The sequence below is a fragment of the Telopea speciosissima genome, chromosome 6 (assembly GCF_018873765.1).
Source record: "Telopea speciosissima isolate NSW1024214 ecotype Mountain lineage chromosome 6, Tspe_v1, whole genome shotgun sequence".
In the NCBI taxonomy this organism is placed as follows: domain Eukaryota; kingdom Viridiplantae; phylum Streptophyta; class Magnoliopsida; order Proteales; family Proteaceae; genus Telopea; species Telopea speciosissima.
The window spans coordinates 31,437,500-31,509,588 of record NC_057921.1 but is presented as its reverse complement, the minus strand read 5'-3'; the positions used below and the strand labels follow the sequence as shown (position 1 = coordinate 31,509,588).

The following is a 72,089-nucleotide window of genomic DNA, read 5'->3' as shown; positions in this document are numbered from 1 at the left end:
AGTTTATTTACATTTCCAGTAGCTAAATTATATGTAGACTTAGTGTTTATAATAAGGCTAACACCATTCAGCGTAAACTAGCAAACTTGGGTCAAAACCACAAGTAACATTTTGAGTGTTCTTTTTGTGAAACTAATTCATAGATTAGGTTTAAATTGCAAATAATAGGCAGTACAGCAAAAAATCAGGGCAAAAAAACAAAACCTTCCATATCACAGTTACGGGCCTGACTGAAACCCGCCTCGAAACCAAGATTTCGAACGTTGGGCATCAATGGACTCTGATGACAGGTAACTCCTCTTCCAATTTCTATTTTTGTTTCTTTTTCTTTTTCTTTTTTTTAATTTTTCTTCTTCTTCTTCCTCTTCTCATTTTTGTTTTTGTTTCTCTTTCTCCAATCTCCTCCCTGAAACCCCGAAACCCTCTCTCTGCTTCCTCTTCTCTTTTTTGTTTTTGTTTCATTGGGTTTGCTGTTGCTGTTATTAGTGCTAATGGCCTAATAGTAGGCATATATTCATTGGGTTTGCTGTATTGATGATGTTGCACTAATGCTGTAATGCTGTTGCACTAATGCTGTAATGCTGTAATGATGTTGCTAGATATAATGGCAAATGAGTATATAGATTCAATCTGTAATACTGCTGCTGTAATATGTTGTAGTTGTTGCTGTACTACGGCGCTTAGGCAATGCCTAGGCAGGTCCCTTGTCGCCTAAGTGCTTAGGCGGCCCTCCAACACCTTGGGTCACCTAGGTGCCTTTGACAACTATGAGTGGAAGCAATCAGGATCTGATAGATCCAATTCATCTCTTTTTTCTATGGAAGGGAAAAGTCACCTCCATTGTAAAGCCATATGCAATGCGCAAAAAATGCTTGTACGGTAGTTCAATTCTCTCTTTTTTTCTCCTTCTTGTTATTCTTGAATATATGTTATGGGAAAGAGAATGCTACCTGGGCGCATGCGGTACGCTGCCCCTGCACCCAGACACAGGGGTGGGTGAAGTGACCACCGCGCCCCCATGGTAAGGAATTCCCCTGGGGTTTTGCCCGCCCCTGTGTCTGGGCGCAGGGGCAGCGCACCGCACGCGTCCAGTTAGCATTCTTTCACCCATATATTATATCTACAACTTAATCCACCTAAATAAAGAATGATACAGAATTAAAAGGGGCACAGAATCAATAAACAAGGAGGTAACTCAATTTGTTTGATGTAACAGAAACTATTAGAGAGTTGAAATCATTTGAAGCCCAGAGAAAAGAACATCAAACACAGGCAAAAGCCCCTTTTTTTGTTTGGGAGGGGGGGGGGGGGGGAAGGTGAGTATTCTGGTGGTTAACAACATAGAACTTCACCAAGTAAGATCCATTGGCAATATAAGATCAACCAGATAACATAACTGCAAGAATGATGGAACTGCAAATACCTTTCAAGGTTTTAAATGTATTATTGACATTCCATTCGCTTAAGTTCCCAGTTTTTCCGCCTACTGTCCCTGTCTGACAATCAACTGATTTTTGTGAGAAACACCAGATAAATAAACAAGACATTCAGGAAACCAGACAAAATACAAACATCTAGATAAAATTAGACACATCAAGAAGTTGGTGAGAATCTTTCTATGGGTAAAGCGCCCCCTTAAACAATATGAATTACCACTATTAAATGGAGCCCTGTTTAATGATTAGACACTAATATGACCTTAGAGTTGAATGGCAAAATGGGATTGAACGAAAAAACAGGACTCCATTTAGTTGGGATTGATCTTTGTCGAGTTGAATTAAATTTAGCTAGAGCCCTGTTCAATTATGATAAGATAAAGGGCCAAAGCACAGTGATCAAGGCATTGCCTAGGCATCTAGGTGCCTTTTTGGATCCAAGACAACAGCATACTTTGTTTGATGTAAGAAAGGTGACCGCCTTAGATGCCTAGGCAACAGCCTTGGATACATAGGCACCGCCTTGGACGCCTTGATGTCAGCTTGTGGCCTTGTGACAACATGCATTATATTCTATCACTTTTTTTGACACTTCATGAGTTTACTTTGATTTGTGTTTGTTTTTTGATGAATATACTTATATCATATCCTATGCTTAGTTTATTATATGTTGGTTTTCTCATATTAGGTCAACTAGCAAAGTTATATCATATTGCATTGATATCATAATTGTCCAGGCATCCCAGCACCGCGGTCGCCTGGGTGCGTCGTTGGAGTCACCTTGCGTAGGCAGCCGTCCTCTAATGCCTTGGGTCACCTAGATGCCATGACAGCTATGATTGATATGGCTTATAAGTTGCATATAAGCATAATAATATAAAAATTATCATTGCTATATTATGTATACTGCACGCTTAGTGGGGGCGCCTAGGTAGGTGCCTAGGTGCCCCTCCAAAGCCTTAGGTCTCCTTATCACCTTGACAACTATGGGCCAAAGCCAAAGGTGTGCAAGATATACAAAGGAAACTCTTAAGTTCTCACCAAACAAAAGCAAGAGAAGCAAAGTTGTGAAGATACAAACTTCGGAGGATTAGAGCAATATATGGAGATTGACTATAATGTAGTCATGTTCAAAGTTGAGCAGAAGATTCTCTGTTGTCTCTTCCAACTCCAGCATGCTACCTTCTATAATCATTTATTTTATGCTCATCATTTGAAGTTACTACCAATATGGTTAATGTCTTACTATTTGTTTCCATGTTCGTAGGTTTTAAGATGAAACACAGGGAAACCTTTTTTTTTTTTTATTGCGAAATATTTGGTACACCACCCAAGAAGAAAAGCAGCAAAGAAAAATGGCAGAACAATTGAAGAGTGACAGGATAAATGTTGAAGACTCTATTAAAGAAATCGCTTGTGGTAGCGAGAGATGACACAAAAAATAATGATATAACAGAAGAAATGGCCAAGAGATGGTGGATCAGTGGATCAAGAATTGTCTAGCTTTGAGTTGAATTTTACTGATTGGCCAGGAAAGATGGAAATGCAAGAAAAAAATAGAGATGCAAAGAAACTATCTTCAATGTGCAAAGTTCTTCAAGACACACGTATACACATAGAGGGCATGTGCTATACTCCGAAGACAATACTGTCTGAAGTCTAAACAATTGAGGATTCATAAGAACAATTCAATAATTGTGTCAATAAATTACATGCATACTAAGAAACTGAAAGTGGTTTAAAGATTTAAAGAATGATGATGTGGAGAATGTTAAAAGATTTGAAGATAGGATTATATCCATCAAGCTTGTGTTGGAGAGCCAAGCCGTTTGGCAAGAAATATGTGAAAGGCACTCATGGGAGAAGGGCTGGTTCACATCACCAATCAGTGGGACCAACCCATTGGGCCATAGGGCCAACCAACTATGTGTTGGGCCAGCCTATTAAGGCTGGGAGTTGTCTGAGTCTCCCAAACCCAGATCGTGGGGGCATAAGAGTCAATTTTTATTGACAATTTTGACTTCAAGTGCTGGCCGAATCTCAGTGGGGACCACATGACTTAGCCACTTAAGTGAGAAGGACATCAAATGGGGTCCACATGAAGAAGAATCCAGCTGCAGCATAGTAGTTTCTATTTTAGTGAATCCTAGTTACTAAAAGATTAGTTTCTATTTTCTTTTAACTTGAGGAGCAAGCATAGCCCTCTATATATTGTTAAGGCTTTTAGAAGCCTCCCCACAATTTTAGTAGAAGAATGAAATTTTGCTTGAATGCAATGTCTATTCTCATGTCCAATTGGTTGTGACTTGAAGGGCTGAAGGAGCCTAACCCACTTATCCCCACCTTTTATTTTCTTCTCTTCTCTATCTCCCCTTCCTCTCCATCGATCTCTTTGTGCTGCTGTGTTATAGAAGCTGTTACAACCAGTGAGAAGATCATTTGAAGGTTGCTGCTGCACTCCAATCTCCAGCCATGGTTGTGCTGCTGCAGCTGCATCATCCAATCGAGTGACCCTGCTGCTGTTCCTGTGTGTTGACTCCCTGCTGCAACTTCAAGGTTGAGGATCTCTATTTCTTCCATCAAACCTTGCTGGGTTTCAACATTACACCATCATCCCCTCCATTCAATCCCCACTTCTACCCCATTCCATTGGCTGGAATCCTCCATATTCACAAACCTTCTATTTTCATTCCACCTTCATAACTTCACCTCCATCCATCAGAAACCTCACCAAAATTGCAGCATAGCACCCCCACTACAAGATCTACACTCAATCCAAACTTGAGCCTCAACTGGTGGCTGGTTTGGCCTGCAGGACATAACCTGCTAATTTTGGTGTTGCTGCCATAACTCCCAACTCAACCATCGGAATTGTATGAAACTTTCAGCAGTGTTTTCCCTCCATACAAGCATCCTTCGATCCAACTTTAGTGGTATTCTCATGGCTGGTTTGGCTTAGAACCCTAACTTGAAAATTCTGAGTTGGTTTCTAATTTTGGTTTTGTGGGTTATTTTGGGCCTAGTAGTCTAGTCTTACATTAGAGAAAGAGGTTGCCAATATAATTAGCACCTACACACTTCAAGTAGGATTGGATGAAAGTAGTAAGTTACAATTTTGGGACCACATAAATGGATTAGTTCAAGGTTTTAGTCAAGGAGAAAAGATTATTATAGGGGGTGATCTTTATGGACATGTTGGGAAAAATCGTAGAGGCTATGAAGGTGTACATGATCATATGGTTTTGGAGGGAGGAATGAGGAGGTGATCTGAGTCTTAGATTTTGTTGTGGCTTATGATTTATCCGTTGTAAACAGTTACTTTGAAAAGAGAGAGAAGCATTTAGTTACCTTCAAAAGTGGGCATCATAGTAGCCAAATAAATTTCTTCCTAACTAGAAGGTTCGATAAACTGTTATGCAAGGATTGTAAGGTTATAACAGGAGAGAGCCTAACCACACAACATAGATTAGCGGTCATGGATATGTGCCTCACTACACAGAATCATAAGAAATGTGGACTTATTTGGATAAGGTGGTGGAGCTTAAAAGGAGATACTATGAAATCATTTACAGATGAAGTGGTCAAACAAGGAAAGTAGGACTTTGAGGGCGACATTAAAAAAAGATGTTGAATGAGATGACTACTTGTTTAAAAAGGTTGCTAAAGATGTCCTAAGCAAATCGAAAAGAAAACGTCATTCCTATAGAGAAACTTGGTGGTGAAATGATGAGGTTTAAGCAGCCAGTAAGACAAAGAAAGCTATTTTCAAGACATGGAAATGGACTAAGGATGTAGAGGATCTACAAAGGTACAAAATCTCCATAAATGAAGCTAAGAAGATTGTGGGAAAAGCAAGGCAAAGAAATATGAAGATCTTTATAAAAATCTAAGTACAAAGGAAGGGGAAATCGCTATCTATAAGATAGCTAAACTGAGGAAAAGGAAGAGTAGAGATCTTGACCATGTTAGATGTATTAAAAGTGAAGATGGTAAAGTACTAATAAGGTATGAGGATGAGAAGGTTATTTCTACAGCCTACTAAATGAAGACACTTTGAGTAATAGTGTTCTGGAAGACTGCATTAACCATCAAGACACCACATGTCGTAAATATATACGAAAAATTAGGGTGTCTAAAGTAAAAGACGCTTTAAGGAGGATGAAACTAGGCAAGGCACAAGGCCCAAATGAGGTCCCAATAAAAGTGTGAAAGAGCTTAAGAATCTGTGGTTTATCTTGGCTAACCAAGCTATTTAATAAGATTTTGATTATAAGGAAATGCCAGATGAATGGAGAAGAAGCATCGTGGTTCCAATTTACAAAACTAAAGGTGATATCCAGCGCCACAATAACTACAGAGGCATAAAACTATTGAGTTATACTATGAAATTATATGAGAGGGTTATTGAAACCCACCTAAGACAAGAAACTACAATTACGGAGAACCAGTTTGGTTTTATGCCTGGAAGATCCACGACATAAGCTATTAACTTACTTAGGAGACTCGTGGAAAGATTTAGAGATTGCAAGAAGACTCTCCATATGGTCTTTATTAACCTAGAAAAAGCTTATGACAGAGTCCTAGAGACTTAATCTAGCAAGTACTAGAGAAGAGAAGTGTTTCAAGTAAATATGTAGACTTTGACAATGTGATGACAAATGTAAGAACTGTGGGGGGTCAAGGTAATGAATTCCCAATTACAATTGGGTTACATCAAGGATCAGCTTTAAGCCCTTATCTGTTTGTGCTTATCATGGATGATTTAACCAGAGACATTCAAGATGAGGTTCCTTGGTGTATGCATTTTGCTGATGATATCGTTTTGGTGGATGAGACAAAAGTAGAGATTAATGGCAAGTTGAAGTTATGAAGATCAACCTTGGAATCAAAAGGTTTTAAGACAAGTAGAATAAAGACGGAGTATATGGTGTGTAACTTCAATTACACTAGGACAGATAACGAGGTGGTGAAAATTGATGAGAGGGAGATTCTGCAAAGTGACAATTTTAGGTATTTGGCCTTAATCATAAATAAAGACGGTGATATAGAGGATGATGTTTCACAGAGAATTAAAATAGGATGGATGAAGTGGAGAGGTGCGTCCGGTGTGTTGTGTGATTGACATATTCCCTTAAACCTTAAAAAAGAAAATTTTATAGGACAGTTATACGACCGGCTATGATGTATGGTGTGGAATGTTGGGCAGTTAAGAAGCATTGTATAGATAAACTCAATGTAGCGGATATGAGGATTTTGAGATGGATGAGTGGCAAAACTAGGAAGGATAAAGTAAGGAATGATCATATTAGGGGTGCTTTGGGAGTAGCTCTAATACATGATAAGCTATGAGAAAGTCCTTTGAGGTGGAATGGCCATGTTCAACGGAGGCCTTTAGATACCCCAATACGGAGGAGTGATTTGATTCAGATTGAAGGAACTAAAAGAGCCAAGGGCAGACCTAAGGAGAAGTGGTGAGGAAAGACATGCATAGCTTCGGCCTTGTATCAAATATGACCTCGAATTGATCTTATTGGAGGGCAAGGATCCATGTGGCCAACCCCATTTAGTTGGGAAAAGGCTGAGTTGTTGTTGTTGTATAAAGAAACTAAAAGTCATCTAACATTCACAACCGGAACTTGTGAACAAAAATAAAATAAATAAAACTTATATCCAAGGTTCGAGATTTCAGTTTCGACCTTGGTTTTGGCCCTAGACAAAACCGAAATATTTTGGATTTCAACCAAAACTCTCCATGTTTTGGCTGGCCATTTCAGGGATCAAATAGCCATATTTTGGTTCGAAACTTCAGGAAATTCCTAATCAAGTATTTTTAAACATATTGGAACCTTTAGATTGTAATAAAAAAAAATAATACACAAAAAATGACAGTTTGATTTTGTACCCTAAGTTGGTAGCATACGTCGATACTTCCTCAAATATAGCCTATTCTACACATAATTTATTCTTATAACACACAAAATTTAATAAAAACAACTAAAATATTCATTATGAATGAAGAAAAATCATTTAATATTACAAAATGTAAAAGTGCTACAAGTACAAGTGTACAACCAAGGTTAAAACATCCATATGAAACCACTCCTCCAACTCTATGTCAATACTGGTTTCTAATTTCTGTTTAGCCTCAGTTGTTCAATCACTATTGTTGTTCACTGCTAATGGCTATTCGGAGTTTTAAAATTCTGTCAACCGAATTCTGCAATTCTGGAAAAATGATCTAGAATCCCAATCACAACAGGATTTCCTATCCAGTCAAAAACCAGCCAGGCTTTGGCCAGACTATTTGGCCAATCTGAACTGCGCCTACTAAGATATCTGACTTTCTCTTTGTTGGTTTGGGTCTTACCTTCCTGTGATTCTGGCTTTTCTTGTGGTTTCTTAATCCTAATTCCTAAACCCCTTAGGTTCCAAGAAATTGTTAGTAATCTTGTCTACTGTGCATCAGATTGAAACCATTTTCAATCATCAAATTGTTATCCTGACCAATTAGTCAATAAGGGACAAAGAAAATGCCATGAATATAACATAGTGATATTAACAATTTAGTCCACTTAGCCTCTTGTAATGCCAAACACCATTATGGTTCCAATGGAGATTACTTCCAAAAGGCTGGATCAGATTAAACTTTATGACACCATAAATGGAAGCCCAAGCGATACTGCAAGTGGAGGATTTCTACACAATGATCAATGTTCTTGCCGCTTATTTTGCCAGTTTATTGACAGGGAAACAATGGTGATACCTGAAGCTTGGGCAGCACATGACGGCATTTTGCTTGCACATTCCCTGGGAATATAAAATGCCCTAGAATTAAAGTGGCACACAAGCTATTATTGGAGCACTAATTAATAGGGAAAAAGGAGCCTGTCCGGCAGCGTGGCTCCTGCACCCAGACAAAGGTCCCATAAAATGACCAACCTGCCTCCCATGAAAGGTGGAAATCCCGTCCTGTTGATGCTTCTGCGCGCGCTCTCATTGGCTGCCATGCTTCTTGATACAAAACTCTCCTTCTAATTAACAATGTCAGAATAGGTGTAACCACAACAAATCCTCTAGAATGTGCATTCCAAGGACAAACAACCGCTTTTGGAGGACAGAAAAAGGGATCAAAGGATACTTTGGTCAACGAAACCTGAAACATTGAATAGACCAAAATAACCATAATGGTGCTTTCTTCCTCCCTCTAGAATTGGCATAAAGGAGTATATTCTTGGAATGAGCACTCCAAAGGATTCAAGCTTGTGTTACTACACATTTCCACCTCTCCACATAAGCAATTTCCTTCTATTTAGGATATCTTCAATTAGTATATCAATAAACTTCCACAAGTAAACATAAAGATTTCTCTAACTATAAATGTGTAACAAAACATTTCCACCCCTTTACATAAGCAATTCTCTTTTATTTGGGAAATCTTCCATTACCATATCTATAAACTTCCACAAATAAACATTCTATTGGCACTCAATTTCTCACCCATGTCTCATTCAATTTAGAAAATTTTCTAAACTCTCTCAAGGAAACTTTCTATCACTACTCATTCTCTATTAATGTCTCAAGATGTACCCTCGTCCCTTGCAACATTTTAATGGTCCATCCAAGAAAATAGGTGGGTACACTGTGATAGGGAAAACTATGGTGAGAAATCACCATTTGACGTTTGAATCTTTGTTACTAAAGTTTCATCCTAAAATAATATTGACACCTATCTTTCTTCGGGGATCAAGTGAAGTCTAGGATTCAGATTTAAGACCACAACAACACTGTCTGGTGCAATGTAAAAAGCTCTGGTTGCTAGTAAAAAGACACAGGTTTGAGTCTAAAACACCACTTTGCAAAAATGCGAAAGGTTAGGACTACGTCCACTGATGCAGATTCATCACCAAAATAAGATTGTTTATTTAGGAATAAGTCTAGGGTTGGGTTGTATACATGTTGGGCCTTTGATCCAATGGGTTTTCATACGATCAACAATCCTATACATTAGAAAGGCTCATTACTGAAGCTCTCCCCCCATCCCCCTCTCTTTTAATACTCCTTATCTGTTCTTTCTTGGATGAACATAATAATTTCAAGTCAATTTCTTAGGGGGCGTTACATGGTTCGTATACAGGGGGCCCACTGCCCACAAGGTTAGGGAGGAAAGAGTGTCAGAGGAATGTACACACTACTTTTCCAAATAATTTTTTTTGTGAAAAAGGAGCTTGTCTGGTACGTACAGGGGATTGCTTCCCTTGGGGGTACCTATGTTTTAGCAAGGAAGAGATTAACAAGTGTTGGTCTAATAGAGGAGACCATTACCTCTTTACTCGGTTGAGTAAGTGATTAGGATTTTTCAGATGTCCTTCCATTCAATGGAACTTAATATAAAAATATTACTGAGACGATGACTACTATAAAATTTCTTTGTTATAGAACCTACCCACGTATGTATAACTACTTAATTACTTAACCATTCAGACAACTCTATTTTATTCACTACCCCGCACAGTAGTAGTAGTAGTAGTAGATCTATACTTAGTTTTTTTTCTAAAGAGTTTTTATGTTTTTAAATTGAACCGGCCCAACCTGGTTGAACCAGTGGTTCAATTTAAGTGACTTGAGTCACCCCCTTTTATTATTATGTAATTTTCTTTCTTTTTTTTTTTTGGGTCCACACCACACTCCCACGATTTAGAGAGGAGTGTGGACTAGTTTAAGTCGGCTAGGGGTGGTTAGACTCCTAGGCTCAATAGGTGTAAGGCTTTTAAGCCCTATTTAAATCAATAGAAATCGTGGAGCTCATTACTCTCTACTTTTTTAAATTAAAACTGCTTGTGCAAGCTGCTGTTGCTTCTCTTCCACTGTGAAGATTGCTTTGTGTTTGATCAAATTAGGTGGGATTGGTGTGTGATCCATTCGACACCTTGCGGTGTGAAGCCCAGGTGGTCCTTACAAGCTCTCCTTCTGGTTTTCTGTTCAAGCTGCTATTTTTATTCAAGTTCTGCTGCTGCTGATTGTTCCTTGCCTCGGCAAGTACGTGTGACAGCAATCCCCATCCCCTTACTTCTTCTCGTCGTCTACAACCCAACCCTAACTTCCCCTCTTGGTTTTTATTGTTTCCCACATTCTAAATTCTGTCCAGACCTAACCCTCCATCAGTTTGACACCAAATTCAAACCACAGCATCCCCAGCCAAGCCCCTCCACTTGATCCATGCTTCTGCTCCCATCCAATCCTCTAAACCCTAGATTCGACCACTCCCCCCATTAACCCGAAAACCCTAAATTCCTGTCCAGCACTATCCAGCCATCATCAGACCACCAAACCCTGGCTGAGTGACCCTCTCTACACTTGGAGAACTCGACCTGAAGCCCTTACCCAAATTCTAGATCCCCTCACTTCAGTCTTTTCAAAAACCCGAAACCCTAAGTTGCTGCCATTCTAATTTTCACACTTCCGCTTATCAAACCATCACTGAACCTTCACTGATAGACTCCCCTACACTTGCCTAGCATAACCATCACCTCAAATCATGGTTTGAGGTATCGGATCGGATTGGCCAATTTTGGCCGGATCGGATCGGTATCGGCCGAGACCGATCCCAATACCAATCCGATCCAGCTGATACGGATAAGGGTAAAAATGTAAAAATAATTAGCTTTTTTATAAGAAAACAGGGACAAAAGTGTCATATTTACCCGAGTTTGGGCGATCCCAATCCGTATCATCCGATCCAACCGATACCAAGATCACGAACCATGCCTCAAATCCTAACCTAACGCTAATTTTGACCTAAATCCCTATTCTACCCCAATCGGACTGCTTGGTCATAACAGATCCTTTTGTACTGGCTCCTAGTTGGTCCCGAACCAATTTAGGACTACATAACCGACAAAATGACCACCCCACCCCCATGAAAGGTTGAAATCTCACCCCTTTTGATGCTTCCATGCGTGCTCCATTCATGCTCCAAGAGAGAAACTCTCCCCATTTTCTTTTAGTTTGTTATATCATAGTCATTTTTGTGCATCAAACGAGTTTACAGCTTAGTACTACGTATAACGAACTGTATCTCATTTTTCAGTACATTTATTAATCTAAGTCGCAGAAAATGCAGAGTTGCAACCAGTACAAAAGGTCCTTCTAAAGCGTGCCAAACCGGAGAACACCCTTCTCATAGCATCATCAGTGGACTCCAGAGACTCCGAGGATTAACAACAATCAAAATAGGCCAAAGTAGCCACCTACACTAATGTATTAATCAAATTCACAAAGCTTACGACCAGAACACTCTTAAAAACACATAATCCCCTGGTCGAGTAATTGTTCAGAGTAAAAAAACTACAGCAGACCAAGAATTAACGAGATTCTAGCAATCAGAAATGAGAAACTTTTACCTCAAAGTTCATTTTAGCTAGCAGCCCTTGCAGAAACAGCCAATACAATACTTGCACCTTAAAGTCCAGTACTTGGAACCACAATCTGAATATCGAAAACTAAGGCATTAGAAGATACAAATCAAAATGAAACAGAAAGAACAATAAGCCATTTTTTTGTGAAAACACAATAATTAGGGTTCCTAAAAAGGAATGAGAGGTCTACTCACAACGAAACGTTCGTGAGGGATTCTTCCACTATTTAGCCGTCCCAGGACCGCATCGCTGAAGCTTGATAGAAGCACTATCACAGAATACCCAATTCGACGCCACGAATGAAACGAGGAAAACCCCAACACGGAAGAGAAAGGAGCAAGTGGGCAAAATCTGAATGATCGCAAGAAAGAGGAGAATTTTGATACCGGAGAAGAAGAGATAGAAGATGACGGAGACGATGACGGAGACGACGAAGAAGAGAGAGAAAGTGGAGGGGTGGGGGAGGTGAGCGAACAACGTTGCAGAGAGGGAACGAAGAGTAGCAGAAAGGAGAGACTGGGGAAGACGAAGCCGGATCGGAGCTGAACTGAGCCGGATCTGAGCCGAGCGAGACAGAGGAGAAGAGTAAGTTCAGTTGCCTAGAGAGACAAAAGAGTCGAAGCTTTCAAGTTTTTAGCAGAGCCGCGACGCTTACGGAGGGTTTTTTGAGTTTCCTCGAGCAGTTGACGCCTTTGTCGACGGCTAGACGACGCCATGTGTTCTTTCTTTACTTCTTTTTTTAGTATTTTAGAGAGAGAGAGAGAGAGAAAGAGTTGGAAGGCTGTGATTGGTGGCTCGGCTGATAGACCATGTGAGCGGTCGGCTAGCAATTGGGTTTTGTTTTCTCTCAATTCTGAAGCCCACACACACCACACTGCCACAGACACACAAGCCGATCGATACCATGAGAATGTCGTTTACAATGACTGCCTGGTCGTGTGGCTCTTGCGCCCAGACACAGCAGTATAGGTCTATGATTTAAAAAAGGGTAAGAGATCTCTACTTGATCGCATGGTCTCTACACAAGCGTCTAGATCAATGGGTAAATACGCTTGGATATCTACCCAGGAAGCAGAGACGTCATTTCACAGTGTCTTGTGAGAGGGCATAAGAAAGACCACCAAGTAGAGATCTTTAACCCTTTAAAAAAAAAAAGACTATATACGAAAACCTTTTTCGGATGGAACATTATACAGAAGGGTAGAGGAGTAATTTTAAAGGGGAGAAAAGAGTGAGAGACAATGTCTGCTAGCTTACAGTTACACCGGCAGTGTGCCCAACTTGTTCCCAAAAAATAAAATGGCAAAAATTCTTGACTCAGTGCCCCCTTGTTCTATCCTACTTGCATGAAATAACTTTACTGTCATTTTACGTATGAATCCTTTTCATCTCACTTCATTGGGGTGCTCTTTTATGCCACTTGCTCTAGAAACCTCCCAAAAAAAAATGTCTCTATGGGAAAAAAGTGTAATTCATCATATGATTATTTTATTAATAAAAAAAAGAAGGTTGTGTGGCAGCTGTGCTCAGTTACAGGAAGGCTGAAATGGTTGTCCCATCCCCTTGAAATGAAAAATCCCACCTCCATTAGCTACTCCAAAGTTTTTCCTTTAGCCCATCTGCTGGGGCAGGAGCTACATAGCCTGGTAACGATCCCTCTCCCTTTATTAACTTTGCTGCCATTTTACGTATGAATCTTTTTCATCCCACTTCATTGGGGTGCTCTTTCATGCCGCTTGCTCTTAAAACCTCCCAAAAAAATTGTCTCTATGGGTAGGAAGTGTAGTTCATCGTATGATTATTTTATTAATGGAAAAAAGATGGTTGTGTGGCACCTGTGCTAAGTTACGGGAAGGCTGAAATGGCTGTCCCATCCCCTTGAAATGAAAAATCCCACCTCCATTGGCTGCTCCAAAGTTTTCCCTTTAACCCATCTATTGGTGCAGGAGCCACATAGCCTGGTAACGATCCCTCTCCCTTTATTAATTTTGCTGTCATTTTACGTATGAATCATTTTCATCCCACTTCATTGGGGTGCTCTTTCATGCCGCTTGCTCTAGAAACCTCCCAAAAAAAAATTGTCCCTATGGGCAAGAAGTGTAGTTCATCGTATGATTATTTTATTAATGGGAAAAAGAAGGTTGTGTGGCACCTGTGCTCAGTTACGGGAAGGCTGAAATGGCTGTCTCATCCCCTTGAAAAGAAAACTCCCACCTCCATTAGCTGCTCCAAAGTTTTCCCTTTAGCCCATCTGCTGGTGCAGCATAGCCTGGTATCGATCCCTCTCCCTTTATTAACTTTGCTGCCATTTTACGTATGAATCCTTTTCATCCCACTTCATTGGGGTGCTCTTTCATGCGCTTGCTCTAGAAATCTCCCAAAAAAAATTGTCTCTATGGGCAAGAAGTGTAGTTCATCGTATAATTATTTTATTAATGGGAAAAAGAAGGTTGTGTGGCACCTATGCTAAGTTACGGGAAGGCTAAAATGGCTGTCTCATCCCCTTGAAATGAAAAATCCCACCTCCATTGACTGCTCCAAAGTTTTCCCTTTAGCCCATTTGCTGGTGCAAGAGCCACATAGCCTGGTAACGATCTCTCTCCTTTTATTAACTTTGCTGCAATTTTACGTATGAATCCTTTTCATCCCACTTCATTGGAGTGCTCTTTCATGTCGCTTGCTCTAGAAACCTCCAAAAAAATGCCTCTATGGGCAAGAAGTGTAGTTCATCGTATGATTATTTTATTAATGGGAAAAAGAAGGTTGTGTGACACCTGTGCTAAGTTACGGAAAGGCTGAAACGGCTGTCTCATCCCCTTGAAATGAAAAATCCCACCTCCATTAGCTGCTCCAAAGTTTTCCCTTTAGCCCATCTGCTAGTGCAGGAGCCACATCGCCTGGTAACGATACTTCTCCCTTTATTAGTTCTTTGAAGAAAATAAAAAGTCTCTATGAAAAATATTATTTTATCAATTTTTTGAATAAAAGAGAAAAATGAACCAAAAAATCTAGATGTGGCAAAACCATAGGATATCTAATAAACCATCACGTAGGAATCTTTACAAGTTAAGTGATACAATGTAATACTCTATGCTTTTGAGGATAATATATCCCCATGTAAAGATCATGGAATTGGTATGTTTCATATGTATTGCATGGCATGTGCAATCTTAATATAGAATCCAATTTATTGGAAAAACATCATTATCAAATTATTACACAGTCTTGATTTTTCACAAGCATCTACCCTATAAACCCTAGGTTTATTCTATCATATAAACCTTTTAAATTTGTGTAAATTACTTGGACATCTTCTATACTATGGCCCAATTGCTTGACACCCCTAACGTTTAAAACTATTATTTGAAGCCCTATGAAACCTGACGGTGTTAGTCTACTATTAGTGGTTGAATGATAAAGTCCATTCCACTTTACCCTTATGAGTTATTCTACTGAAACTTATGAAGTTAAAATGGCCAACTTACCCTTTAAAGGTTTTAACTTTAAAAAACCCAGCCAAATCGATTCAATCCATCGCCGGCGAAGGTAAATATGAAGAAGACGAATGAAATTTCAGACAAGATTCACCATTGCAACTCCCCGACAAAGGTATGTCTCTAGAGGGAAAATGTAGAAAGCCAAGACCAAGCTCCTGGCAAAGCTACCAACGACCACAGAAGCAAAACCAAAGCTAGACGTAGAGAAATTGTTATTGTTTATTTTTTTTAAATATCACAAAATAATGGAACCACATCATCTTCTTCGGCTCATCTCTTTCATCCCAATCCCACCCAGCTATTGTTGCAGCAACCATGGCAACCATACCATTCTGGCACAAAGGGTCTTTTACAGTAAGTTCATCAAATTTGGCAGTCTGATAACCATTCTCCAGCATCTTCCTCCATCTTTTCCATCTTTGTTATCAATCTCAACCCATGGGACTGGCCTTCCTCCTCTGTCCCATTAGCAGAGCAAAACAACTATCTTTCAAACCTAAGAAAAAAGAGAAATTTAAACCTTCTAAGAAGTTTAGTTGTGATTTTTTTTTATCTTTTTGTAAGAGAACTTATATAGAAATTAGGATCAAAAAAATCAAAGAAATCGTCGGTGAGTTGCCCTCTGTCATGTTCCATAGCTCCCCAAAAGTCAATTTATAGAGCGTATTGTACATGCATATTTTCTGAAAAATATTCTCCAGATTCACTGTGTAGAGGATAAGAACGCAGATTCAAAGTCAAATTCAAACTCAAATTTGAATTCATGCACCTGGATTGTATGTTGACCTATTCCATGCAATCTCATGCACGGCTCTAACCGTTTGTTGCTTCTTATCTCTTCTTCCTACTATTTCTCTTGGAGATGTTGTATAGAGTGTTTTAGATGAATTTTTATCACCTGCAGTTCCCCTGCCCGGTACGGTTCCTTAGTGCCTCTAATAAAAGGGGGGTGGACCCCACCCAAGCAGTGTGTTCGGTCAGGGGGTGGAATGGTCATTTTAGCCCCCCTATGAGAGGAACCACACAACTGTACCGAACAGCGAACCTCAGGGGTTAAAGGTCCTGTTTTAGATATACTCAAAACTCTTTTTCTTTTTTTTTTTTTTGAATTTGAAATACTCAATGTAAACCCTAAATATAGTATATATACAATACCCGCTATCACAATGAGATACGGGAGAATTCTTATCCAGTTTTATTCTTTACACTCTGGACGTACCTTCCTTCAGTGCTGTAAGTTCCCAAGTCACTTCCATGCTTAGCTTTGTGTATATTGTGAAGGTAAATTCGAAAGAAATGAGATGGAATCCAACCAGGCAAGGTTGGGTAACTCAAGGATCCATTGATGACAATACCCATCACCAACGATGTGATCATATTGAATTCAATCGAACGCACTCCTCAAATCTCAGATGTTTTCCATTTCTTGGGAAGCAGAGGAGACAAAATCTATCGTAAGAAAGGGGGGACTTTGTTACGACCAATCCACCTGGAGCACCTAATGATGTGGCAAGTGACATGGAAGGTAAAGTGCCATGTCGTTCATCCAAGGATAAGAGACAACCCACCTTTTTGAATGATTACAGTTGAGGGACCCAGGAATATTCAAGGAGGTATTCTGTTAGAGACAGGTATAGGTGTCAATATATGATTAGATGGATATCATGTGTGAATTGCCAGGGAATCATTACATTATCATTTAACCTATAAGATGTAATGCAATAGAGGGGAACAATAAGAAAAATTATCATTAATCATCTCTGTCTTTTGCTCTCTTCCCTCTTCTTCTCCTTTATCTTCCCCCATTCTTCTCATTCTTTCTCCTTTCCTCTGTTCTTACTGTGTAACATAACATCTTGGTCCGACCTGCCGGATAAATGGTTGAAGGAACTCGTCTACGGCAGATTGATGAGTTAATCAAGCAGCTAGGAACAACATTGATGGAACACAACGAGCGCTTGAACTTCTTTCAGGAATCAGTTGCAGAACAGAAGCGAGATATGTCGGAGATAGTTGTTCGTCTTACCACCATGGATGGTAGACTCGAGCAAGCCCTGCGATTGGGATCACCCTCTTCTGAGGTACGTTCTGGAACCAGTGGGTACGCCAGAGCTTTAACCTCGCATCAGGACAATCTGATCCAGCCTAGAACGGTTCGCTTGGATTTTCCTCGCTTCGATGGCATCGATCCCGTTGGTTGGGTATTCAAGGCAGAATGTTTCTTCGATTATCATGAAACTCCGACTGAACAACGGTTGCTGGTATCATCATTCCACATGGACGGCCCAGCCCTCCAGTGGTTTCAATAGATGCATCGATCGGCACAGTTCACTACCTAGGCGACCTTCACCCAGACTTTAGTGATCAGATTTGGTCCATCTGAGTTTGATGACCCTCAAGCGTCACTAGCGAAGCTTTCGCAGACCTCGACTGTGGAAGATTACCAATCACGATTCGAATCTTTGGCAAATTGTATTGACAATCTCCCGGCAACGTTCTTGGTAAGCTGCTTTATTTTTGGTTTATGTACTGACATCAAGAATGAGGTCATGGCATTCAAACCTGCGACGATGGCGAAAAAGTTTGGGTTGGCTCGACTGCAAGAAACTAAAATCTCTGAAACTCTCCGATCATACCACAAGCCTTTCCATCCATCACCAAAGCCACCCCTGCTTCCAAACCCCTATCACTCACCACTACCGCTTTCACAGTACCCCCTGCTTCCAAAGTGCCCTTGCTTCCCTTACCTTCATCATCTTCCATTCCCATTAAGACACTGACAGCGGCAGAGATGCAGCAGTGCCGGGAACGTGGCCTCTGCTACAACTGTGATGAGAGATTTGTTCTCGGCCATAGGTGTAAAACACGACAACTATTTTTGTTGGAGTATGATGAAGATGAAGGCATTGTCGAGGCTCCATCGAGTGATTCGACGTCACCAAAAACTGATGTTGCTGCCCAGGAGACTCCAATGGTAACTATCGAGCTATCCTACCATTCTATGACCGGTATGATCTCTCCTACTACTCTTCGATTTACTGGTTATATCGCCGGCAAACCGATTCAAATTTTGGTAGATGGGGGTAGCACCCATAATTTTATACAAAGTCGGGTTGCTCTTCACTTAGGACTGGAGATTGAAGCAGCACCTAACATTACAGTGTTGGTGGGCAATGGTAACCATATGGTGTGTGAAGGGCTCGTGCAACAACTTTCACTGAAGTTAAGGCATTATGACGTATCAGTCGATGCCTATGTATTACCCCTTTTGGGGCAGATTTAATACTTGGGGTACACTGGTTGGCCCAACTAGGTCCATTAGTTTTTGATTATAGTAAACTAACCATTGAATTTCACACTGACAGCAGATTCCCACCAAGCCCCAGCCCAGCTTCAGTATCATGGGCTTCGCAAGGTATTGGAGGCCCAATCCTATGCTGCCTTATTCCGATCGGAATTACAAACTATTGATCTGGTACCTAATTGTGAAGAAGCAGAACTACAGCCCCTCCTAGACACATATGCTGGCCTATTTGATGAGCCCACACAACTTCCACCACGGCGTGCCCAAGATCATGCTATACACTTGCAACAAGGAGCGCAGCTGGTAAATGTTCGGCCATACCGATACCCACATTTCCAAAGGGGGAAATAGAGAAACAAGTTGCTGCAATGCTTTCTACTGGGGTTATACGCCCTAGTACCAGCCCATTATCTTCATCGATCCTTCTAGTTAAAAAGAAGGATGGCACATGGCAATTTTGCGTTGACTATCGTGCGCTAAACACCATCACCTTGAGGGATGGGTTTCCAATACCTACCATTGATGAGTTATTTGATGAGCTTCATGGAGCATGCTACTTCTCTAAGTTGGATCTACGATCCGGATATCATCAAATACGTGTTAGGAATGAGGATATATCTAAAACGACGTTCTAGACTCATGAAGGGCACTATGAAGTCTTCGTGATGCCTTTTGGGCTCACTAATGCCCCCATCGACATTCCAATCCATGATGAACTCCATTTTTCGAACATTTTTTAGGCTGTTCGTGTTGGTATTCTTTGATGACCTGCTGATTTATAGCCCGATTTGGTCAGCCCATTTGCAACACCTACAATTGGTGCTCCAAACATTGCAGGCCCACAGACTTTATGCCAAACGTTCAAAGTGTGCGTTTGGGCAGCGGACTATAGATTACTTGGGCCATGTGGTCTCAGCCCATGGGTTGGCGGTGGATACAGGAAAAATCTCAGCCATTATGTCATGGCCCAACCCCCAAAACATTAAGGAATTGAGAGGCTTCCTTGGGCTCACGGGGTATTATCGTAGGTTTATAAAAGGGTATGCCCAAAAAGTAGCACCTTTGACGGATTTGCTGAAAAAGGGTGCTTATCAGTGGACAACTGAAGCTACTAAAGCTTATGGAGAGCTTCAAGATGCATTGGCTGATGCCCCGGTACTTGCATTGCCCAATTTCAACTTACCATTCACTATAGAGACTGATGCCTCGGGGTTGGGCATAGGAGCAGCTCTCTCTCAAGAAGGCCACCCAATAGCATATTTCAGTAAGAAATTATCTCCTCAACTACAGGCCTCTTCCACATACATCAGGGAGATGTTCGCCATTACCCAATCCGTGGCCCGTTGGAGACAATACTTGTTGGGGAGGAAGTTCTACATTAAAATCGATCGTAGGAGTTTGAAGGAACTCACAGAACAAATAATTCAGACTTCGGAACAACAGCAATGACTATGGAAATTATTGGGGTATGAGTTTGAGATCTCTTACAAACCAGGGCAAGAAAACAAGGTGGCTAATGCTCTCTCACACATTCCAGATATAGCTCCTTCATTGCATCTGGTAACAGTACCGACTTTTACGTTTTTAAATGAATTAAAATCTATTGTTGCAACTTCTATCGAACTGTAGAAAATTTGTAAGGGGTTACTAGACACTCCGTAGCAGTTCATTGGATATGAATTTCGTGAAGGGTTGTTGTTTTATAATAACAGGTTGGTGATACCATCAAACTCGAAATTGTGTGAGAAGTTTCTTTCAAAGTATCACTCTTCTCCTCAAGGTGGTCACTCTGGCTATTTGCGAACTTACAAAAGAATTGCCCATAATCTGTATTGGAAGGGCATGAGGGCTGATGTCAAAAAATTTGTACATGTATGCTCTGTTTGTCAGCAAGTGAAGTCGCTACATTCAACTCCAGCCGGACTCCTGCAACCTTTACCCATCCCTGAGCTAGTATGGTAGGACATATCAATGGATTTTATCACCGGTTTACCAACATCAGCAGGGAAGGCTGCCATCATGGTTGTGATTGATCGCCTAACAAAATATGATCATTTTTTCCCTTTACCACGCAACTTCACAAGCCATAAAGTCATTGAAGTGTTTGCAGTAGAGATTATCAAACTTCATGGTCTTCCACGGTCAATTGTGAGTGATAAAGACCCATTATTTCTTAGCTCTTTTTGGAGAGATCTATTCAAATTGCAAGGCACAACACTTTCCATGAGCACCTCCTATCACCCACAAACAGATGGCCAAACCGAGGTTCTTAATCGGTGTTTGGAGATGTACTTGAGGAGCTTTGTATTTGATGCACCACTCCAGTGGGTAAAGTACCTTCCTTGGTAGAGTTTTGGTATAATACGGCTCATCACTCAGCTATCAACACCACCCCATTTCAGGCTTTGTATGGTCGCGCACCGCCAACATTGCTGTGTTATATACCAGATAGTTCATCAAATTTAGCGGTGGACCAAGAATTGCAGGCTCGAGATCAGGTTCTCAGCGATCTCAAGCTTAGTTTGGTACTTGCCCAGGCGCAAATGAAGACTCAGTCTAATAAACGACAAACTAATCGGGAGTATAATGTTGGGGAGTGGGTCTTTGTCAAATTACACCCTTATCGGCAGATTTTTGTTGCCTGGCGCTCCAATCACAAGCTTTCCAAACGCTTCTTCGGACCCTTTCAGATCTAAGAATGAGTGGGTAAAGTGGCATATAGGCTAGATCTTCCCCCCAACAACTCAAATCCATCCAGTATTCCATGTCTCTGTTCTCAAGCCGTGTATTTAAGATCCTAGAAAGCAATACCAAGCCATCCCTCCCATTACAACCACTGAACCACCTACACCCATTCCAATGGCTATCTTGCAGTTCCGGCGATTACAATAACAAGGATCCATTGTGCAATAGGCACTGGTCCAATGGCAAGGATTACCATTAGAGGAGGCTTCTTGGATCGACATCACTACTCTCCAACAAATGTTTCCAGACTTCAACCTTGAGGACAATGTTTCTTCTCAAGGAGAGGGTAATGTTACGACCAATCCACCTGGAGCACCTAATGGTGTGGCAAGTGACATGGAAGGTGAAGTGCCACGTCGTTCATCCAGGGATAAGAGACGACCCACCTTTCTAAATGATTATAGTTGAGGGACCCAAGAATATTCAAGGAGGTATTCTGTTAGAGACAGGTATAGGTGTCAATATATGATTAGATGGATATCATGCATGAATTGTCAGGGAATCATTCCGCTATCATTTAGCCTATAAGATGTAATGCAATAGAGGGGAACAATAAGAAGAATTATCATTAATCATCTCTGTCTTTTGCTCTCTTCCCTCTTCGTCTCCTTCATCTTCCCCCATTCTTCTCATTCTTTATCTCCTTTCCTCTGTTCTTACTGTGTAACGTAACAGACTTGGGCTTGGGGAGTAGAGTATCCAAGGATTTGTATGGGAACCATTTTGTTTCAAAAAATTGGTTCGGAGTCAAAATTGATTTTTTCTATTTCTAGATTTTTAAAGTAATTCTATACCAACAAATGTTGTATGGTAAACCTAGAAAAAATTGTTTCTGCTATTACAGAGAAACAGAAACATGTACGGATTGAATAATCCAAACGATTTCTTTCTTTTTTCCTCAGATTCGAAGAGAAAAGCTTTACTATAGCACTTCATTAATGGTGATGGAAGATGGTGGATCTACAACCATAATAATACACAAAATAGAAGAAGAAGAAAAAAGGGTTCAAATCAGCTTTAGGAACCTAAATAAGATTCTAAAAAAGAAAAGGTTTAATTTCTACTTCACTTAAGCAGAAGAGCGTCTAGTGTTCAGCCCATTCTGGATTTTGGGGTTGAATTGAATGGTTCTATGAGAAGCGTGGTGGCAGGTCCAAATCGATCGGTTCTGTTACTGAGATGAAAATGGAATGTGATGGTGATTTCGCTCTGAACCAGGTTGCCTTAGGGAGGAGGAGATGAAAATGGAATCAAATGGTTCAGTGAGAAGTATGGTGGCAGCCCTTTTTTTTCTTTTTTTGAAACCCTAAACGAGTCGAGCTTCTGCAATTTCAACTGTTGCTTGAACTTGTTGACAAAATTGTCAGCCTTGGAATCTACCTCCTCATCCTCTCCAAAATGTTGTAATTTGCTTGCTCTGCTCTTCCCTTCCTTCACCGTAGATGGCCTACGAAGATCCATTTTCTCTTCTTCTTTTTTTTCTTCGAAATGCCCTAACTCAGATATCAAACCCACCGATTTCACCTTCTGGAGTAGCTTCACCGGCTTATCACCGGACATCGATTTTGTATCCGAGTTTACTCCATTGTCTGATGGGTCACCGATTCCAGCGAGTCTTTGCAAGAGAACTTGAGAGTTGCAGAGGTCGGTCGAAGCTCTCGTGTGATTGCAAAGAACAAAATTGGTTTTATGTTTTGGCGTTTGAGTGAAATGTTATGTTTTGATGGTAAATTCCATCAATGCCCCTGAACCATTTAAGTCAACGTTATTTTATCGATTTTTCGTAGAACTGATTCTCAAATCTGCGGTGTTTCTCAAAATCCTATCAGAATTTATTATATCACCCGGTCCGTTTCAAAAAAATCATAGAAATGGATCGAACAACAATAATTTCAATTATACCCCCAGAATCAGAAAAAACACCAGAATCAATTTTTGGGAAAGTTACCAGACAGATCCCAAGTAACTTCAGAGCTTTCGTTCAGCCGTTGCAGGCGCTCACTGTCACAGTCTCCATTGCATCAGTTGATGATGGCTTTGTTGCTAGAAGCACTGTAGGACACAGAGATGAATCCCTAAACCTTCAAAAATTAAACAAGTGGAGGAGCTTCCTCCATCGCCAAGCTAGTTTGTTTTGCTAAAAATAGACTAATTCATAGACCTATCATGAATGAGGATGGAACCAAAGTTGGGCGTTTTAGGGTTTTCGAGTATGTCGAAGGGGAAAACAGAGAAGGAAAGAAATGTGTTTCCATTCAATAGCAACCTGCAAGTGATGGGTGGCGGTAGTGCATGCTTTGTTCTTCTCCAGTGTCTGCAAATCGCCACAGCAATAGAGAGAGAGAGATTGGAGGATTATTCAACGATGAAAGTGTTTTAGTGAAAGGGTAAAATGGTCAATTCATTACCCTTAAAGGGTAGTTTGGGCATTTGGGATTTTTCTAACCCAATATGTCATCACTAAATGGCCACTGACTAACAAACAGAGGCTAAGTGTAAGAAATCTTAAAATGCAGGGGGACTTCAAGTAATAGTTTCAAACTTTGGAGGTGTCAAGCAACCGGGCTATAGTACAGGGGGTGTACAAGTAATTTACCCTTTAAATTTTATAATTAAACAAACTTCTCCTTTTAGAAAAAGCTTATGAAATCTAACAAGTGTAGAGAGTATATTTTATATTGAGACCAATGTGTTCCACATGAATGGTGATACAATAATCTTGGCTATATGGATATATATAAAAAGAAAGAAAAAAACTCTACCTAGTAGCGTGTGGCACGCGATCCTTGTGCCCAAACATAAGGCCATGTGAAATGACCCTCATGCCCTCATAGAAAGACGGATATTATCTGAGGATGCGACGATCATTTCGCCCGGCTCCGTGTCTGGGTGCAGGGGTTGTGCGCCACATGCGACCAAGTAGCATTCTCTTTTCCATATAAAAATTGGTCTATATAGGCCAATCACATTTCATACATAGATTCAACCATTTACAATGTATTGACCGATTGCAGGACACATGTTTTGGCCTAGTGGTTGATGTAATTCGTTAAAAACGATGGCATGAAGTTCGAATAGTATCACCGCCAATTCGCTGCTTGCTCCAATTTTCTCCAATTCCTCACATAGGAGCGAAAATGACCACCCTACCCCATCTTGGGCAGTGTGTTCGGGCAAGGGGTAGGGTGGTCATTTTTGCTCCTATGTGAAGAATTGGAGGAATTGAAGCGGGCAACGAATTGGAGGGGATAATGATTGATGAAGTTCGACATCTCAAGTTCAAGTCACTCTTCCTGTATTGCATGGTGGTTGTCATGCACCAAGTGAGTTTTGCCTAATACGTTTTTTTTTTTTTGGTAAGTTTTGCCAAAAACTTAGACATGTGAGTTCAATGTGTCATATGAGTATATGACAAAATCTTTATTCTAGTCTAGAAAATCTCTCTTTTCTCAAGGAAAAAAGGTTCTCAGAGCCTTCAGGCAGGGCACACTGAATAATTATCACCTCCAATTTGTGGGCACCTCCAATTCCTTTAATAGGGGGGAGTGGACCCCACGTTAGGCAATGTTTTCGGGTAGGGGGTAGGGTGGTCATTTTTGCCCCATGTGAGGATTTGGAGGAATTTGAGGGGACAGCAAAATTGGAGGGGATAACGATTCGGGTACAGTAGCACCATTTTGTTGCTAGGTATTAAATTCACGGTATTGGATCGAACCGTTTTACCCTAGAAAACTAATACATAGGCTTTTTTAACCATTTTACCCTCCTTTATACTGATACCACTGATACGGTATCGGTCAACTATTGGTATCTGTCATGACCAATATCGATATAAATCGTCAATATGACTGATACATGTACCTAGAACCATGTTTGTTGTAAATAATTATCTAAAACATACATGATATCACATGTAAATATGGGGATAAGTTCCATTAACAAATGGAGTCGATCATGTTGACAATAAACACCAAATACGGCATCACGAACTCAGAAAACCATGAAGGAATTTAAGAAATAGGTGGGGCTGAATATTGACTAAAGTCACATTCCTTAAAATTGTAGATGTCTCTTTATGGTGTAAACTGGGTCTTTGCAAATCAGCCTCCAGGATAATACAATACCCCAAGCATGAGGCTATATAGTAGTGATCACTTCACTTACTAGGTCACTAAGGGCATGAAAAGTTGTGCTCAATTGGATATAAATAAAAGAGAGAGAAAGAGAGAGAAGCAAAAAAAATCAAAGAGATTGTAAAATTGTTAGTACTTGGGCTAAATCCTTCTCTCTATGAAGATTTCACTATAAATTTATAGTGAGAATTCATTCTTTGTAATCTAAGAAAGGTATAAGAACGAACGATTGCAATTCTATCCTTCATTAATAGTAAAACAGATCTCATCTCATTGTAAACATTGGCAATCTTGCCAATTCACTTAATTGTGTTATTTTGTCTGATTGTTTGTGATTTTTCTATAGAACATCCTCCTACTTTTCATCCCCTATGGCCATTTGTACGTGTTGCTATATGATGGAACTGAGGACAAAAGAACACCTAGTAGATAGGCTTGTAGAGGCACCACCATACACCTTGACACATGTTCTTTTCTCTTTTCTGAATTAGAGCGATGGAGAGAAATAGGCTTGAAGTGGTCTAACATCAAAGCCACCTACCTACCTTGAACGCCCAATGCACCAAAACCCAATCCACTCTGGTCCCAATTGTCAAAAGTTCATATAGGACCATGTAGTGAAGCCAATTATACAGTTGGTGTAGTTGATCATCCACCAACCCACAGTGTTTGGCATCTTCACATGCATTCGTTAATCCTTGTTTTTGGTAGGTTCGTCCTCCTTTTTTGGTTGTTAATGTACAATCAGTGCAATTTCCTTGAATCTAACTCCTCTCAGGTTCCCTGCCCAGTCAGGTTCGTAGGTTTCTCTCATAGAGGGTTGGAAATGACGATCTCACCCCCTGTCCGAACACACTGTCTAAGTAGGATGAGGCCGTCATTTTTCTCCTCCCTATGAGAGGAACCTACGAACCTGACCGGGCAGGGAACCTAAGAGGAGAAAATTTCAATTTTCCTTGTACTGTTAATCAAGTTCAGTTTCTCTGGACGTATGTGCAGTGCAGGTGTATGTACATGTCAGAGGCAACCACCTGTCCTATTTTTATCATTTATAAGGGAAGGAGGGATAATTATGAAAACAAATTAAACATGTGATTGGCTCCTGAGCTGTACGTTCACCGCCTATACGTACGTGCAGATGATCATCTTCTAAAACCCCTCCATTCATGAGAATAAGCCATAATGGAACCGAGCCAATCTCAACCAAACAATTTTAGTTGGCATGCATGAGATGTTATATCATCATGGGAAGAAAATGGGATGAAATTTCGCTGCTACACTAGTCTCAGGAATGTGCAGGAATGTTCCTGCTACAAGGTTGGCAGCCAAGGAAATGAAATCTCAAGGAGTATTTTAGAAAATACTAAAACCTAGGAGGGTATTTATGAACCCAAAGGGAAAGTGAATTATTCCATTTCCTTGGTTGCTAGCCTTGTAGCAGGGACATTCCTGCTATAAATGTAGCAGCAAAATTTTTTCCAAGACAATGTATACGCCGCTTTACAAACACTCTATTTCCTCTTTTATCATTAATATTTGAGTCTCTTATGATCTTTTCCTCTCTAATGTATTTGATGCCAATGTAAGAGGAGGCTAAAGTGTCAATCTTCTCTTGAAATTTTTTAAGGAGAATGAACTATGTCCAGGGCTCGAGCATTGACGTCCCAGCCAATGAAATTGATCGTACGGGCATCAACCAAGAGGTGGCGCACTAGTTATTTCGCATGTCCCTATGTCTGGGTACAAAGGCATGCTCCCGGATAGAGAATATACATGTTCCTAAATTTTATAATAAATTGAGGCAAAAGAATACTAAAAGACAACATGACCCCTACACCCAAACAAAGAGAAGTTGCGAAATAATCGCCCCGAACCCATGAAAGGCATAATTTTTCTACTCATGTTAATTTTTAAGGGAAAATTCATTAAAAATAACAAGCAAGATAACTTGTCTTTGTACTGGCTTAATTCTCAATTGATCCCACCTATAAAGGGCAAAAACAGGGAGGAATAATGGAAAGTGGATGAAAAGAACACTGCAAGTATCTCCGGATCTTACAGAAAAAACTAAGCTTCGCAAGCAAAATTTGATGTCTGTTAGGTCACCCTCACTTCAACTGCTCCTTCCTCCTACGTCCTCTCTTTGTTTTCCAAATTATAGCAAAAGGGCTTGGAAGTATTTGGTATGGAATTTTCTGTGGAGGGAGGAGAGGAGGAACCCTGCAAGCAAACAAGTGGAAAATTTATTATAATAAGAATTTGAGTGACAATTTGGTCGATTAATTTAAGGATTAATTCGTTTAGAGAAATAAGGAACAAAAGACAAAGAGAGGTGGATTCACCATAATCCGGCAATCTCAATCTGAGTCAAGTCCAAATTTGTGGGGTTGTCTTGTGTCATCGGTAATCTCTGATTAATGGCAAGAACCCTGCAATTCAGGTGGATTGTAACGTTGCCGGGGGCCATGGTCAACCTGAACAGATAGACATGAACAAAGACTGGTTTGATCAGTTTACACTATATATACTTACAGTTCAGAAAACACATTAAGGGAGCTTCAATTTTGTTTTAGTTGCCCATCCTATGATTGAACCAGAGAACAAGGTTTCAAAAACTGGAATCGGTCCAATTCGGCCTCAATTGGTCTGATTCGGTCTGAATCCATCTGATTCAGTTGATTCCAAGTCATTTGGAGGTAAAAATGGGATCGGCTTTGGAAGCACGAATCGGTTTAGGAATCGATCCGATCCAAGTTGGTATATGAAGAAAGTGACAAGGAATCGACAGATTTCAATCCGATTCCCATTCAAGCAATGATGATTAGGATTAGTAGGAATCAAGATCGGTATCTATTGATTCCGACCCGGTGAATCTGATTCTTAATTCTTGAAACCATGCTAGTGAAGGACCATGGTTTTAGGGATCGGTTTCAGATAGGTGGAATCAGCTGACCCATATCGTTATTAGATCAGTGGAATTGTCTGATCCATATTGGTATTGGCGGTCCCCAATCAACAATCCTGTATTGATGGATTGGTACAGACAAGGGGTCCGTAAGAAGGTTTTACAAAAATATCCATTTTTTTAAAAAAAGAAACCAATGATAAATCTGTTCATTCTAGATCAATACCGGGCGATTTGTATCAATATTGACTAAGACCGATCTTGTATCCGATACCGATTCCTAAAACGACAGATGGGACCAAGGCAACAAAAGGATTTCACTCATTGTGTAATAAGATAGAAGGCAAACTGTGAGAGTCCAAAACATTTCTAAGTTCCATGGTTCAAGAGATCGCTCTCGGATCGATATCGGCTGAGGACAATGCCGATTCTTGGCCAATCCAATACCGGTTCAATGGTATGATCCAAGGTAAAAAAACGATAGGAATCAATTTTTTGTTTTTTTATTAAAACATGGGCAAATCCCTCCGATCCATCCCGATTCAAGGCGATCCAAATCGGTATCGGCTAAGGCCGAACCCGATCCAATTCCCGATTACTAAAAGTCTAAAACCCTCCTCCTGAATTGAAGGAGGAATGAAGAGCGGTGCCTTAGTACTTCCAGGGGCGGAGGAGCTTCAATCACGTCTTCCTGAATTCCCGTGGATGTATTCGAATTAGGAAATCGAGCTTCTGCGAATTTGGATATGACGTTTGATCTCTTCAAGAAGATGAAGAGGCTAGTAATTTGTAAATTATATAGAGAGAGAGAGAGAGACTTACTTGTAGAGGAAACTCTGGTCATGGAGGCCCACTACCAACGAAGTAGCTCCAATCTCTCTGACCAGCGAAGCAATCGTCCGGCCCTCTTGATCACCTTCCCTCACCATAATCTCCACCTTCGCCTGCAAAATACTTATACGCATATATATAAATTGAATCTGAATCAAACCGATTAATCGTGTCAGCAAGCCAAGGAGAAAGAAAATTAAAATGAAGATTGAGTGAGAAACTGAGCGTACACCGAAAACGGAATCGCAGAGATCTTTGAAGGAAAGAGCCAATTGAAAGCCTCTCAATCTAAGGAGTCTCTGTTTCTTCTTCTTGTTGCTGCTCTTTGATTTCGTAGAGGGAAACACATGGAGCAGAGTGATCAAATCCCCATAGCGAAGTAAGTTACGGAGAGTCCATTGGAGTGCGGTTCGAGCTGCGTCTACATCCTCCACCACTACCACTATCTTCCTCATCTCCATGGCTTTTCCTCCTCCTCCTTCCTCTGTTAGGTTTCCCGTTGCTTCCACCAGAGGAAGAGACCGCGACTCCATTTTATTTTGACTTCTCTACTAGCCTTTCTGTTTCTCTTCCTCTTTTTAGTTATGGAGGTGCTGAACTTGTGAAGATTCTATCAAATAGCAATCAGGGATTTGGAAAAGACGAATTTAACCTTAATTAAAAGTCCAGATTTTTATTTTTTTTTTTTAATTTTTTTGGAGAAAAAGAGATATTATATTAACTAGCTAAAGAATAGATAGATTTACATCCTAAAGAATTTTTTTCTCATTGACATCATCCCGTATAAGAGTAGAAAGCCCTTACGGGAATTTGAAAACCCTATACATAAGTGTATTTCTTGACAAGTATGAAGAAAATCCTACCAAAAAAGGATTATTATCCTCTCCAATTTCCTATAGTTCGATAGTGCGAGGTGCTAGTGTGGATGTCCGACACATGGCACCTCGGACATCCAACGGTCTAAGCTCAACATAGTCAATGAGTTTGGATCGTTGGATGCCCGAATTGCCACGTATCGAACATTCACACTAGCACTACCACACTACTAAAAAAAATTGATTTCAATATTATTCAAATGTTTATCAGAGAGCTTTACTTATTTACATGATATTAAATTGCAATTGAGCCAAAACTTATTTGATTAAGCACCTAGATGGCTAGATGGCAATGTGCACAAAATTTTTGAGTGTTGTTCAACTTACTAGGTGGCAAGTACTCAAATATCAAATTCAACCAAAAAAAAAAACGTATCAAATTAATATCAAAGCTGTCCAAAAGACCTTGGTAATTAAGCTAGGTAGAGTGATAGACCAACCTAGAACTAAACTCAACCAACACTTTAATGTTTTGTTTTTTTTTGTTTTTCCCTTTTTTGCTGCATGCAATCAACTGATCTTACCCAGTAAGAAAGAAAAGTAGAAGAAAAGGAGTGATCCTCTACCGCGCGCTGCCCATAACGGTTAGAGCGATGCATTAATTAGGCAAGGCACAATGATCGCTTTACCTTCGCTCGAGTAAGTCGCTCGGGCAAAATAAGACCATCATTGCGCCACGCCTCATCAGTATGCCGCTCTACGGCCAGCACACCGTAGATGATCTCCATTGGACAAAAAGTACCACTAAATTAATGTTATGTACAAAAGGAAACTGAGTGGCCTGATGTTACAAAAACTGTGAGCTTTCGATCAGACAAGCACAAAACAACCCTCTTTATGTGATGTCAATACTCGCGCAATTCTGTTGGCAGGTAACAACTCACAACAATAACAACAACAACCTTTCCTAATGCGTGTGCCAAGTTTAGAGATGACTGCTTCCATCTACAGCGTTTGGAATTAGATCAAACAGTTCAGAGTCACCCTCACTAGCTTTCTCAACTGCTCCTCTTTTTTTCATCCTCTCCTCTTTGTTTTCCATATTATGGTACAAGGACTTGGAAGTATTCGGTATGGAATTTTTTGTGGAAGAAGTGGAGGAACCCTACAAACGAACAAATAATAATAATAACAATTGAGTGACAATTTGGAAAGTCACTCAATGGTGGTGGTGCTGGCGGTGGAAGATGATCGGAGGCGGCAGTGGTGGCGATGATGGTGGTGTTAGCAGAAGAAAAAGAAGAAGCAGAGGAAGAAGAGGCAAAAGAGAAAGTAGGGGAGGGCAAAATTGGAATAGAGTTATATTAAGGGAATTTTGGGGTTTTAGAAATTTTGTACATGCTACACTATCACTTAATTGCTTTTTTTAACAATTAGGATACGGTTGATAGAATCTTGGAAAAGTAGGAGAGGACATTATCATTATTCAAAACTTTGGTATTAGGTTGATATTATAAATACTTAGAGGGGGGGGAGATGATATTTCCCCTATTATTTATTAATTCTTTTTTTTATTTAGACTTCCATTTTTTTGTCCTCTTCGAAACCACTTTCAATACTAATCCAATACCGACTCTTATCAATTTGATACATGATCGACCCATATTGTATCAATATTGATATGACATATCACTATGATGATCACACCATATTGCGGTATTGTGATATAGTGTGTTCTTGCAATATGGCATGATCCGATCACAAAATGGTGCGATCCTACGACATGGCATAATTTGACATGATATGAAGCGATTCGAACACGATATTGATTTTTTGTTGACCATTCTTTTGTTTCTCTTTGTGCAACCGAATCCACTTTCAATAACGATCCAATATCGACTCGTTATGAATTTTATACGAGACTGACCCCTATCGTATCAATATCAATATGATAACATATGCGATATAGCTCTATGATGATCTCATGACATTGCACAATCCCACGACATGGTGTGATCAGAGATATGACATGATCATCATAGTGGTATGGTGCAATCCTTCTGCCAATATAGGTTTTTTTTCGATATCAAAAAATTAATAAGAATTAATAAAAATTTGAAGGGAAAAAAAAAATGAAAAGGGATTGAAGAGAGAGAAATTGGGAGATCCCATGATAGTGAGAGAAGTCTTTGGATCTCTCCAACATACAAACGTGTCAGATTGGGAGATACAAGGAGATCCCCAGCCATCCCGCGTTGAAGATCCAAATCCTAGTCTGGGACTTCGGTGGGCCCCACCCCTACATCATTCCTCTGGCAAACCCGACGGTTCAGGAGGCGACCTTACCTTAACCCAGACCTTTCCTTCTAAAGGTAATTATTATCACTATCTTATATTTACTTTATATTTATTAAAACTATCCTACCTTAAACTTCTTTTCTGAAACTACGTCGCATTAAAACTTTTACATCTCTTTTTACCCTCATGTTTTTAAATACCCAGATTATCCTTCTTTTTTAGCTAGTAATCTGCTAATCTATTTAACCTACCATTCTTCTTCTACTTTTTACTATTTTTGTCATTAAAATAGTAAAAAAATGAAAGCACCCACCCGCTTCTTCTCTCTCCCGTTTTTTATTTCATTCGGTTTTTTTTTTTTTCTTCAAATTTTCTATTTAATTAATTTTTTATTCAACATTTCATCATCATCATTCTTCTTCGAATAGATCGACCTGATCTTCACCGTGATCCAGTTCTTCTCTTTCGCCTCTATTATAGGTGCGTTCCCTTCTCTGAAACCAATCCACTTTCATGGATTCTCAACTGAAATCACCACGAAGGCCGAGACAATCCGATGATTGATCTCGTGTCTTTCTATCCCATGGCTGCAAGGTTGAGGAGAGATGAAGATGGTCGTGTAGAGATCAATTGTAATGGAAGGGAGGGTTGCCTTCTACTTTTGTAAATATGAAGAGGGAGTAGAAGAGTAACGACTCGAGAATCGCGTTGTAGGTTAATAAAAAATAAAAAACACAAAAAGATAAATTGAATAAAAAGAGGAAGAGAGAAGAAGTGGGGTGCTTTGAAGAGAGTCGATTTGTTCCATGGTTTTAGTGCACGGTATCGGAACATGTATTGGTAACCTGCAAAATCGATACGATACCGATATGGTATCGACTGTAGTGGACAAAATTACCCCTGAATCTCCATTTTAAAAATGAGTTTTCTGACCATTTTACCTCTAGTCTGTATCGTGCTATCGATACGGTATCGGCACGATACCAGTGACTATCAAAACTGGTACGTATCGCTTGTACAATATCGATACTCAAAACCATGATCTGTTCGAAGAAGATCGATGAGGTTGAAAGTTGAATAAGAAATTAATCAAATAGACAATTGAAGAAAAAAACAAAACAAAAAACGAATAGAGTAAAAAACAGGAGGGAGAAGAAGCAGATGGGTGCTTTCATTTTTTACTATTCAATGACAAAAATAGTAAAAAATAGAAGAGCAATGGTAGGTTAAATAGATTAGTAGGTTACTAGGTAGGGATGTAAATGAATAGTCGAAATCCATTTTCGTATCCGTGTCCGTATCCGTTTAGCACTATCCGAAGCCATCCGATAGCTAATCGGATGCGGATGCAGATGCAGATATAGCACTATCCGAGTCAAATCCGATCCGTTTACATCCCTATTACTAGGTGAAAAGGAAGGGCAATCTGAGTATTTAAAAACATGAGGGTAGAAGGAGATGTAAATGTTTAAAAGCATAGTAGTTTTAGAAAATAAGTTTAAGGTAGGATAATTTTAATAAATATAGGCTAAGTGTAGGGTAGTGATAGTAATTTCCCCTTCCTTCTAATGATCCGATGCGGCCATGTCTACTGCCAGATCGGTATTGTGGAGTTCTAGTAGGGTTCTATGAAGTCTTTCAACTCTTCAATAAATTAAAATAAAGATCCAGTAAAGAGTTTGGAAATTTAAAGAAATGAACTTCTGCGAATTGGATGTTAAAGGTGGGGTTTTAATCTTTTCGATCTTCACACTCAGAAGATGAGAGAGATCACACGATTGATGATGAGAAGATGAAGAACAAGTTTGTAATTTGTAAATAAATAGGGACTTTCTTGTAGAGGAAGCTCTGGTCATGGAGGCCCACAACCAACGCCGAAGCTCTAATTTCTCTGACCAACGAAGCAATTGTCCCGCCCTCTTGATCACCTTCCCTCACCACAATCTCCACCTTCGCCTCAAAATACACACATATATAAATTGAATCGGAATCAAGTCAAACTAATCATGTCTGCAAGCCAAGGAGAAAGAAAATTAAAATGAAGATCGAGCAAGAAACTTAGCGTACACCTAAAAAGGTATCGTAGAGATCTTTGTTTTGGTACTTTTCCAACATTCTCATAAAATGGTGCAGGGATGGTGTAGGTGCAAACGTGCCAGAACCTTTGACGCAAGTTCAAATGAGATTGGAGTTGTCTTATCTGACTTTCAACCAGGGAATCAAGGTTCCCTCGTGCCTGAGTAACTCTAAGGACCTTTGAGTTAAACTAAAGGTGTAGGTCTTTATGGGACTTGCAAAACAACAAAAACCAAAAAGGAAAAGATGCAAATACCTAAACAATAAATACAAAAAGATAAACCAACAACGCAAATAAAGGAGACGATAAACATTGAATCATACAATTACACAGAGGCGGATGAACTCCTGACTCCTCACGATAGATGACCCAATGATTGAAGAATACATCTCCAAGAATAAAACAAAGAGTTTAAACAAAAGACAAAAACTTAAAAGATAAAAGTGTTGAGTTGTTGCGTTGTTGTGTCCTTTTCTGTGAAAGCTCCTTGGCTTTTATAGATGGAGCCCACTAGGTGTCCTTGCTTGGCGGTTGCCATAACCGCCATACCCATGGACCCATCCCTCAATCAGTGCCACGTGTCCCAACTTCCCACATGACCTCCTTTTGCGAGGAAGACTGCCTTGTGATGCCCCTCCTTTCTCGATCTCCTCCTGACGTGGTGGGCCCTCACAACTACCCAACGCCATTGACGTTTCATCTCGGCCGCCCATCTCTAGTTCTGCAGATCTTGCCATGTGACCACGTATCCTGTCTCCCTTTGGCTGAAAAGTGAGAACCAACACTTTGAAGGAAAATGCCAATTGAAAACCTCTCAATCTAGGAGCCTCTGCTTCTTCTTCTTCTTCTTCTTCTTCTTCTTCTTTTTTATAAGAGCAATATATTAATGAGGAAACAAAGTTCCCGAAACATCAGCAAATAACAAAGGGGAGAGAGAGAGGGTGGGGAAGAGAGCCAAGAGACCGACTATTGAGAGTCCGCAGCCCTAGAGGCTAGGGATTCAACCACACTATTGGCCTGGCGAAATACATGCGAGAACTGAATAGCATCAAAAAGAGGGATAAGAGAAAGATAATCAGACAGGATAGTGGAGATCCTCCATGGCACCGTCCTAGAAAGTCCTTTAAGGAGGTTGATGAGTAGGAGATTATCGCTATCGATGATAATGCACCTTAAATTGTTGGAAAGAGCGAGCGACTATCGCTTTTCTTGCTGCCAGGGCCTCAGCCACTAATGCATAGTTCCATCCGATGCCCTCTGAGAAGCCACAAACAAGCATAGTATGGTTGTTGCGACAGATACCACCGATACCCGCAACCCCTGGGTTTTCTTTGCTGGCACCATCAATGTTGAATTTGAGGTAAGGGAAGTGAGGCCGGAGCCATGCAATCAGTCGTATAGGGCGCTGGGTTTGGAAATGGAAGGTTGTATCACCTCTTTGGTAGTTGTGATGGCTCGGAGAAGAATACCGTTAGTATTAAGTGGTACCTGCCTGAATGTTAAATCCCAATAACTAACCCACACATTCCAGATGATGCTGCAGAACAGGGCCGTTTTCAAGATGTTATCTCTGTTGGCGCTGTTCTGAGCCTGGTTATGGAGCCCAAGGATTCAGGAAAAGTGTGATTCCCAAAGAGGTGTGTTATCCCAGCAGTCCCGAAACAAGTGGTCCACCGTTTGTCATGGAGATTGATAGAGATTGCAAGAATGATTAATGTTCAGTCCTCTGTTGATGAGAATGTCTGGTAATGGAAGCTTCTTGTGAAGAGTCTTCCAGATAAGATGTCGAATCTTCAGAATGGTGGGGAGATGCCAAATTTTGAGCCAATTATGTTGGGGGAGCTGGGTTAAACATTTGATGGCTATGCTATAGGCTGACGCAACTGAGAAATCCCCTGATGAGGTGGCAGCCCAAATATAATATCCTCTACACGAAAGATTGGAATTGGAATGGAGATGATTTTAGAAGCCACATTTGGTGGCCACCAGTGAAACACTAAGTCCCATTTCTAGACTCCATAGTGGGTATCAAGAAGTTTCATAACCGTAGTAGGAGCGTCTCTCTGAAGTGGATACGGTACAGCCGTTGGAGGGAAGGATACCAAGGTTGGTATCCAATAGTCTAGCCAAGGATTAATAGAATTACCATTTCCCAACCTAATAAAAAGACCCATCCAAATCAGTTCTCTAGCCGAGCAAATGGATTTTCATCCCCAGGATGTAGAAGATGGGCATTTAGCAGCAAGAAAGTTAGAATTCAGGAAGTACTTATTTTTCACAAGTCTACCCCACCAAGAAGTTGGTGAGGTAAGAAGTTCCCAAGCTTTTTTCGCAAGAAGAGCCAGATTCATGACTGCCGAACGCTTGATATTGAGACCCCCGAAGCGCTTCGGTTCACAGATATCGCTCCAAGCAATGGTTGGGATCATGCTCCTATTACCATTAGACCAGAAAAAAATTCTGCTAGCCCCATCTAAAGCCTTATGTATCAAGGCCGGGACCTGAAAACATGACATCATATAGATAGGCATTGCTAAAGAGTAGATTGAACCATCACCACCTTGCCATCGGGGCTAAGGAACTGCAATTTCCATTGCTGAAGTTTCTTATTGACACGAGTTATCAAGTCCGAACAATGGTTCTTGGCAATCTTTCCCCCGACGTAAGGAATTCCAAGGTAGGTGTCACGTGCAGAGGAGGGACTTATCTGAAAATATTCTCGGAGCTGCCTTTTCACGTTCGAATCCATGTTAGAGCTGAAGTGGGCTCTGGTTTTGCCGATATTGATGGATTGACCAGAGAATTTGCAGTATTCTTGCAAAACCTCATCGAGAGCTCTTGCCTCAGCCATAGATGCTTCTCCACATATAATGAGATCGTCCGCGAATGCCATATGAGAAATTCGTTCTCTTCCCTGATTAATTTGGATACCACGGATCTTCCTATTATGCAAAGCTACTGCTAGCTAGGTAGAGAGAACCTCAGCACAAAGAACGAGGTAAGAGGAGAGGGGGTCCCCTTGCCTGATGCCTCTGGATGGGCTAAAAAAAGGGAGAGGGGAGCCATTTAGAAGGATACCCAGTTGGGTACTCTCAACGCAGAACGTCACCTTTTTCACCCATTCCTGATCAAAACCATACTTTAGCAGCGTGTCCCTGAGGAAGTTCCATTCCAGCCAATCATACGCTTTCTGCATGTCAATCTTGAGGGAGAAGAACCATATACGTCCTCTTCTGGTGTTTTTCATTTTATGGAGGAGTTCGTGGCAAATCAACACATTGTCTTGAATGTGGCGACCTTTGATGAAACCATTCTGATTGAAGGAGATAATCCTATGTAGTATCGGCCTCAACCTGTTGACCATAATTTTGGAGATGATTTTGTAGATGAAGTTACAGAGACTGATTGGTCTAAATTCATTCACCGAGGACGGGTATTCCACCTTGGGGATTAATGAAATGTAGGTGAGATTCATTTGTAAAGAGAATGTACCCGTCTAAAAGAACCTCTTGACATAGGAGATGATATCCGTACCAATCACTTCCCACGATTTGTGGTAAAACATGCCAGAGAAACCATCTGGGCCGGGTGACTTATTCGCCGGCATTGACCTCACAGATTTAAAAATTTCTTCATCAGTCACAAGTCTGAGGAGTGATCTGTTGTCATCGAGGGAGACACAATTGTTGATGGGTTCCAAATATTCAGAGGCCTCAGGGGGGTGCTGCGAAAGAAAAATCTCATTGTATACCTTTAAGAATTCCCTACCAATGTCTGCGTCTTCAGTAAGGGTGAGGCCACAAGCATTTATTGATTTGATCACATTCTTGACTCTTCTCTTGACAGTAGTTAGATGGAAGAATCTGGTATTGCGATCCCCATGAACATACCAATTAGATTGTGACTTTTGCTGCCATAATAGCTCCTCCTGGTGGTTCAACTTCCTTAGGCTAGCAATGTGGAATTTTTCAGTCAAAAACCACTCATCATTTCTCAAGTGGGAAGGTACCTGATAAAGAGAAGTAAGGGTCTCTTTGGTGTCCTCAGTCTTGCGAAAGATGTTTCCCACAATGTGCTTGTTCCAATTCCTCAGAGCTCTCTGTAGATCTTCGAGTTTGGAGCAAAATTTAAAGGATGCCGATCCCCTAGGATGATGAGTATCCCAATTGGTAGCTACCACATTGGTAAAGTCTGGTTCCACTAGCCAAAGCGCCTCAAAACGGAAGGGGCGTTTAGTACAAGGCCCGTGATCGTCCGTATGAAGAATGAGTGCTCTGTGGTCCAATGAAGCGAGTATTTCAGATTGAACAAAAGCCCGTGGATAGCCAGAGAACCACTCTGCGTTAGAGAAAAAGCGATCAAGTTTGGCATCAATTCTGTTGGTACCAAATTGTCTATTACTCCATGTACATGGAAATCCGATATGAGGCAAATCTGAGATGCAAACTGCATTCGTGAAAAGGTTCAAGTCATGGGTCTGAGACTGCGTGATAGGTCTTCCTCCTTGTTTGTCTTGTGGTGTCAAGTATGTATTCCAATCCCCCACCAAAAGCCAAGGGTATGGAACCGAGGCAGAAAGATTAGTTAAAGATTCAAGTTGAGACTTTCTAACATTCTCCAAGCAGCTCAAATAAACAAAGCACTGTCATAAAACTTCCACCTGAACAGCATTACACCACATCAAGAGAATCCCTCCCGCTCCTTGAACTGCGGGGTAGCACGCAAAATTAAACGGCAGAGGGAGTGAAGACGAAGGTTAGAAGTTTTGGTTTCAGAGAGAAAGGAAACAAAAGGTCTGAAATTTTGCACTAGCGAGCGGATTTCCCGCTTTGTCGAGGGCTGACCAATCCCTCGACAGTTGAGAGCCAGTAGCTTCATTTCTCCTCGGGTGACCTGTTATGGCTAGTCACCTAGGCCTCAGAGTCAAGGATCATTGCAGAGTTTGTGTCAATCTTGGAGTGAGCGGGTCATGGTCTTCAATTATGATTGGCCTCTTCATCGCCAGAATAGGGTGAAATGCTCCACTAAAGGATCCATGAAAGACTGGCTATCCTGATAAGGTGATCCCCCCCGCAGTAGTTGGCCAGAACTTGCCAAAGTTGGAAAGGGCAAGCGCCTGAATACGAGCCAGGGAACCGGGTTGAGCTGGCTGAGCGTCTTTGGGTACCACGATGCCCTTCATTTTCATAGGGGGAAGATTTGGTGCTACGAACCCCCATTGAGGTGTCGCTCGATCTCGTGCCAACAAATTGTGAGAATAATTGCTGAAGAGCGGGATTATTTTTAACCAGATCAACCATGATTTTCCTAGTGTTTGAGGATGTAAGTGGTAGCTCCACTCCAAATATGTGTGCCAGCTGGATGATGGATTGTAGAATTTCTACACGACGCTGTTGGGAATAGGATACTGAGGCCCTACCAGTGGCATGCTCCCCTCCAGTGAGAGGAATGTTAAGAGCCACGGTCCACAGATGAGAAGAACTCATTAAAGACTCTTCCAATTTCAGTGACCAAGCTCACTAGGCGAGGCGGTATAGCAGCCTTGGGAATGAGATTATCTTCTGCCTTCAAGTCAGCACTAGCAAGAGCATTTAAATATTCACTTCGAGGTTTGAAAGGGTAGGCTTGGCCGAGATGACCAAAATGCAGGCAGTTAGCACATACGATCGATGATCTGTTTTCAAAAGCAAAGTTCACAATGATGGCTGAGTCTGTGGTCAAGTTTACAATCACCTCCTTGGCCAGAGGATGAGAGAGAGGTAGAATGATCCGCGCTGCTGGATTGGAATTAGAGCAAGCGATACCAGAGGGATTTTCTATCTCCAACCATCGGCCAGCATTGGTGAAGATAGAAGACAGCAGCTCATGCTCATGGTACATCCAGCTCAGGTTCTCTATCTGCACCCAACAAATAGCCATGGAGAACAGCATCTGTTAAGGTGGGATGTCAGGGTGCCACCTTTGAAGGACCACCAAATGACCCTAATAAACCCACGGTTGAGAGAACAGAATAACGCTCATGTCGCGAGGGTTGCGGAGCTTGACGATGAAGCGGTCCGGAGCGTTATCCACCCGAAAGATCTCTTCTACTCTAATGGCCATGGCAATCCCTGCCCTATTAAACATCGACTTAAACTCCAACAGAGAGAGGTGAACCTTGTCAAGAACCCAACCCACTAATGAGAATTGCAGGTTGTTCTTGGCATTCAACATACTGGCTTCTGAGACATTCACATAGGGGATTTGTCGGTCTGGAAGATCAAGCTTGGCGGCAAAGTCAGCTGCAAGATGATCTGCAAGGAGGTTTGTCGCAGAGCCCTCCCCCAGGAGAGGCCGAGAAGGTGATGGTACAAGGGGATGCATATCAAGGAGGAAGAACGGAGCTCTACACAATTGAATCACAAAATCTCTCACACTTAGCAGGGGATGATCAGGCATTGTTGTAGGTGCAACTCTTCTTCCACTAAAACCCTTTAAATAGAGTTCCTTTCTAGGAAGAGACCAAAGCAAACAAAACTTGCAGCAAAAATGGTAACCATAGCTATAATCATACCATAAAATAGGTCTATAGATCTTATGATGTAAACACATATCAAGAAAGGAGGGGATCGATATGAATCTAGCAAACGGTATGGGGAGCCAGCACAATCTCAGAAGTAAAACCATGGAAATCAGGTTCATGCAAGACTAAGAGCTTACTCAAGGAGGTAAGGAAGACTCACAAGATGGAGATAATAACAACATGGAAGAGAAATAAGAGACCCCAATGGTCACCGCTAGCAATAACCAACCAGAGGCGCCTTCACCATACAGATAACATACCGAGGATAGAGATGATTAATGAAACATACAGAAGAAGCTAGATTTTTTATTTTTATTTTTCCGGTTTGTGGTATGGTTTTCACACTTCTTCTGCACTTGTGAGATTCTATCAAGTAAGGAATGGCGAAAATGAACTATGGTATTTAAAAAAAACATAAGGAAAAAAGTCGCAGGGCAACCGATAAAGTTGGATAAGCGCACCGCTAAACTCAATGGTTAAATCTCAACCGTTGAGATTTAATCGATCTATCTTAACCGTTGATATTTTAACCTGCAACCGGCTCTCCCACGTCGTCTTCTTCAGCTACCAACCTACAACCCAAAACCCATCTCCAGAGCCAACCAAGAAACCACCACCTGCAACCCAAAACCCATCTTGAAGCAATCCCCTGTAAATCTCTCTTCTCCTGTACACCAAATTCAACCCATCAATTTTTTTATTTTATTTTTTTTTTTTTAACACGCACCCTGTTATTCCTCCGTAGTACCGGAGTCCGCCCCACCTCCTCTGTTTCTAAGAAGACGATGAAGAAACAGAGATGTAGAAATTTTTTCTGAAGTGAAGCTCCATCGTGAACTTTGGGACAGATAAGGAAAAAAGCGCTCCAAAATACGCCATTAGAAGACATGGCACCAACTCACCCCAACCGAGAAAAAAACACCTGAGAATTAACCCACTTTAGAAGACATGGCACTAGAAGGAATCAGCAGCACCACCACCACCACCAATAAACCATTAAAGAGAAAAGAAAATAAACAGGAAAGCTATTGAGAACAGCATGGAGGAAGAAGCACAACTTAGTAAAATCCACAATGAATATACCAAAATACACAAGAGAATCAACAAACTTACAATAAGAATGATCTTGTGAGCTGGATCAAATCTCTTACTGACTACCTTTGTTAAGAAGAGATTACAAAAAAACCAACAAAAACAGAGCCAAAAAAAGAAAAAAATCAGAGGAAGCAAAGCTAAAGGATTCCAACCCTTTGCAGATGGATGGAAGAAATCCTACATTAGCTGAAAGGCCAGAAGATGACGAAGAAGAAAGTGAACAGGACAGTCGAGGAAACTCGAAATGGACTCCGAATCAGAATCTCTCAGCAACGGAAGGTTCAACAAAGAATTCACACCCGCTGAAGAAGATTTTGAGTTTCTGTGGAGGAAATGCTTCGAAGACTTAGGGTTAATATTCTTTGAAGAAGCGAAAGACGAAGCAGACTTCTGCAAATCCTGCTTAGCGTGAAAGGGGATTTGCAGAAGTCTGAGGCGACGGTGGTCGATTGGATCTGAGGGTCTTCTCTGGGAAAGGGGTTGCAGAGGATGGGTCCCTAAGATCCACTGTAAGAACATCTAACCCCTTAAAATCGACCCAGAATTTAATCCACTTTCCCACGATCATCGCTGCTGGGTCCGTCAAGAACCATCACCCCATCTCTCTTGTTCCAACTCTCCTCCATCCCCTTCACCGATGTATGCCTCATTCCTCCCCTCTCATTTTTCTCATCCTTGATTCTCTCTCTGTTTTGATTTTTTTTTTTTTTTTTCAAAACCCTCTTTTTTCTTCGATACCCTTGACATTTTTTATTTTTTAAGAAAGCTGAATATAAGAAGAAGAAGAAGCCACTGTGTATTGTCTTCTTCCACCTCCGCCTCTGGCTTAACCGCCTTCTTCTTCTTCTCCGTTCACAGTGGCCCCCTTCGCTCCTTCCACCTCCGCCCTCCCTGTGTATTGTCTCCTCCCACCTCCGCCCTCCCTGTGTATTACCTGAAGCACTTCCCTGCAACGAAGAACAGGAAAAAGAAGAAATCTGCTCTGACGGTGAGCAGGTTGATGGCTTTTTTTATTCAATGGTTACGATTAAAAGGTCAAAAAATAAACAGTTCAGATTAAACCGTTGAGTTTTGGTATCGTGCTTAAGCAAAATGACAGTAGTGCTGCTACCAGTCACTCAAAAAAATATTTGTTGATTTATTTGTACCGTTGGATTGGAAGATTTGCTCATCATGATGACGAAAGATGTTGAAGGCATCACCTTTCATTGATTATTGGAGAAATTACTGGACTACTCATTTTGTTACTGTATGTTTTTTTTGGGGTTTTTTTTTTTTTTTGATGACTATGTTTCACTTAAGAAAGTGGAGAAAGTTTTCCTCCACGGTTCACCAACCATCCTAGGAATTTTTATCTATTGTTGTACGCATTGTGTGGCACAACAGCAGCCATGTGTGCACAGCGGCCCCCATTGTGCAGACATGGCCACTATTGCACCGCATGATGCGTACAGCAACGACCCCATCCTAGGGTTCACAAACCCCTTCTAGGGTTTTAGGATGTTCCAAAATACCCTCCTAATACCCATTCCTGCCCCACTGTGCAGACACAGCCGCTGCTGCACCGCATGATGCGTACAGCAGCGGCCCCATGCTAGGGTTCACAAACCCCTTCTAGGGTTTTAGAATGTTCCAAAATACCCTCCCAATACCCATTCCTGCCCTCTCCCACTACTCAGTAAATGGCGTAGGTAGAGGAAAATTCGATCCTAACATAATTATACAACATTGAGTTTAAGTTTACAAAACAACCCACAATTCCCTGCTACCTCGTCTCCAATGCCGGTGTGTTGGGTATCTCCCAGTGAAGCTTCTCCAGTTGACAACTGTTGCTAGAGAGGATCCAACTGTAGCAGCGAAAACAGGGTAAGGAATAAAAGATGCACATGTTTTACCCAAATAACTCTCCTAGAACTCTATCTCCAATTCAGTTCCCACGCTGGAGAGTATCCTCTGAATCCTCATCTGCTTCACTCTCTAAACCTCCTGACATTTGAATCCTTATCTTCCTGAAGAGTCATACCCTCCTCCAGGTTCTTCTTCATGTTCTATTCTTAGATTTTTTCGATCAACTCAAGTCCAAAGCTTAGAATATTTTCGATCAAAGCTCTCTCTCTTTTTTGGGGTTATAATCATTCGTTTTCCATTTGTATCTTCTCTATTTTCTCCATCTTCCTAAAGATGGTCTCTTATCAATATAGAGATCCTTTACCCTTGCAGCGCTCCCCAACCCAAACCAACCACACCACCCCCCCCCCCCAAGGGAAGTTTCCGCATTGTTTGATGGTCAGTCTGGTTCAGGTGAACAACCTGATTGGAGATCAGATTCTCCTGCACAAGTTTAGCAAGATGTAGGCAGTGATTAAAAGTTTTGGGTAGTCAAAGACTGAAAGTTTCCAAAGAGATCAGTTGTTCATCTTATCTACCTTCACAGAATTCATCCAAGATCAACTTCGTGGCAAGAGAGCAAAAACACACACACTATAGCAGTTACAATATGAGGAAAAGCACATCACAAAAGTTTTCACAAAAACAAAACCAAACATGGGTCCATAAAATTGATATATATCTCTGTTCATTGAAAGATTTTTTTCTAGAAATGGCTTGGGGTCTGGAGGACTTGCTTATTTCCAACACAATCACAAGCAACCAGGCAAGTTACAAGCATAGCCTATCATCAGTTTTCCTATTTCACTGGTCAGATGCCAGGCATTAGATCCCACCAATGTCACCCATAAAATACTAACCCTAACTAGTTGGGACGACCCGGAACATTGTATCCACGGCCCCTCCCAACATAGCCATACCCCCTCCCATAATTAGAACCTCGGGAATATCCACCACGGCCACCAAAACGGCCACCTCGGTAGCCACCGCGATGCCTTGGAAAATCTCCAAAAGTCTGCACACACATCAAAAGAACTTTAAGGGACCAAAGTATCGAAATTTGATGTTTATTGACAAAACCCAAGTGATACACTACCTCGGTATCTATTTTCAGCTGTTCAGAAAACCTGGGTCTTCCATTTCGTGCTCCACGATCAAGTGCATTGCAAGAAAGGGAATCAAAAAAATCGTCCTTAACATAAACAGGCTGTAGAAAGTAGATGAAAATTAACTGTTTAAGGTTGGGGGAAGAAAAAAAAAAGCAACCAACAAAAGACCTCTTTGTATAGGAATTAGGTTTACTGTAATACAAGCACCATAATCATACCTTAGTCTCAGAGTTCGATGATCCAGCATCATCTTCATCTTGCGAATCGTCTCCATCAGCCTCTTTCCCATTTCCTTCATTATCCCTCGAGTGTGTCTTGTTAGTTTTGCCAAGGTGACCCCATACTTCATCCTTCTTGAATTTCTCATTCATTGCCATAAAATCAAAGTCCTCCGTGAATTTGGTTACAGGGCGTGAAACCTGCAAGACCAAAGGTCAGTGACCATGCTATTGCAATATATTGCAGAACCAGTAACAATCATTACCATACACTGCAACACCACTACATATATTGTCAAGCAAGACCAAAGGTCAGTTACAACGTTATTGCAATATATTGCAGCACCAATATCACTCATTACCATACGCTGCAACACCAGTAGATATATTGTCAAGAGATGAGGGAAATTTTCCACACATGCGACACACATGAGTATGCGGGGGCGGGGCACACACACATACAAAACCTGCACATGGGGATTCATACTAGGAGTGCAGCAAAAACAGTTGTATGGTTTTGTATAAACTCCCCTTTCTGCTCCTCAAATGAAACAGATCATCAGATCACCACAACCAACCCGTGGTGTTGGGGAAGGAAGGAGAGAGAGGGGGTAAAGATACAGTACTGCAAATGATATATGGAGTTGACTCCCTTTTTCAAGAATTAGAATACAAGTGTATCCAGCATGGTTACAAGGATTACGATTATTAAACCTAAAAAAGTAAAGGACAGGAGGTTAAATTGTTCCCATGGACATGGAATATTGAATCACCCAATCAACAGACAGGATCTGACATTCGACCAATCAATCGAATCCACATTCATATGAAATGGCCCCAGCTGATCCAAGCAGACCACAGATCCATATTTCACACTCCAACAAAGAAAAATCAGCCATCTATATTAATCACCTTCTAGCAAATAAAGATTGTTGGTTACATCATAGTCAAATTACATATTCACAGGTAATATGTGCAATTACTGACACTTTGAAGAATACATAGCAGATCATGTGCCCCTCAAAGATTTGAAAGAACACAATGTATTTCTACACCATAAGCATATTATTCGCGAACTTGTGGTGCATTTTCCATATAATTCCAACTTTTTTGAGAGAATAAAGAAATTTTATTGCAAATAGAAGCTAGATTACAAGACTTAGATTTTTTTTTCTTCTTTTTTTTGGGGGGGGGGGGGGTTAGAGGACTTAGAATTTTGACTTGTTAGTATCTAAAGTTTTTGTTTTACATAAATAATGAATACAATGCATATACAAAGGTCTATATACTATATGTTATCATTAAAAATATCTTTCAATCACTATACCAAGTTATAACTATATGTATCCCACACAACATATTTTTCCAATCCCAGCTATGGTTTAAGTAACAACACAGGATGTCCTACCATCAACTAAAAGCTGGAAACGAATATTTAAACTCCCCAAAGAAGATACTAGCTTGATTTGTTAAGTTGTAAATAAATGAACAAATCTGAAAACAAGCCCACACAGGAAGTCTAGAGCTTTATTCAAGTCAAAGTGACCATAAATGTATTAGTTCCAATCATATGCACATAGTAAGTGCCTAAAGTCTAACAATCCCTCCTACAAACACAACAGGTAGTCAGGGACTAATTAGACATTTCAGATTTCAAAATATAATAGGAAAATGCCTTAATCCTGCTTGCTTAAAGGAACTATATTGAAGCTCCTAAACTCAACTCAACCAAGCCTGCCTTTTCCCAAATATATGGAATTAGCTACATGAATGCTGCTCCTCCATTCAACTATATTTAAGATTATATAAGCTGTAAATCCTATGCTATTCATATCTTTTCCCACTTCTTCCCCAGTCGATTTTGGTCTACTCCTGGACCCCAAAAAATATACCCATGCTAGTCACTATTTTTAAGTTTCTCAAATTCCTAAATGACTAAACACGCCAAAAACCATGTTAATCAATAGATGAGGGCACCTATTGTAGGGATTAACAAGGAACAAAGCCGGCCTCATTTCCAATTAATGAAGCAAAGATGATGGCATCTTTACTCTATAGACTATATTAGGTATCATAGTCGTCAAGGCATCGCCTATGCGCTAAGGCGGTTTTCTAGGTCCTAGGCGACAGGCCGCCAAGTTGTCTATCCAGGTCACAGAAACCATGGAGAAAGGAGGAGAAGGGAAAATGGGAGGGTGAAGGGAAGATAAGACCAAAGGAAAGAAAAATTAAAAGAGGAAGAAAAAGACGCAGCCGCCGAAGCTTCCCTGAAACTGACCAGGCAGAACTAGCACCAGTCCTGAAACTGGATTCCATTCTCCCTGCTCCCATTGTCTTCCGTGTCAAACTCAGAAGGATGAGTTGCCCTCAGCCAAGGAAAAGTAGAGGAAGAAGAACAAGAAGGAAGAAAAAGACGCAGCTGAAGAAGCTTCCCTGAAACTGACCATGCAGAACTAGCACCATTCCTGAAACTGGATACCATTCTCCCTGCTCTCATTGTCTTCCGATGTCAAACTCAGAAGGATGAGTCACCCTCAGCCAAGGAACTAGTCCCTAAAATCTTAGGCAGAAACAAGTTGAATCAAGGGTGCTCTCACGATTTCTTCTCAGCCCATGTACTGCCCAGAATAGAGTACAGCCGAGAGAAATCTAAGAAAACTCTCAAAACTATGGAATGTAGTAACAAGAAGGATGGCTGCAACCAAAAGCTCCACCACCTCTTCTACCGTCGGCCACATCAAAGTGGAAGAAGCATTTGTTAAGTTATTCCTTTCAGAGTTCAGACACTGTTTTAAGTTTATAAATTGCCCCCTCAAACTTACAAGGAAACTAAATTTTCATTTTACATATAACCCCTTCTCAATCCCCCCCCCCCCCCCACTTTGTATAGCACACCTTAAGTCGCCTAGCTGCCAAGGCGACAAGGCACCTGACCACCGCCTAGGTTCACCTTGGCACTATGACAACTATGGTAGTTTTAAGTTTTAACAAGGAGGAAGGCTTCATCCACAAAAAATGAAGCGGCTGAGAAAGCATCAGCACGACAGTGATTATTTGAGTAAAGAATCAAATAATTATTGACAATAATTAATGTAAAAAATAGGGGAAGAGAACAGAATCAAGACATAAAAGGATTCCTGGTAGCTATAACTTTAGAAGTTCAGTCTGTAGAACGAGAGTTCCAAGGAGTACGATGAGAGAAGATTTGTAATGTGAGGAATTTTTTTTTCCATGGCGTAGGACAGGTAGGGTAGCGTATATTATTTACGACACTATTGTAGCCAGATTATCAGAGGAAACTTAAAAGATTGGGACATAGACTCCCTAACGCAGCTTCTAGAAGGATTGGCATCACCTGTTCAATGCCTATGTATCTCTATTGCCTATTTGGTTCAATTAAATGCCATTTAAAGCCCACCACAAAAATACTTAAATACACTGGTAATCAGCTATGGAGAATCTTTGCCAAGAGGACCAAAAGCATAAAAACATGCGGAATGAAGAAGAAGAAGACCCAACCACCATGGTCAAAATATGATAAAAACATGAAAACATGAGATTTGAATAGCAAAAACATAAATCAATGGTAAAAACCCTAAGGTACCAGCAAAATGCCATTCTAACGGTCAATCCGGCAAAAAAAGGGGGAAAACATGCAAGGATATGTAGATCCATGAATATGCAAAGAATAATATATATGAACATGACATATAATGATATAAACACCTAGATCTAAATGCATAGAACACCATATCAAAACATGAAAGCAAATGAAAAAACCTAGTCTATATGCATGAACAAAGAAGAAGGCACAACCAACCGGCTCTTCAGCCACACAGGCACTACGCTATTAACAACTCAAATCATTCTTCAAATCTACTCCCGCAATGGGTATTACAAGCATATATAAAGAGAAAATATATATATATAACTCCTAATCGCAATCTAAAGATATAATGGAATCAAATTCTAAAGACTAAAAATGGAATGGAACTCTACCACTATCCAGCCAAAGTAAAACAAAAGATTACAAGATAAAATCAAATCTAAATAAATGAACTACTACTATCCAACCAGGCCCTAATCCCATTTCGGGCCCGGTTCTCAGTCGGGGCTCTCATAATCAGTCTCTTATACTGACTCGACTTAACAAAACAGAACTGTTAAAAGCTATTAAGCATCTTAATGTAACGCAAACACTCAACTTTAATTACTAGTCCCGAATACTAACTTCCCCCCCCCCCCAACCTTTATAGACTTTTAATTGAGGCCTGTTATAATGTAACCCACGAAAACAAAAAGCCTAAATTCACCCCACTTTATGGACTTATAATTGAGGCCTGTTATAATGTAACACATAAAAAATTAAAAGCTCAAGGTCCATAGAACCCATTCATGACCCAAAATAAAGTTTTTCTAAGCCCAATTGTGATGTAGATCAAAACATGAAGTGGCAAAACACTGTTCACGTGAACAGTGTCACAGCCCCATATTTGACTTGGTGAAAATGCAACTAGAAAATCCTGTGGGGCCCAGGACCAGATGGTGTGAAGACTTTTTTGGAGGGTAAATTTTATCTATATGTGGGGATTTAGGAGTTTAGTTTAATTTCTATTTTTAGAATTATTCTCTTCGATATTTTGTGGTTGTCTATTAAGCAACCTTAGCTCTTTAGTTTATAATTCCATATTTAGAAACTAGGCTTAACTTTTATTTAGAAGTTTCTATTTTCCCTAAGTTACTATTTTTAGTTTGTTTCCTTTTCTTGCAAGTTTCTAATTTTCTCTCACTTGCAAGGCAAGCATTGCTACCCATAAACATGTAATGCCCTTAGAGAACCCCCAACCAACGATTATGATGAATGAGAATATGCTTTTTGTGCAAAGTTTTATTGTCCTATTGTGTGGATGAAGGGCAGAGAGGCCTGGCTGGTGAGAGCCAAAACCCCTAAGGCTGAGAGAGCCTGGCTGGTGAGAGCCGAATCTCCTTATCCCCTATTTTTTTATCTTCTCTATTCTTCTTTTCCTTGCAATCAATCCCTGTGCTGCTGCTGTTCTCTGTTGAGCAATCCCAGTATTGTGAAGACTCATTCAAAAGCTGCAATCAACCCCAAACACTCCAAGACTGTTGCTGCCATCAATTGAAGCCTGCTGCTGCTCCTACAAGTTGAATTGTTGCTGCAACTCCTGAGTCCATAACTTCACATCCCTCCATCCGAATCTGTGGAGATTTGGCGCACAGAACCACACCATCAACCACTCCACTCGATCCCAATCTTGGCCTATTCTACTGGCTGGATTGCTCTACACCACTAACCTTCTATTTTCATACCCAACTCCCATCTCCACTTCTGACCATCAGAACTAAATTAAACTTGCAGCAAAGCTTCTCACCATCAAGACCTACATTCGATCTTCATTGGAGCCCAAATACACTACTGCTTGTGAGATATTCCATAACCTTTTATTTTGGAGTTCTTTTCATATCTCAGCATCCAACCATCAGAATTGGATGGATTTTGGAGCATAGAACCTGTTCAACATCACCTCCACTCGACCGATGTTTGGTGACCTGCTGCTGGCTGGTTTGGATCTTATTTACTAAGATACTAATTCTGATTTTGTTTCTAATTTGATGTTCTGCTGCAACTTATTATCGATCCTACTGTAGAGTGGTTGTTAGCTGAACCCCTTCTACATTTAATTGTGCAGTCTTGATTGCATCAGGTGACAAACAAAGTAGAAACATATTCAAGGGAGACTGATGGAGTTGGAACTATGACAGCCCCTGGCTGGAACCCCTAGAAGGAAAAATATTATCATGTTTGCAGTAAAAAATCAAGCCATTGGATATATAGTCTGCAAATGGAGATGTGTCACACTTCCATGGCACCAATAGAAAGAGGTCTTTCAATTTTGCATAAGACATTTGTTTCCATCCTCCTATTTAGGGATCCATTGTGCATGGTCTTAGGCACTTCACTATAATATGCAACTACCCTAATTAAGAAAAACTGGGGGTTGAGGGAGAAACAGCAGCTACTGTAGTTACACAAACACAATTTTCTATTTTGTAACAGAGTACTGATCAAGGAAAAAGAGGATTGAGGGGACTACAGTGCCCAAAATAATTGTATGTGTAGCAAAACACACTTGAAGAATACCAGAACCGAGAAGAGAAGAAGAAGAGATGAAGAGAAGAAGATGGGAAGAGAAGAGAACTGTCGGATATGACAGTCTCCCTCAGCATACTTGTATTCATAACTTGAAATTACAATAGAAAAGAGGGAACTCCTAATCTGATTAGGAATTCCTAATCAGGATAGGAGTCCAAGTTACAATAGGAGAATAATAAAACTATGACTAACAATTAGGACTCAAGTAGAACTAGGACTACCAACTAGGACTACAGCAACTCAAAGAGAAATAGGACAGACTCAAACTATAACTAGGAGTTTATAATCCTAATTATAAAACACAAAAACCAAATCACTGTTCACGTGAACAGTACTTCAACAGTATGTTACCCCAATTTCCCCATGATCCTCCTATGAGCACCAATTTTAAGAAAACAATAAACTCAAAAGTCATAGCTGATGTTTCCAACAAGTCTTATCAACCCACAAAAGCAAAAGAAAGCTTCCCTCAACATACTTATAGTGCCAGATCATAGCATACCAACACCTATGGCAGGTTTCATGTCAACATGGTAAGAAATTGGGATTTGAATGATCTAGTAACATACAATAACCCAGATACCCATAAGACTACAGGTGATCAATGCCAACAAAAAAGACCGTGGATACAGCTAGTTCAGTGAAATTTTATGTTATCAGAGAAGCATGCAAAGAACCAAATATCCAAAACTGCAACCAAATAACTGCACAGAAACTGCCAAGGAAAAAGAGAGAGAAATAAAAACAAAAGCTTAATATTCTCCAAATATCACTCCAAGAAAAAGAGGTAACACAATAGTAATAAGAATCGTATCCCAAGAATGTGGATCCTCAATATTCATTGTAGGAAAGAAACTATAAATCAAGTATGATATATCTATCCTGACTTAGAGGTTAGCAACTCTGTTATCCAAATTAAAGCTGTTCACTGTTGAGGTGGCCTTTTAAGTTTTAATACCCAATCAGATAATTATTTTGAGATTGCTCGTGTTTGTGGCAGTTCATTACTGAAGGCACAGAAGTGTTTTTCCTCTCAATTCTATCTTGTTGGATAATTTTCCCTCAAAATGTAGTCTTTTGATGATCATACAAGATACAAACAGTTACCAAATGAAAAATAGGAAGGCTGCTCCCATACATGACTTTATTTTGGGACAGGGAAGAGGAAAACAAGGAAGATAGTTGCAACACGTAAAAACCATGTGCAAATAATAACAGTTCATTATTTGTATCCATTAAATGCTTATGATATTGAGACATCACATATTCATCAAATTGGCCAGCCCCAGTGGCAAATTGTTTGGTTGATAAAGATATAGATCATCTAAAAAGGCAACTAAATCAACATGTACCCCAATTCCTCTTCCTCTTTCACGGCTCCTATGATTGTGACGAGTATGAGAAGGACCTCCATTCAGCTGGAAGGCAGAAAAAGGTAAAAAGAAGAACAAAAAAAACAGTGTTAAGCTCATCATTGGTAAAACCAAACCCAAATGTAGTTAAGAAACATCAAGTACCAAACTTTATTAAGAGTACTCCAATGATATGGGGAAGATGTAACATTCACAGAATTAATGCACATAAACAATTGTAGTACACATTGTTTAAATACAACAGATATAACAAAAAGCAAAATCAGTTAGTGGAAAGATGCAAAGGTACATGAACTGAAATATCACAAGTCCAAATCATTCCACAGCAAGTTTCTTTATAAATAGTTTGCTATATACCCCAATAGCCAGCTAGCATGCAACTGAAATATCGAATTGACTAAAATGAGTTTAGCCAATATAGCAGTTCCACTTTGCCTTATGGAATGGAGACAGGAATACATCTCCACTGCATGACCCCGCCAATTCAGTCAATTTACATCCCTTCCATTACCTTATCTGAATAATTGCTGAAGACAATGGAGCTGGAAGCCCAGAACCAGAAGCAACAAAGAAGAATATGCTTTTGCATGAGATGAAGACTTGCATATATAGCTGTACATATAAAAATTCAGGCCATTGATAAGCTGCTGACATTATCGTACTAACCCAAGATCTCGGCGAGTTTCTCGGTTTTTTAAGAAACCGAGACGAAATGGGATACGATACAAAATAATACAAGATCTCGGACCTCGGGTAGAGATCTCGGGTTGACTCATGGAAATGACCCATCTATTATGTATTTATTTACCTAACTCGACAGAACTCGACATATCTCGGCGAGATCTCGGATCGCGGGTCAAGAACTCGGTTTGACCCACGGAAATGACCCATCTACTATGTATTTACTTACCCAACTCGACAAAACTCTTATATGCTTGCTGTGGAGCACTACATGCAACATTACAGCAACACTATATCATGGGAAGACTATGTGACACTAGCGGGCACTGAACACTTGATTCAAAGTCATTTTATGTGATGATAGTTGTAACACTGTTAAACAGTTTGATGTATCACTTTAACATTTCTAATTCTTATTTAAGTTGTTTAGCTATTAATTGAATGTTTTGCTTGCTTTCTATTACTCAATTATGTGTAGAGTAGGGTATTTTAGTACGTCATCGCCTACCAACCTATGGTCCAAATTGAAACTCATATTATTTGGACTTTGTTTTTGCAAAATCTGATAGTGTCATTGTATTTAAATGGCCTAAAATAGGTTGAATACCAAGTTTCAGACCCAAACTAGATCTAAAACCCACAGAGTTGAGGCTTCGAGTTGGAAAAAAAAAATGCACCAACTTGGCGAGATCTCGACTCGACTAGGTTTTTTGAAGGGCCAAGTTGGTACCGAGACCCGAGTTTTAGTACCTTGGGTCCAAGCACAAGGAGGAAGAAGCCTTGAAGAAGGCTGTTGTTTTTGTTTTTTTGTTGGAGCCTTTTCCCATACTTAGTTTTATTTCAAGTGTTTTAATTGTCTAGGGGCAAATTAGTCTTTTACCCTTTTAATTGTTTAAGTTGTTTTTAAGTCCCCACCCCTCCACGATTTCTAATAGGAGGGCTGAATTGTTTTGTAATTAGATTCAGATTTGGGATTTGATTTGAATCCTAATCTGAATAGGAATTGGGCTTTAGCCTTGTTTTAATAAATAGCTCTATCGTGGGAGGCTCCCCCACAGTTCAATATTAAAAAATTCTGCTTCTTAGCTTTGCTGCCATTGCTGCTGATTGCTCTTTGAGTGCTTGCATCCTTGTGGATCTCAAGGTGGATAGGGTAGGTGGACTCCTGCGACTCCTTGCATCGTAAAGATCAGGAGGTTTCTCTCAATTGTCAAGCTGCTGCCTTTGGAGTTTCTTCAAACCAGTAAGTTTGTTTTAAATTTCTGCATATACCTTCTTCTCATCCTCCAAACCAAACCGCCATAATCTGTCCAGCCTTCCCTCCACTCCACCTAATTTACAATCCCATCCATCCACTAAACCCTCATCTCCATTAAACCTGCAATTTTCCCAGAAAACTCCATTGAAACCATAGCTTGGTTTTCAAGCAACCAAGTTCCAGCCGCTTGATCCCCTCCAAACTCCCATCGAGTCACTTACTCATTCTCCCCTACACTCTATCCAAATTTCAGCCCTTCATTCCATCTCTAACGCCCTCATCACCACACTCCATTAAAACCCAAAACCCAGAGATCGATAGATCAGTTCTGCCCTAATTTTGCACAATTTCCAAACCTATCCAAACCCTTATATTTTTATACAATAATAACCCTTATTGTCATTATCTCATCCTCACCCTAGTTTTAGCCTACATTATCCAATCCTACTCCAATCGGCCAGCATTGTTCGAGACCCTGATTCACTGGCTTCTAGTGGGAATTAATCCTAACTAGAACTACATTAAATTGGTATCAGAGCCATGGATGAACATGACAATCCATTGTTGAATCCAGCAGTACCACCCCCACCTGATCCTATGGCTGCTATAATGGAGATGCTTCAGAAGTTAAACGAAAAAGTAACTCAATTAGAAGAACAGAGGAATACTCCACTTAGGGATAGCAATGATCTCCTTAAAGAGGACAGAATCCAAGTCAATTTTGAAGTACATGGAACTCTGGGAAGGAATGAATATCACAGAGATCATTCCATAAGTCATAGGGACCACAGAGATCACAGAGACAGATGCAGATATGACAGGAATGACAGAGATGAATACAGAGAAGACCCTTGAAGACCTAATTTTGAGGAGTATCTGAGATCTTACTTCACTGCAGATGAAGCTACCAACAGAAGGTATGAAACACAGAAGGTTAAACTTGAGCTGAAAGAGTTTGATGGAACTCATAAACCTCAAATATTCTATGACTGGCTTGCTGCCCTAGATGACTACTTCGATTGGTATGATTTGCCTGAAAATAGAAAGATGAGATTGGCACATACCAAGCTGGTTGGCCCTGCCCGAGAATGGTGGTGAAATGCAGAGAGAGACATGGAGCTTGATGGCCATGCACCCACTACTTGGGAAAACATGAGATATGATTTGAGGGAGAAGTATTTACCCAGGCACTACAGAGCTCAGATGCAAGATCAGTTCAACTCCCTACGACAAGGGGCTATGACTGTAGCTGAGTACATGCAGAAGTTTGATGCTCTTTCTTCTCGTACTAGCACTAGAGAAGGAGCCACTCAAATGTTATCTCGGTTCTGGCTAGGATTGAGATTAGATATTGTTAGGGCTATTGGAGTCGCTGATGTTAGAGACATCAAGGACTGTTTTGAGAAACCTTGAAGGATGAAGACCTAATGATTACCAATAAAAGGTTTGGTTCCTCTGCTGTCGACACCAAGAAATCTTTTCCAGCATCCAAACCTGCTAATGGTTACAATAGAGGTAATACTTCTACTGCTAGTCCTACACGATCAAGTTACTCTACAGGTAGCTCTTCTCGCTCTACACCCCCTTCACGTGTAGACAACAAGGGCAAAGCTCCCCTGACCAGCAATGATCCTCGGATGTGTTACTATTGCAATGAAAAGGGCCATTATGCCAGGGATTGCCCCCAAAAGCATAGGCGAATCAATGTGGCTGAAAGGAAAGATGAAGGCCATGATGATAGTGATGAACAGGGTTTATCTGCATATCCCCTTGATGAAGAAGATGATGGGGCTGATTATTTTGAAGACTTGGGTGATGATGATGAAGATACCTGAGGTGTGCATGTTGTGACATGCATACTAGCTGTTGAAATTGAACGCGAAGATTGGCGACGTACTTGCATCTTCTACACTCGTATGCGAGTTGGAGAACGCGCTGCCCAGGTAATTGTTGATAGAGGTAGTTATGCTAACGTTGTGTCTGAAGGCATTGTGAAGAAAGCTAATCTGAATTTTGAGAAGCACCCTAAGCCTTACAAAGTCTCTTTGCTGAATGGTAATAAATTAGAGGTGAATAAGAGATGCTATGTTCCCCTCCAACTTCATCACTATTCCGAAAGGGTTTGGTGTGATATCATCCCAATGAAAATGACTGATGTTCTATTGGAAAGACCCTGGCTCTCCGACAATGATGTCGCCCTTTATGGAAGAAAAAATCAATGTGTGTTCAAACACAAGACAGTAGATTAATCCTCTTAATCTACCTTTGGAATTGCGCAAACACAAGACCATGCATACTAATAAAAAAGGGACAGATTCTGAGAATAAATTACTAGCTGTTCCACAGAAGGAGTTTGAACAGACCAGCCATGATTCAGGTCTGGTTCTAGCCGTGGTAACTCAAGAAGTTGCTACCCAGTCAGAAGTGAAGCTTGCACAGCCCATTAAGGACTTATTACATGATTTCTCTAATGTGGTGCCAGAGGAACTGCCTAATGAGCTGCCCCCATTGAGAGATATTCAGCATGTTATTGATTTGATACCTGGCTCTATGTTACCAAATCTGCCTGCCTACAGAATGAGTCCTACAGAGCATGAAGAACTCAAGAAGCAAGTTGGAGGGCTGCGCCAAAAGGGATTCATTGAAGAGAGTCTCAGCCCTTGTGTCGTTCCAGCCTTATTGACTCCAAAGAAAGATGGTTTGTGGCGTATGTGTATGGACAGCAGAGCCATCAACAAAATTACAACCAAATACAAGTGTTCAATTCCAAGGCTTGATGATATGTTAGACATGCTGTCCGGCTCTATGATCTTTTTTAAGATTGATCTTCGAAGTGGTTATCATTAGATTCGTATCCGGTCTGGAGACGAATGGAAGACAGCCTTCAAGACTAAAGAAGGACCGCTCGAATGGAAGGTTATGCCTTTGGTCTGACGAATGCACCTAGCACATTCATGAGAGTCATGACACAGGAGCCTTGGTAATCTATTGCGCTGTTTGGTCAAAGATTATAAGAAGACATGGCCCTCCATCCTTGATTGCTGAGTTTGCATACAACATTTCTGTGAACAGGACCACTAGTCGTACCCCTTTCGAGATTCTCCTTGGGATACAGCCTAAGTGTCCCATTGATCTTGTTCCTTTACCCCCTCAAGCTAGGGTAAGTGTGGAAGCAGATGGGTTCCTCTGCCACATCACCGAGGTGCACACTGATATTCAAAGGAAGATAACACTCAGTACTAATCATTACAAGGCTACTGCTGATAAGCATCGCCAATTTGTGAAAATTCAAGCCTGGAGATATGGTCATGGTCAGGGTAAATCCAGAGAGACACCAACCTGGTGTCAACAGTAAGCTCCATCCAAAGATGGGTCCAATGCTTATGTTCTAGAGTTGCCTGCTGATATGGGCATAAGCAATGTTTTTAATGTGGCTGATCTCTACTTGTACACGGGACATCACTCAGATGATGGTGATTCGGAGCATATGCTGAAGCTGCCCCAACTCAAGCCAGCTACTGCAGATGTGATCAAGGAGGTCCTAGATGATATGCACAAGACCACTCGACATGGCACAGGTTACCATTCTTTCCTTGTCAAATGGAAAGGTCGCCCCAGCCAGGACAGTACTTGGATCCATGCAAACGACTTCAAGAAGCTTGATCCCGCATTGTATGATCGATACATGGCTTTCACCCATCCATCGGAGATGAATGTTTCTAAGCCAAGGAGAGCTGATGCAGGTCCAAGCACAAGAAAGAAGAAGAAGCCTTGAAGAAGGCTGCTGTTTTTGTTTTTTCGTTGGAGCCTTTTCCCATAGTTTTATTTCAAGTGTTTTAATTGTCTAGGGGCAAGTTAGTCTTTTACCCTTTTAATTGTTTAAGTTGTTTTTAATTCCCCACCCCTCCACGATTTCTAATAGGAGGGCTGAATTTTTTTGTAATTAGATTCACAGACTTGGGATTTGATTTGAATCCTAATCTGAATAGGATTTGGGCTTTAGCCTTGTTTTAATAATTAGCTCTATCGTGGGAGGCTCCCCCACAGTTCAATATTAAAAAATTTTGCTTCTCAGCTTTGCTGCCATTGCTGCTGATTGCTCTTTGAGTGCTTGCATCCTTGTGGATCTCAAGGTGGATAGGGTAGGTGAACTCCTGCGACTCCTTGCATCGTGAAGATCAGGAGGTTTCTCTCAATTGTCAAGCTGCTGCCTTTGTAGTTTTTTCAAACCAGTAAGTTTGTTTTAAATTTCTGCATATAACTTCTTCTTCTCATCCTCCAAACCAAACCTCCATAATCTGTCCAGCCTTCCCTCCACTCGACCTAATTTACAATCCCATCCATCCACTAAACCCTCATCTCCATTAAACCTGCAATTTTCCCAGAAAACTCCATTGAAACCATAGCTTGGTTTTCAAGCAACCAAGTTCCAGCCACTTGATCCCCACCAAACTCCCATCGAGTCACTAACTCATTCCCCCCCCCCCTATCCAAATTTCAGCCCTTCATTCCATCTCTAACCCCCTCATCACCATACTCCATTAAAACCCAAAACCCAGAGATCGATAGATCAGTTCTGCCCTAATTTTGAAGAATTTCTAAACCTATCCAAACCCTGCTATTTTTATACAATAATAACCCCCTAGACCTGCCTATTAAAACCATATAAACCTTATTGTCATTATCTCACCCTAACCCTAGTTTTAGCCTACATTATCCAATCCTACTCCAATCGGCCTGCATTGTTAGAGTCTTAGAGATCCTGATTCACTGACTTCTAGTGGGAATTAATCCTATCTAGTACTACATTAATGACCCTCCACTCAAATTACTAAGACCAGCCCCTTTGGTTGATAGGTCTCAACATCAATTTCTAAACATGGGTTTAACAAAATTCCACCAATGAGAAGGATACTTTCTCTAAAACATGATTCCTTCGTCTTTTTTTTAATCATCAGAAAAATACTAAAAATGGCAAAGGGTCGTATTGTGTCACAAGAACAGCAAAAAAAGCTCTTGAACCAAACATAATCCAATTATTAAACAGGTACACAAAGACCTGTTTAAGAAACCACCATCCTGAACGTGACAGAAGATAACGGCATTGAACAGCAGGCAGAGGTAATTTTACTGAGTTTCTGCCACAACTAATAAGATCCTGTTAAACGGTATTAAAAAAGTTCATAATTCAGTTCGGGTTTAGGAGGTTCAAAAGAAAATGCCCTGTTTACATAAGTATCCATTTACGTCGCCCAAAAGCTGACTAATGTAGACCAGTCACAACTCACAAGTGCTAACCAGTCCACAAGAGGATCGCAAATTTCAGGTCCAGCAACAATAAATACTTCGATCGGTTCTCAGATTTGCAAGAAATTTCAAAATAATAAAATAAAAAACAAGGAATCAAAGAAGGGAAGAAGAAGATAGAGGACTCTCTCAGACTCGGGTCTCTCATCCACGGCCTCTCACCGTATTTTGGTCTCTCATCAATGGCATCTCACCATACTCTATCACAGAGCAAAGCACAAAGCTATGTTTTTTTCTCTCAATCTCATTAATTCAAATTCGTGTACAAAGGCTGTAGCCCCTCACAAATTTATATAAAAGACTCAAAGACAGACTCAAATCTTAAAAAGGAAAGGCCTAACCCAATCCTTAACTAATAAGGTAATATAAACCAACTAGGAAACTAAAATAATGAATAAAACTAACTCAAAACAGAACTGTAACTAAACTAATGAAGCAAATCCCGTTTTCCTACTTTCTACCCATATCTTAGACCCATTAAAGTGTCCCATAACAATGAAAACACATGGGATCAAAGCCCAACACATACATAACCCAAACCAAAGCTTATTTCCAATAAAATAAGCCATCTAAGTGACTTATCTGACTTATGTGCATCACTGATCCAACCGAAACACACAGATTTAGCAGATTAAGTCTAAGTGTATAGTATGACCTCAACTAGCAAACGAGTAATGATAAGAAAGCAGTACGATGGAAGAAGAATAAGGTGATGAAATAAAGAGAAACCAAACAAATTTAGAGGAAAACAAAAAAAAAAAAAAAAATTAGAATATCTACGTCCCCATCCCATGAGTCATGAGGTAGCATAGTCCCACACATGGCCAGCTAGGGTCATCATCAAGAGAATTTCCGCCCTGAAACAACATATTTATATTGTCTTACGGCAAACTCTAGCCCTAAACTTCAGCTAGAGAATGTACCATGTATTTCATAAATCTAACACACTGAGAAAATGATAGTGGAGGCCCCCACTCCCATCATTCTCTCTGTGTGATAGATGGGCAATAAAGCATGTATTAGGAAGATTCCACATAACCAAGAGAGCAAGAACACCACAGGCCCTCTTATCATCTCTAAACCACAGTTATCAAGGCGGGAAGGTGACCATGGCATTTTAGAGGGTAAAGCAAGGCAATACCGACATGGCGGCAAGGCGCCCGCCTAGGCGCCCAAGGCGTCCAAGGTGACCAAGAAGCCTGGAGGCGACGCCTTGATAACTATGCTCTAAACAGTCCTATATTGTATGGCCTTGGACAATAACCCATGTATAATTTTTCCTTTAATCCAGCCCCATATTCTTGTTGTACAATTGGCACTTTAAAGATAGCTCAGCCATCTGACATCTTAATCCAGATGATGGGTACAAACTACTTAAAAGGAATCATCTCTGATTCCCACCGATTTGGCCTGCATACACAATGTAACTGGAACCAGCAGCACAGGAAGGCTGTTCGGAGATTGCAGGAAATACAGACAAAACAAAACAAAATAACTCCCTTTACTACATATTACCATAATAAGAGATTCTGGCAAAACACATCACCATGTTTTCTGGAATGGTAAAAACATTATTCAACCAAATCTGCACTTGACACTTTCATGCTTTACAATGGCCTTTAGAATTAATAATGGACTTTAACCTACGAGGATGGCATAATAGCTACAGAGTTTCATCGTTACAGGTTTTATAACTTGGTGTAATTCTTAAAGCACTGATGATATAACACAAAAGCAGCTACATACTGTTATAGATGGGTATAATGGTTTCGGTGATTCGCAACCTCTTTTTTCTTTCTTCATTTTTATTTTACCATGGTGTATTCCTTTTCTGTTGGGTTGCAATCTCCATCTTCATTCTTGTCTCATGGCCATTCTCTAGACAGGTGAGGAAAAGGAGATTGTGAAATAAGGATCCCATAGGGTGCTCGTTGGTGAAGTAGTTTACTCTTCCTTGCACCTCAAGACTGAATATCTTACAAGAAGGAGAAACATAGGCATCATTCAACCAAAAACCTCCTCCAATGAACAGAGGAATCAGCTAGAATCCAGACAGGTAAGGTTGATCACTAGAACTCATATGCTTCCAACAAAAGTGAGGAGTTAGTCTCCATCGCCAATCCAAGTTTCATGTGGAGCTTATGCTGCTGCTTGTCTGAGCTTCTTGGACGAGTTGTGTAGTTAGAACTAGTTTCACTGAGATGATAAGTTTCTGACTCGCAGAAATGCTTGGAATGACAAATAAAACTTTGAGGAGCTTCTCTCATCAGCTATTTGGAATGCAGGGAGAGAAATCTTGAAGACAATAAATCCACAGAAATGTCAGACATAGCTTAAAGTCCTGTGGATGCTTCAGTCTTTGGTTCTAAGGAGTTACCTAATGTAAGTTCAGATAGTTTCAGAGAATACCGATTGCCTATGTGGTGTCTCCCAATAACCTTTGGTAGCAGAATGTTCCATTTTCTTCTTTCATCAATAAATTTTATCCCTTCTATGTTTTAAATAACAGGCTTCGTAACTGACACAAGAAAGACCAATCTAGTCTCACAGGAGACATATCTGTAAAATAATCTACACAAGGAAATCACAAAATATTTCAACAACAAAAAATAAATGCAAGTTTTACCTTTTGTTCAGATGGGGAAGGCAATGGTAATATTGGTGCCTTAGATTCTGTTGGAGTCGGTCGCGGGGGTTCTGATGATGATGTTTGAACCACCTCTACATCTTTATGAACAGGTTGTGAAGGATGAGATGAAGATATTGGTGCTGGCACAGGCTGCAACAGTTGACCTGGAGTTACCAGAGAAGGTGTCGATATTTCGTTGTGACTTGAACTGGATGTCCCAACAACTGATGGCACAGATTGAGACATAGTTTGATAAGGCAAGGTTGAGCCAGGAAATGTCTTAGGCTTATTATAGATTGGTGGTACAATGGGATTTACATCCAGAGTTGTAGTAGTCAATGGAGACACCAACGGCAGGCCAGTATTCAATGCTGCTGTAGGCAGAGCAGGGGTAGAGGCCTTATTTGGCATCAGACTTGATGATGTTTCAGAAGCTACTGCAGAAGACTGGACAGGAGGCATTGTTGATGGTAAAGTAGATGGTGGCGGAATAGTGGAGATTAAATTCGGGGAACCACTACTAATAGGTGGAATCAAATTAGGAGGAAATTCTGTCAAATTAGAAGCTGCTGTTGGTAAAGAAGCATTCATGCCAGGATATTGCATTGGCTGCTGCATAGAAGGCGGCATTGGCTGCTGCATAGAAAGAGGCATTGGCTGCTGCACAGAAGGAGGCATTGACAAGCCAGGTGGGGGACGAAGCAAAGATTGTTGCTGGACATGAGGAAGCCCACTCGAGGGTCCATAGTATCCTTGCCAATACATTGGCATAGCTAGCCCACTACCATTTGCACTTGGAGGAGGAGGTGAAGACCCCCATGATCCTAAACTCCCACCAGGTTGGTATAATGGCAGACCACCCTGGAATGTTGACCTGGGAAGTCCCAATTGTGCTGTGTGCGAATTAATGTCTGTTACAGAGCCATTACCGGCAGAAGGCAAGGTTGTAGATACAGATGCAGATTGGGGATAGTGAGACTGAAAAGGTTAAAAGCATGTAGTGAGCACATTGAATAGATAAAATGCATTATATGTATTAGACATTGTCATTGCACTAACCTGTATAATAGCAGGATCATTGTGTATAGGTGGTGTACTCTGAACAGGTGGAGAAGATTTAACCTGTAAATCCTGCAATAACATTCCAGAAGAATTGTTTCAGGGTCTATCTGGTGAATATACCTTCTTGAAATACAAAAAGTTCTATGAAAGATGAAAACCTAAAAATTTCAAAAAGCAACCGTTCATGGAAGTTAATAACACAGAAGGTAATCCAATCAGTTGCTAAAATAATTACGAAAAGATAAGATGTGATGCCACGTCAAACGTGTTCTCTCACTGCATTCACTAAACCTGAAAATAATGGTTTAACATTATTACATGAATCCAAGAGGTATCAGCAAGCTCTCAAAATGCAACTAGCAACAGAGGCAAGGGAACATGATGTACCACCATATTTCCAATTGAAATCAGTCAAAATAAATAAATAAACCATTCTTCTGAAGTCTTTGTTTTGAATCATACTGGACAAATCAGTTCAGAGCTACACTTTGTATCATGTAGATGGAATAATTAAGCCACCAAAGACGCCCATTGTTTCTACAATTGCAACTTTTATTTGTTGAGCTGCCTAGTGGGGTAGATGTTTATATATATGCATGGCATATGTCAGTATTGAGTAGGATATATGGCTGTCCTTATACCACACATACGTCAGTAAGTGCACAAACAGAATACCTTGATGTCACTTCCACGGAACAAGATGTACTCATAAACTTTGTCATTTGGAGGTACTTGTGGACCATCTTTCTTCCTTCCTTCCGTTCCAAATGACCTTACTGAAAACAGGGGGAAAAAAATCAGAAACAATAATGAAATATAAATCATAGCTTCTGAGCACCATGAGCAGAAAATACAGGTGCATGAAGGAGAGAATAAATAGATATACAAAGGAAAACGATTTTACTTCAAAATATGTACAAATAGAAAGAAACAGAAATATGAAAACTTAACAATCATGCCCAAATGCAAAGCTTGCAAGTTTTCTTTCTCTCCTCACAGCAAACTGCCTACCTTTTTAGCTTCCAATTTTGAGTACATATGCAAATAAAGTTAAGGGAAAAGTGTCTGAGCTGGTGGTGTAGGCTACGCCAGCACTCTCTCTCTCTCTCTCTCTCTCTCTCAAGACACTCTCTCTCTTCTCCATCCCTGATTGACGAACAGTCTCCAGCCCTCCCCATTGGCTGGCTCCCAACTTCGCCAGCTCAGAGAACTCTCTCTAAAGTTAAATTCAGTCACTCCCCAAAAACTTGCAGCAGCCATCAATAAGTCTGAAAATTCTTAAATGTTTGTCCCACTGGGCCTAACAAACTCTCAATATACTCAAAGATGTATGGCCTGGATATATCTAAAACAATGAACCATCAATTAAAGAATTTCTTCAGCCTATAGCTATGAAAGAAAAACAGAAACATCCCAACAGAGAAGAGATCAATACTTTTCAATCTAAGTCCTAAAAGTATCTAAAAGTAAATAAATAAACATATAATACTCCTAAAACTGAAAAAAATCTCAACACATACTTCCTTCCATATGTCTAGGGCATAAGGAAAGTCAAAGAATCACCTCCAACTGCAAAATTGTCAGGAAAATTTGGTTTCATTTCTAAGAATTCTTCAATATGGGCTAGGTCTGCCAAGCAGACATAGACAATTTAATTGCAGATGGCACATGGCTCTGTCAAATGAAAGGCCAGTTATAACTATCATAGCAAGTTTTTGGAGGATACTGAAAATACAGTCAACAGGAGAAACTTTACATGATTCTTCTCTTTTTTACCTGATCAGCAACAAAAAGTAACATTAAATTAAGACGACATGAATGTTATGAGCAGACGGTGTTGCTTTGCTTCACTATTCATCGATACCTTTCTGTACCATCATCCCCTCTACATCACATACAAAACATTACAAGGAAAATGGAGCACGGCCACATTCAAACCAAAAAAAAGGAGCACAATCATGTCCTCATAAAATTGGATGCCATATGAGCCCAAAGGCAATTGTATCAGACCCAACAAGTTGTATTTGCCACAGCCCAACAAAGCAAACATGATCCACTATCCAAGCAGATCATTCATGTTGTACAAGCCCTATTTTAAAACACCAGCCTATTTCTCTTCCAGAAATTGCAAATGGGGTCAACTTGCATGACTCATCCCCAGGAACCACATTTGCTTGCAGGCTTGCTGCCAACAGACTATGAGTATCTCCTGCACTGACATATGATGCACTAATAGTTTTAAATAACAACCCCATCTGCCACTCATAGCTGTATGCTTAAGTGACTAGCAGTCCCCTACCCCTTTTTCAGATGATGCTTACTTGATAGATATAAACAATAGATTTTTCAACCGACAACCAATCAGTAAACATTAGAATATAATATTCCGTTAATATCATGTGAACACCAAAGAATAATACTTTCAACGAAACAGAAGCATTGGGAAAACAATTGTTGGGGAAGACCACATTCTCCAACTTATGGCTGAAAGATCCTCACACCTAGCCATATGGAATTAGGGATGTAAACAGATAGTCGAAAATTCGAATTTGATTTGCATCCGTATTAAAAAATTATTATCTGGAAACTATCCATATCCGTGCGGAAACTAATCGGATATGTATATGGATATCCCAATCTCCAACCGGATATTATCCAATTCGTTTAGCTTCCGGAATGCATATGTGCATCTCATTATAAAATAAAGTGCTATTAATTTATAAATTATATTTTATAATAACAATAGCAAACGGTAAATCGGCAATACTTGCACAGAGTTAGTGGACGCAATAAGTTAATTTAAAATAAAAAAACCTAGAGGAGTGGAGGTAGTGGAGGACAGCACTAGGGTACTAGAGTTTTTAATCTAGGGTACTAGGGTTTTTGTCTGTAGTGGTTATTGTTCACTGTTCAGCAGATTTTTAACCTCTTTGGTGTTCTTTCATCTTTTCCAAGACGCATATTTGAGATACAAACAGACCAAGATCGACAAATCGAGAGAGAGAAGAAAAGGAGGAAGAGCAAGCAAGAGAGGAATCTCTCGCAGGCCGGGAAGGAGGTTTCAGGTTTGTACTCGTGTTGTCAGAGACGGACAGCAGAGATATCCAGCATTCCAGCAGCTTCGTGCCCTATTCTTTGCAACTGCACCTTTCGAAGCAAATATCCGAAAGTCTCAAATATCCGTTACAGAAACGAATTTTAATTCGGAATCATTTTTACGTCTCCGAAGGATATCAAAACGAATTTGGATAACAACTAGAATTATCGAATTCGAATCTGCATAATGGCATATCCTAACCGAAGTCGATCCGTTTACATCTCTATACTATGGAATTAGTCGTGTGAGGGAAAGAGGTGTGGGAGCTTGTGGGCATTATATAGGCGTCCCCGTCAAACATGCAACTGATCGTTTAAAGGCTGGTCGAAAACCTCATTCCATCTTAGCAAGCCCAGACAGAGGACTGTTTGGCCCACCCCTTTAGTGTTGATATGCTAAAGCGATCAAGGTAGACCTTGACTTCTTTATACGCATCAACGAGAAAAGGTGAAGCATATAAAGGCCCTTGCTGACCCTAGAAGAACTCAAACCCCAACAACTAACAACTACAAGAGTATCCAATCCTCCGAAAGTACTAGAATCTCCATTGAAGTATTAAAAATGTAACATCAGAAGCAACAAAATAGAAACCTTTGTCCACTTACATGCGGTCATGCACATAAAACATAAACCTTGAAGCCCCCTAAATTTTAAAGAAACTCATGGTAGCAAAATAATAAATAGATAATACAAGAAGAACTATATTCCCCTACTTCAATCTAACTTTTGTTTTATGAATGGGAAATATATATTAAAGAGAGAATCAATAAACAAAACAAAAGCCAAACTGGCTATCCAAGGGGAAGAACCCCATCAAATGAAAACAAACAACAATTAGAAGGATGATACAATAAAAGATAAGGGTAAGAAACAATTAACAAAAAGAAAGATAAATCAAAATATCCAGGGGAGAAAACAATATGAAAAGATGATACATCAAAATCAACGGGGGAGAAATTTGGAGATAGGGGTGGTAACAGTTCAGAAATTCAGATTGCAAAAGCCCAGAATCCAAGAACCCATAAAATAAAATAAAATAATAATTCCTAGAAACTTAAAAAAAAAGGTCGGAAAATCGAAGGACAAGTGAAAGCCCTATGACGTAGAAGATTACCATTTCTCAACCCGATACTGGATTCTTCAGTGTTAATGTTGTATAGAATGCCTTCGTAACGGATTTCGCACTTTGAAGTCAAGCTAATCAAGCTGCCGATGTAGGAATCGGCAGACCCACCAGATCTCGAAGCCTCTGCTGCCATGTCGTTTGCAGGGAACGACAGAGCATACGAAGTGCTCTTCTTGCAGTTAAGGAATAAACTATAAATATGAAGAAGACACGGGCAAAGAGAGAGATAGAGGGCGAGGAGAGGACAGTCTCGATGGAGGTAAGGGAATTCAGAGAGATGGACTACGAGGGGAGAGGGAAAAAACCCTTGACGTTTGTTTGTTTGTTTGTTTGTTTGATTTTAGTACAGGTAGAACTTAGAAGATGGACGTTTTGGGCTGTGGCTCATTTACCGTATTTGACCCTTTGGAGGTTTATCTATTCCTATATGGAGAGTGATAGCTATAGAGCGCGTGAGCGTGAGCGTGAGCGTGCAATACATAATATGGGAAGCAATTTTCTAGCACTCCCAATCTCCCATGTGTCTATCTCTCTCCTCCTTAAAACAAGGGGTCAGAGGTGTCTTTACACATGGGGAGGAGAGAGACATAGACTCATGGGAGTGCTGACGTAGGCCATACTCCCACACAAAAAAAATTTCTCATATAATATATATGGGAAAATGTTCTATGCACTAGGGGCGCAGGATGTGTCCACACGCATGGGGTTAGGCGAAATGACCACTCCGCCCTCCTGAATGACCGAAAAGACCGCCCCATGTGTCTGGAGTTCTAGACAGCCTGCTCCCCTATGCGCTCCAAGCCAGAGAACATCGCCCCAATATACATATAAAGAGAAAGAAGCCTGGAAGGCAGCGTCAACGTGGCCCCTATGCCCAAACACAACGGAAGCAAAATGACCACTCACACCTCATGAAATGCATAAATCATGTCCTGATGATGCTTTCGTGCGTGCTCCCATTGACCCCTACACTAGCGCAGGGATGTTGCCTTTCACGGATCCCTTCTATATATATAATGAGGAAAACATATTGCCCAATTGCATAGATCACCTAGACACAGGATCCCACGAAATTACCATCTTGACCCCATGAAATAAAAAATATCATTCAGGTAGATGCCCCTGCGCTTGCTCTCATTGAGAAAAGGTTGGGGTATACCGTCGATATACCGCAAGCTAGCGCTTGTTGTGTCTATCTCTCCCTCACCTTTGAAATGACTCCCCTACCTCTCGTATATGATGCTCAGTCTCGCACCCCCATTGGAAATGCCCACTAACTTAACTCTTGCGGGCAGTGTGCCTATCTCTCCCCCTCTACATATATATAACCATGATTGGATCTTAATTTTGAAGTGCGGCTAGTCCCAGTCTGTACATCAATAGCTTCCTGACCTAAGGTATTTAGTCTTCATATATATACATCCATGCATGTATGGGTGTAGTGAAAGGGTTACTTCAATTTGACAATTCGACTTCTACCCAAAATATATGTATAAAGTAACAAATTTGACAATTTGACTATGAAAAGTATGAGTTCCAAACCAGTGTTTTAGTAATCGGAATCAATATTGGCAGAGGTGGATGCTAAAAAAATCTTTAACGTTGGACCTATGTACGGTCTGGTGTCTGAGTCTCAACCCCGTTCTGATAGAACAATACATGCAGAATATTCATGGAGATCAATGAGCATACAATAAATCCAGGGGTGTGATTGGCGTACCTGGATCTGTGGTTGTGGCAACCAAATTCTTGACGATCCCTGTTGCACACGAACTGTTGGTCTGGTCTGCCCTCTTCCACACAATTTTAGGTTTTTCTTAGGTTAGTCACTTAATGGGCCAGTGACAACTATTTATAGTGGTGAGGGTATGGACCAACCCTGCATAGAACTAGGGTTTCCTTCCCATTAAAGAAACAATACTTTAGGTCCACACATAGCAACTGAACTCATACCATTAAGGTAGCTCCCATCAACACAACTAAACCAGTTTTAATAAAATAAAAGTGGGATTATGCCAGCCCACCTTATGGAAATCTTACAATCTCCCACTTGGGCTGCATATGTCACAAGTTTTGATTTTGAAAATCTTTTAAAACGACTCTCCAGTTTAGACAAACTGATTGTGGTCACAAAATATAGTGTTGAATGTAGTACACTTTAAAACTGATGCCTTGGTCCGAATGAAACTACAAACACCCAACAATGCAGATCATCACATCTGAAGAGACATGGGACCTAACACGTCAAAGTGCTTATGGCCTCACCGACTTGGGCTGTACAGTATGAGAGTGTGGTATGAAAATGCATAAGATCGTGATCAACATGCTAATTTCCAAATTGGTTCAGGCTCGAAAACCAAATGAGCCCCATGAGACAAAAGTTGAAGATCTCATTTACCATAAGCGTCGCCTAAACGTAAACACTTCACATAAGGAAGCTCATTAAGACTGGGTCCGAATGTCCCAACGTACTAGTAGACGTCCTTGAAACCAAATGAGGCTTTTCTAGTGAACAATATGTGCGTGTATTTACTAGAGACCTCAAGTACCATAGGAGACAAATACACCACATAGCCTCAAATATCTAAAGAAGGCAAATAATCAAGTGTACACAATAGAATCTGCATGCATTTACTTAACAACTGGATGTGTGTGTATTGACTGGAACCTCGTATACCAAATAAGGTAAATGCACCACATATGACCTCAATTAACTCTCTATGAGGCAATTAATCAAGTGTATACACATAAACAAATGGCCATAATAAAGATGCATGTATATTCTCGATAATAAAATATCATAAAAACAAGATTCTGAAATCAGTTACAACTGTATACATAAGCAAAACTCCCACTAATAAAATACATCAAAAGAACTAACAAGTTCCATATTACTGGCATACTCCTGAAAACTCTTGGAGTCAAGTCCTTTAGTGAGAGGATCAACAATCATATTATCTGTAGTAATGTACCCTAATGTGTTTATGACTCACATACTTTCTCTCTAACAAAGAAGTATGAATATCAAATGCCTCCCAATCAAAAAGTCTAAACAGTGACATCATATAAGTCACAAATCCTTGCTTGCATAGAGAAAACCAGTCGATGTCTGTAAGACACTCTCTTAATATATAACACCATTTGTCATCACAAACAGATATCCACATACGGTCTTTTAGGTCATCTTGGCAGTTACTTAATGTGCTACTCCAAGATTATAAAATAAGCAATATCAATCCATATGTATTTTTTAGGTTACATTAAACTACTAACATTAGATGCACAAAGAGTATTATTCACCTGAGTTCACTGAGTGTTGGTAAATCTGTTTTCTTTTATAAAAGGTCTCTTAAGACAAATAAAGGATACATATAGTTCTATTACGGTGAATCTTAATGCCTAAATATAAGAGACTTCACCAAGATCTTCTTATCAAAATGGTTACTACTGTTTTATCTCAAGTAAAAGGGCAACACTATTACTTACAATAAGAAAATCATCACTAAAAAATTATCTAACTTCCACTGATCTTTAGATAAATGTTGTCAAATTAAGACAAGAATAACTTAATGATATACCATACAAGAAAATGTATCAAGTATTTTATCTCTATTTAACTGAACTTGTATGACATAGTTATGATTTATAATATATTCATAAACACACTCACACTATTATAAGGATTGGGTGTAAACAACACAAAATCCATATAAGTGTCTTTTAAAGCTCATCATGAATAATGAATCTTCTGTTTACAGGCGTAATGAGTTTCTGTTCCTCAGCATTCTCAATCAAAATGATACTTTTCTTGATGATCATGTCTATATTGTATGTCATGACTATCAAACATAACCGATTTGACTCCTCCCACTTTTCATAAAGACTTTTATCTTCAATGGAGCTGTTAGTCAATGGCTTGGGAGGTTTGTCAACTTTAAAATGGCAAAATCCATTCTCATTATAGTCACAGAAGACATTAAAAAATTCATTCCATTCCCTAAGTTGGAACCATTCAAGATTTTGATGAAAGATAATTGAAAAGTTAAAGCTGGTA

The 72,089-nt window shown here is 40.3% G+C and overlaps 2 protein-coding genes across 2 annotated transcripts; both read right to left on the bottom strand.

The window, feature by feature from the left end:
• Nucleotides 1-27,631: 27,631 nt before the first annotated feature.
• LOC122664963 lies at nucleotides 27,632-29,751 on the bottom strand. Its single transcript, XM_043861012.1, has 4 exons — nucleotides 29,497-29,751; nucleotides 29,258-29,379; nucleotides 27,873-28,004; nucleotides 27,632-27,750 (listed from the first exon to the last, which is right to left on the bottom strand). Exons 1-4 carry the CDS (start codon nucleotides 29,725-29,727, stop codon nucleotides 27,639-27,641), a joined length of 597 nt encoding a protein of 198 aa, XP_043716947.1. The 5' UTR covers nucleotides 29,728-29,751; the 3' UTR covers nucleotides 27,632-27,638.
• Nucleotides 29,752-44,642: 14,891 nt separating this feature from the next.
• On the bottom strand, nucleotides 44,643-68,280 carry LOC122664393 (protein decapping 5-like). Its single transcript, XM_043860187.1, has 8 exons — nucleotides 68,024-68,280; nucleotides 64,488-64,588; nucleotides 63,810-63,881; nucleotides 62,748-63,728; nucleotides 52,855-52,920; nucleotides 45,328-45,528; nucleotides 45,097-45,207; nucleotides 44,643-45,015 (listed from the first exon to the last, which is right to left on the bottom strand). The coding sequence occupies exons 1-8, from the start codon at nucleotides 68,166-68,168 to the stop codon at nucleotides 44,866-44,868; spliced, it is 1,827 nt and encodes a 608-aa protein (XP_043716122.1). The 5' UTR covers nucleotides 68,169-68,280; the 3' UTR covers nucleotides 44,643-44,865.
• Between the last annotated feature and the right edge of the window lie 3,809 nt (nucleotides 68,281-72,089).

Bases quoted from the DNA above. Each gene is read 5' to 3' on its own strand.
- LOC122664963 (XM_043861012.1), bottom strand. From the start codon at position 29,727: ATGGAGATGAGGAAGATAGTGGTAGTGGTGGAGGATGTAGACGCAGCT. The intron at 29,380-29,496 runs GTACGCTCAGTT...AGTATTTTGCAG, and splicing joins TCTGCGATTCCGTTTTCGGT to GCGAAGGTGGAGATTATGGT. The intron at 27,751-27,872 runs GTGAATCCACCT...GTTTGCTTGCAG, and splicing joins ATTGAGATTGCCGGATTATG to GGTTCCTCCTCTCCTCCCTC.
- LOC122664393 (XM_043860187.1), bottom strand. From the start codon at position 68,168: ATGGCAGCAGAGGCTTCGAGATCTGGTGGGTCTGCCGATTCCTACATC. The intron at 63,882-64,487 runs GTATTCTGTTTG...ATGTTATTGCAG, and splicing joins TCCGTGGAAGTGACATCAAG to GATTTACAGGTTAAATCTTC. The intron at 63,729-63,809 runs GTTAGTGCAATG...TAACCTTTTCAG, and splicing joins ATGATCCTGCTATTATACAG to TCTCACTATCCCCAATCTGC.